Source organism: Rana temporaria, chromosome 1 (assembly GCF_905171775.1).
Source record: "Rana temporaria chromosome 1, aRanTem1.1, whole genome shotgun sequence".
In the NCBI taxonomy this organism is placed as follows: Eukaryota; Metazoa; Chordata; class Amphibia; order Anura; family Ranidae; genus Rana; species Rana temporaria.
Window position 1 is genome coordinate 594,393,016 of NC_053489.1, and position 72,089 is coordinate 594,465,104.

Below are 72,089 nucleotides of genomic sequence, written 5' to 3' on the forward strand. Positions count from 1 at the left end.
TACAGGTAAATAGCCCTTATATCTTCTCACTCACCAAGCAATTTATGCTGGTAGTGTTTCTCTGCTATTGGGACCTTATATAGCTACATACATCAACCTTCCTTCCTGTATATAGAGACCTTCCTCCATCATCACTGACTGCAGATATACATCATCTGTCCTGTAAACAGCTATGTATACAGTAACAGGACATGCTGGGAGGTTAATTGGATCCTGTCTAAATTGGCCCTAGTATATGAATGTATGTTAGGGACCTTAGGTTGTAAGCTCCTTGAGGGTAGGGACTAATGTGACTGTACAATGTATATGTAAAGCGCTGCGTAAATTGACATCGCTATAGAAGTACCTGAAATAAAATAAATACAATAATAATGATGTATATCTGCAGTCAGTGATGATGGAGGATGGTCTCTATATACAGGTGGGTGTATATAGCTGTATACATTACAGGACAAATGTACTCACAATTTGTGACTATTATGTAGTGTAACATAGTCAGCACATGGCATGGCAGAAATCCCCAAAATCATGTATTGCAAAGCAGCCAGCGAGACATGATGTGGCACACTCAATGACACTGTCTGACACCCTGTTGCTCCAGTCATTGTATAATACACCCATCATCGTCATCCCCATATTATACACCCATCATTATCATCATCATCATACTCCTCATCATTGTATAATACACCTGTCATCATCATCCTCATCCTTGTGATACACCCAGGTTTAACAAACAGTTGAATTCTAAAATAGTGGATGCTTCTAATCTAGAAGCATGGAGCACCAGCCCTGATTTTATGAGATGATCCTTCTCCTTTAGCCTGGGTTCACACTGACTGTGATGCGGGAACCAGTGCCATTTCAGCATCGTTTAACATTGTGTGGTGGTGTGGGTGGGAGAAGGAAATAGGGGGGAGGGAAGGAAAAAGAGGGGGTGAGCAGGAGAGGGAGGGAGGGAAGGGAGGGGGAGAGGAAGGGTCCGGGTTTTAGATACTAACCACTTCCTAACCAATCTAATGCATTTTAAAAAAAAGAGACAATACTCACAAGTAAGATTACAATTTTTATTTAATAGGACTACATAGCACTGTTGTGTTATTCATGTGCAACTTTAAGGCATCTAACAGGCATGTTATTTAAAGGCTAAACTAGTTCAAGTATGCCTATAATTTAAATGATCTCATACACTAAAAAAATAAACATTAACAGCGCTTAATTCAAGCTGAACGTGCTTAAATGAAAAATGTGTCACCACATCCTGCTAAATGCAAGTTTCTAATGGGAAAACGCATATATGAACCACCACATAAATGCACCTCAAAAGAACCTCCAAAGGGTTAAATTAATCACAAAATCCTTAATGTAATTAAATAAAATAAAATAAAAATTAAGATGCAAGTAGAATAGTTCTATAGTCCTCAGACTGTAATGGCTATCTGCCACTCTATAGCACAAAGTCTCACAGCAACTTTCTGTCAGTCCTATGTCCAAAACAAGGAAAACTTTAAAAGACACTTCTGTAATGGCTGTGCTGTTGCATACATTGACACGTAGGGAAACCTCACTCACCAGATGGATGTCATCAAAAGGCATGGAACGCTGACTCTCTAGCTGGAGTATATGATGGTTCAGCTGGATCTCTCCAGCTGTATGAGATCATTTAAATTATAGGCATACTTGAACTAGTTTACCCTTTTTATAATAGCTGCTACACTGCTTCATATATTTTGATGACTGGCGTTTTTCTGTTGACACCAAAATCGCATAAGTCAAATCCCATTGTTGCGCTGGGCCAGTATTAACATCAGGCTATCATACTGATTGTTTTACCTTGCTCTATTTAAAGGCTAAGTTCACCTTAAACAAATAATAAATGCACATATTTTTGGAGGTAAAAAAAAACGAAGTTACTTACTGGTAACGTTCTTTCCCGTAGTCTTTCAGGACAGCCACCTGAGAGACCTTGGCTCCTCCCCTCTGTTGGAAACACCGCGCCAGCCCATAAATTTCCTCCTCCCCTGCTGGTCCTCAGTTATTTTAGAGCACCTCCAGTTGCTGGGGAGACACAAGAAAACATGATACACATCGTTAACCATATCACAATTCCTGTAAGGAAATCTTATACATACCTTTGGGTGGGTTACCCGGCTGTCCTGAAAGACTACGGGAAAGAACGTTACCAGTAAGTAACTTCGTTTTTCCCTTAATCGTCTTTCAGGACAGCCACCTGAGAGGATAACCGAGCACTTACCCTAGGGCGGGACCACAGCTTGTAAGACCTTACGTCCAAAGGTCTGATCCTTAGCTGACCAAAGATCCACCCTATAGTGTCTTACGAAGGTGGCAAAACTGGACCATGTCGCCGCTTTACAGATCTGCTCCGGCGTTGCTCCAGCTCTCTCTGCCTGTGAGGCTGCCATAGACCTTGTGGAGTGCGCTTTGATACCCTCTGGGATCGGTATGCCTCCTAAACTGTAAGCTTTTTCAATGGCTTCTTTTAACCATCTAGCTATAGTGCGCCTGGTAGCTCTATGTCCTTGTCTAGCTCCAGAATGCAAAATAAATAAAGAGTCCGTTTTCCTTAAAGTTTTAGTCACTTCTAAATAATGCAAGACGCATCTCCTGACGTCTAAGCTATGGAATTTCACTTCCTGTTCTCTGGAAGGGTTCGGACAAAATGAAGGTAATATAATTTCTTGTTCTCTATGGAACCTTGAGATTACTTTAGGCAGGAATCCCGGATCCAACTTAAAAATTATACGATCTGCGAAGATCTGAAAAAAGGGGGGTCTGATCGATAGGGCCTCTAACTCACAGACCCGTCTTGCAGTGGTGATTGCCACCAAAAAGACTGCTTTTAGTGTCAGCGTCTTTAGATTGCAATCTTCCAAAGGCTCAAAAGGTTTGGCTGTCAAAGCTTGTAGTACCAAGGACAGGTCCCATTTCGGGAAGACCGAGGTTTGAATAGGTCTCTGTCGGCTCAAGGATCTGAAGAATCTGACTATCCATGGGTCAGATGCTAGCCTTTCCTCTAGGAACACTGACAGTGCGGATACTTGACCTTTTAGCGTACTAAGGCTTAGTCCTTTTTCTACTCCCTTTTGTAAAAATTCTAGGACGGCCACTGAACTCTGTGTATTAAAGGAGTTTTCTGTGCACCATCTGCCAAAGCACTTCCATACCTTTTCATAAATTTTGCGTGTCTCTAACTTTCTACTTTTCAGTAGAGTCGCAATTAAGTGGTTTGAGAAACCCTTTGCTTTCAGCAGTTGCTCCTCAGAAACCATGCGGCCAAGTTCCACTTTTCCACTTGGGGGCAGTATACTGGGCCTTGGGAGAGTAGATCCTCCTGGACTGGCAAAAACCAGGGGGGTTCTATAGCTAGCTCTTTCAGTATAGAGAACCATGGTCTCCTGGGCCAGTGAGGTGCTATGAGAATCAGGTTGGTGTTCTCTGCACGCAGTTTCCGTAACACTTGTGGAATTAATACGGGTGGAGGAAAGGCATAACATGTCCTGAAAGTCCACCTTTGTGCTAAAGCATCCACTCCTATTGCTCCGTCCTCTCTGTTTAGTGAGAAGAAGGTCTTGACCTTTTTGTTCTTCTTGGATGCGAATAAATCCACTTGAGGTGTTCCCCATTTTTGTGTGATCTGCCTGAACACCTCCTGATTTAGTTCCCAGTCGCTTTCCTTCAGCTGAATTCTGCTGAGGAAATCCGCTACTGTGTTTAAATCCCCTTTTAGGTGGATTGCTGATAGCGAGAGAATATTCCTTTCTCCCCATGTCAGGATTTCTTTCGCTAATGCCCACAGGGTTCCGCTCCTTGTTCCACCCTGCTTGTTTACATAGGCAATAACTGAAGCGTTGTCGGATCTTATTTGAACATGATGTCCCTTCAGTTGTCCCTGGAAGAATTGAAGTGCAAGCCCCACTGCCTTCAACTCTTTCCAATTGGAGGATCTCCTCCTCTCTTCCCCTTTCCAAATCCCTTGGGTTACTTGGGAGCCTAGATGTGCTCCCCATCCTATCCCACTTGCGTCCGTGGTAAGGATTTGGGAAATGGGAAGTGTCCACAGCCGACCTATGGTCAAGTTTTCCACCGTCCTCCACCACCAAAGGGTTCTTTTTACCTGTGTCGGTATTCGAACCTGGGTGTCTAAGGACTCCTGCCTGTGGTCCCAAACCTCTAGAAGGAACATTTGCAGTGGTCGGAAATGTAAGGCTGCCCATTGAACAGCTGGGATTGCCAAAGTTAGCAGCCCCAGTGTTGACATGATCTGTCTGATGGTACATGGTGAATTCACCTGAATTGCCTTTGTTTCTTTTTGGATCTTTTCTATCTTCTCTTTGGGTAGAAAAATCCTTTGCTGTACATAGTCTATCACGTACCCCAAGTATGTTATCTGTTGTGTGGGCTTTAGATTTGACTTTTCCACATTTATTAACCACCCTAGATCTTTCAAAAAGATCTGTGTGGTCTCGAGGTTCTTTTGCAACCTCTCTGGGGTTTCTGCGAACAGCAGCAGATCGTCCAGATATGCAATGATGGAAATGCCTTGGACTCGCAAGGGTGCCAGGGCTTCCGCCAGAATCTTGGTGAAGATTCTGGGTGAGGAAGAGAGGCCGAAGGGTAAGGCCTGGAATTGTAAATGTAAGGTTCTGTTTCCCGTCTCTATCGCCAATCTCAGGAACTGTTGGTGGTCCCTGTGTATTGGAACGTGTAAGTAGGCGTCCTTTAGATCTAAGGAGACCAGGAAACAGTTTGGAGGTAGTAGGGCTTTCACTGAGTAAATTGAGTCCATTCTGAACCTCTTGTAGGTTATGGATAGGTTGAGGGGTTTTAGGTTTAAGATTGGTCTGACCTTCCCCGTGGGTTTTAGTACTCCAAAAATGTGGGAGTAGAACCCAAGTCCCCTTTCTTTTTTGGGGACCTCCACTACTACCTCTTGTTTCTTGAGATCCTCCAGGGCTCTCATTAACCCTTCGGCCTTTCTTCTGTCCTTCGGAAGTTTTGTTAAATAAAACTTTTTTGGGGGTGTTCTGGAGAATTCTAGATGATAACCTTCCTTTATGATCCTCAATATGAATCGATTGGAAGTCACCTTTTCCCACTGAGGGAGGAAGTCCCCCAGTCTTCCTCCCACTGTGAGCAATCTGTCATTTCTTATCATAGGCTTGTTCAGGAGCACGAAAAATAGCTCCTGCTTTGCCTTTCCCTCTCTGGGCCCAGGGTCTTTTCTGATTGTCTACCTTGGGTGTGAAGCGGGGGCCTTTAGGTACCCAATTAAATTTGTTCTGTCTCTTTTTGGTCTGCTGTGGCTGACTCCAGGGTGCTTTGCGTTTCAGCGGAAACGCTTTTTTCTTGTCCGCTGTACGGTCCAGCACTTTTTCTAATCCCGGCCCAAAGAGCAGGTCCCCTGTGAATGGGATGCCGCATAATTTGGTTTTAGACGCGCAGTCCCCCTGCCACGTCTTTAACCATAAGGCCCTCCTGGTTGAGTTAGCTAATGCAGACGATCTAGCTGCCATCCGTACCAGTTCAGCTGAGGCGTCTGCAATATAAGCTATGCCTCTCAACAATGTGGGAAATGAGGCTAGGATTTGGTCTTTTGCCGTCTCCTCCTCAATGTGCTCCTGAATCTGGTTCAGCCAAAATTCCATGTTCCTGGCTACCACGGTGACTGCCATTGCTGGTTTTAAACTACCCAGCGTGGAGTCCCAGGACTTTTTTAGTAATGAATCCATTTTCTTATCCATTGGTTCGGATAGAATGCCCATGTCCTCAAAAGCTAGGTCTGTGTGCCTTGAAACTTGAGAAAAGGCAGCATCCAGCTTTGGCGTTTTATTCCAAATTGAGGATGGGTCATCCGAAAATGGAAATCGTCTTTTCAAAGCTTTGGAAAAGAATGGTTTCCTTTCTGGTTCCTGCCATTCTTTTTTAATTGCTTCGATCAAGACATCATGGACTGGGAAATTTTTACTTTCCTGGTCACCTAAACCCTCATACATTTGGTCATGCAATGATAATGTTTTTTTCTCTGTTTGAATACCCAGAGTGGCATAAATAGCTTCCAATAAGTGGTCTACATCCTCCAAGGAGAGCTTGTAGCGGGAGGGCTTCCTGGAATCACCTTCCCGAGCCTCCTCCTCTGATTCCTGTGAACTGGACACTGCGCTGTCAGGTTCCTCTTCTAGCTCCTCACTAGGAACTCTTGAAGGGCCTGCACTAGTGGAAGGTCTTACTCCCGGGACTAATGTTGTTGCCTGTACAGGAGGAGCTGACTGAAGCTGCGGGATCTGGAAGTTTTCAAAAAATGTTTTGAATGACCCAAAGGTATTAGAAAGTTCTTTAACTGATGATGCCAAATCACTTTGTTTCGCAGTGTGCTCCTGTACTAACTTATCAATACAGTCGCTACAAATAGCCTTTTTCCATGACTCCCTAAGTGTGACTTTACAGGATGGACATCTTTTCTTTGTACTGTGGGTATTCTTGTCTTTGTCAGTTTTCTGAAAGACACAAGCGAAAATATATACCCCATGATTAGTACCGTAGCCGTCCCCCTGCTCACGGCAGGTGCGCAGTGTCTTCATATGGGCTTACCACACTAGGGGCCCTATGAATCACCCTCTGACACTGAGGGGTTAACCCACCTCCCCCTCCCTATTACCCTGGGGGGTGTAGAGGGATGGTAGGCTATTTTTTAGGAGAGGGGAAATCCACCCTAGGTTCCCCTTACCTTGCTGTGGCTGGAGCTGGTCTCTGCTGGAGCAACATCTTTCCCCTCTGCTTCCGACATGTCTGTGTCACCAGCGCCGCGTGTGCTGTCTCTACAGCGTCTATGCAGCTCCCTCCAGCCATTGCCTGGCTCCGTTTTTGAGTTTCGCGCCCGGAACCGGAAGCCGCGAACCCGGAAGTACCCGCCCCCGTGCCTGAATGACGTCACCCGCCATCGGCTCCGAGCGGTCCTAGTACACAGCGTGGCTTGCGCGTCTGGAATCCCCATTCCTCCGGCAGCCACACACGCTGGTCTAGGACGCTGGCTGTACCTCCTCACACCGCACTCGGTGCATACAAAAACCGGAGCCCCCCCGACTTACACCTGCGCTCAGGGATGTGAGGGTGGCTGTCTTTCAGGTTAGTACCTGTCTCTTTTGTCCAGAGAGCCCCTGCTCCCTTTTAGGACCGTCTTGCCTGAGCCTCCCTTGGCTCTCCTGGCTTGTTCCTATGGTGTCTCCCCTCTGGAGGAAACACAAATAACTGAGGACCAGCAGGGGAGGAGGAAATTTATGGGCTGGCGCGGTGTTTCCAACAGAGGGGAGGAGCCAAGGTCTCTCAGGTGGCTGTCCTGAAAGACGATTAGGGGAAATGTGCATTTACTATTTTTTTCTCAGGAGCCTGCAGAGCATTGCACCTACGTTCAGTGGATCGCAAGTGAAATGTCGGGCTTCTGCATTCTCTTCCTACAGCTCTGTGCCCATACCTCTGTACAGGCTGTATGTTTCAGAGCTGCAGGACAAGTGAATAGGCTATTAGGACACTCCCCATTGAAAACTACAAGCATGTGTTGTACTGTATATTCATTCACACATCTCTAATTTATAAAAATGTGATAGAGGCTGCAGGGGAGAGGATCCAACACTTGCTATAACAGGGGTGCTCAGGGAGTGTGGGGCTGCTGCATAGTAAGTAATTACATGAGTTACACCCTAAATGCGGATGCTATATGTAACATGTTACTAGAAGAGAACCTATCCTTTAATAAGCAACTCCCCTTCTGTTGAGGTAACCCCCCTCCCTCCTCCGGGTTGATCAATGTACATTGCAAGGATTTTAGCAAACTTTGTTTCAGATTCTTACTTTTTGTTGCACATGCAGGCTTTCAAGGATAAAAATTGCAAGGTCTAAATCCCTTTAGATGTGATTAACCCAAAAATCTGACTTGTATCTTGCAGACTTCTGCGGAATCAGTGAGCCAACTACACAAGCAGCAAACAACATTTCTGTGTCCTCCGGGTTGCCATATTCATTGAATTTTTTCAGAAAACTGCAGATTAAAAAAAAAAGTCATTTTTAATAGCATTTAGCTACACTATAGTTTGTGTAGCAAAGGTACTGTATATGCATTATTAATTTTCCTCAATTTTTTTTTTTTTTATAACCATTTTATATAGTATTGCTCTTTAAGCCACATGAAAAGACTGTTTTCCCTAAACAATATTTTTTAATTATTTTTTATATTGATGCATGTCCTATGTGGCAGTGCTCAGCTACCCATGCACTTTTTTCAGCAATAGAATTGTCTATTATCCTTAAAAAAGTTTCCTCCGATAAACTTTTACAGTGTTTGCAGACAAGCTTAGCATCTGTGAACTTACTGATGAGTTCACCAAACTTCCAATGCACAGAACCTGTCTATTTCCTCATCCCTAGATATGAAGTGGCTATGAAGACTATGCACTTCGCAAGTGCAGTTGCTCCAGGGCTTGATAAACTAAAGGGAAATTCCGCTGACTTCCATCATCCAATCATGTGCATGCAAAAAATGTTTTTGATTTTTTTTTCTTGCACGTCATTGGGTATTCTTTGCAAAGAGAAGCTGCATCTCATTTACTAAGATTTGGAGCAGCCACACTGACAAAGAGCACAGCCTGTTTTCCCTTAATAAATTCACTATAAAATGTCTGGTTTGCTCTAGGAAAAACCCATAAAGATTAAAATAGGATGACTATGAACTGGTAGTATCTCTTTTAAATAATTAATGTACAAATTGATGTTAGTATCCACTGTTCTTTAGGTGTATTAATAATGGAAAATGTGTTTATTTTCTTCAAATGTAAATGAGTTATAGTTAAAGGGGTTGTAAAGGTTTATTTAATTTTTTTAAAAAAAAGAACATATCATACTTACCTCCACTGTGCAGTTTGTTTTGCACAGAGTAGTCCCGATCCTCCTGTTCTGGGGTCCCTCGGCGGCTGTCTCAGCTCCTCCCCGCAATTGCTAACCCCCTCTGGGAAGCTCTCTCCCAAGGGGGTTGGCTTGCAGGCGTGCTCCCGTGTCATACAGTCGGCGTCTGTAGATGCCGAGCGTATGACTCGGCCCCCCCCGGCGGCTGCGTCATTGGATTTGATTGACAGCAGCGGGAGCCAATGACTTAATTTTGAATAGGAAGTATCCCATTATTATGATTAATATGGTGATGTGGTTGTACCGTTTCATCTTATTATTTATCTTATTCTACCTTATCCTATTTTATCTAAATTAAAATTTTTATTTTATTTAAATTTAAATTTTGTTTTTTGTTTTTTTCCTTACTCTACACAATTACAGGTCAGTCCATATTGCAGTATCGCGGTCCAGCTTGATGTTAGGACTGAACCTAGGGTCTGCTCACGGCTGTGAGCGTATTGGTACCTTTTACATGTTTATCGTGCCAAACCGTTTGTATGTTGGTGTGTGTGGTCTTATTTGATTTTTGGACGGGTGCCTACACCTGCCAAGATAGATGCATCTCGTCCATGCAGGTGTGATACACAATATTGCATTGTGTATGGAGGGTCTGCTTACTTCGGGTCATGCACCCTGTCTCCAATATCTAAGTTAGATTTACCCTTTCTCTTCTAGAGCTCTTATGATCATTTGCAAAGAAAGGATTTGAAATGAAAACCTATCAGAGGGGTATTACTGGACACAGGGTGGAGACCCTAAACACACCTATCTAGGTGTGCGTATTTTCCGTAGCATTTTAGTGTTAATTTTAGTATTATATGTGACATGTTTATGCTGTTTTTCAGACACTGTGCATTATGTGCTTTTAACTACCCAATATCTATATGACGATTTTCATATCCTGCTACACATAGCCATCTAGTGATATCAGTAACAAAGGGGGTTTTGGGTTTGATGTATGGGCTTTACAGGCTTGCATGGGTTACATCTAGATACTCGCATATATATATATATATATATATATATATATATATATTGAATATAGCAACCTAGACCGATCCATCCACATGGTTGAGAGCTCTCACTGACACACGAGCAATGCTTCATGTGCACAGGTTTTGGCTGCATTTAATGGTCCCTTGGCTTTCGATCGTACTTTATCCAATTCACTTCCCTAATCGGGCGATATAAATATGCAAATCGTAGTCCAAGCCCAAAGCATGTTTTGTTATAGAGTTAAGGCCCGTACACACGGTCAGACTTTCGGCCAACAAACTTCAAAATTAACAAGTTTTCAAATTTGTCCGATCGTGTGTACGCTCCATCAGACCAACTTTTTCGGGTTTCATCGGACAAAAAGTTCGGTCTGCAAACGGACAAACTTTACGACAACAAAAGTCCGATGGTGCCTAGTCCGACCGTGTGTACAGCAAGCCATCGTACTTTTGTACAAAGTGCAAATACGCATGCTCAGAACCAATGTATATAATATATATATACATGTTTTTTCATATATCTATATCTATATTTACATACATACTCATACATCAATATTAACATTTGTATTCTTAACGCTCTATGCATTGTGGCCATCATGCGCATTCTGATGAACTTCCTTGTTTGGGCCATTTTAGTCCAAATGACTAGTCCAAATATAACACATGTCATAGTTGATTTATATTTTATATCTATTCTGGGTTCAACACTCTCGTTATTTTATCTATATTTATCAACTTCACATTATACTTATTTTTACATAACTTTCACTCACTTTATTTACGTAGAGAATTGTAATTCATATAATACATGTTTTCGGACATAATTTATTATTATATTTTTTACATCATCTCATATACATATCTTCTAAATTTATGTAAGCATGGGTTATACATTCACCCACACAGATTTTCGATAGAGATCCTCTTTGGATTCTCAATCTTTTTCACTCACTATTTACACTCATACACATATAAATATACTCAGTCATTGGGACATATGTCCCCTGAATATATTTTTTTACTTTTTCATTAATTATTTTTTTATGCTTGTTCTGTATTCACATATGTTTAAACATCTTCATTATTTTTATCACCATACACTATACAATCAAAGGGATTTTGTATCTGCAATCCTTTATACATGTATTGTTCATAGATGTATTATATACATAGGGACTTTAGCATTATTTTTATTTTTGATTCACTCAATCTGTTTTTATCATTCTTAGGACTATTTCTGGAATGAGAATAACTATATGTGTTTTGTGGTCTTTTTAAACTTCAAATTAAATTTTACATAGGTGTGTTTGCTCTCTCAACAACGCAATCTGGATTTGTCTAGGTTTGCATCAGATACTAATTGGTAACTTGCTAATTGGATTGTTGATTGGGTTCCCAGCTGCTATCCTTTTTGTCATGTGACCTATAGTTGTATATATACTGGACATCCACTTTCTATGTTGTAAGCTATGAATAAGCACTAAAGTTTGGTGTGAAACGCATCAGCTTTTTACCCAGTCTGCTGTGGCATGCTTTATGTGTGTTTTTTTTTTTTTTTTAAATAAAAGCAATTTATTTTTGGAGTGCGGCTGTCCAGAACGTTTTTCCTTCATTTTGCAACAGCCCCTTGATGCTGCTACTCTTGTGTTTGCTGGTATCCCATCTGGGTGAACAGAGATTGCACTTGCCACACTCACTAGTTGGCCTGCAATTAACCTCCCTGGCGGTATGATTCTTTCAGAAAAAAGGTGCTGAAAGCGGTACCATTATTTGCAAGGAAATTTGGCGTTTTATACTGTAGGCCTGTAATTTTTAGGAATAACTCACTTAAATCTGACCAAACAAGAGTATTGTAGGGATCCCGGGTATGACATTTTTTTTAAAACAAAATTATAATATAATAAATAATTATAAATAATTTTAACAAATAATAATATAATTATAATAAAAATTATTCAATAATTTAATCAACTCAAAATCACTGAAATTTGCTCAGTGCAGAATTGTCGCTGTCATTACTTTTATTTTTTTATGACGAATTTCCCCACAAATCGCTATCGCACAATTCTGCAAGTGATTATAATTTATTATCGCTGTTTTCTAGCTGCTCTAAAACCATTTTTGACATAAAGGGACACTTTTGGTTGCTATGGACAATCTACAGTTTGCAGGCAGAAAGAACAGTTTTTATTATATAAAATAACATGCAGGACACTGGGCAGACCACTAGGGACAAGGGGGGTGTGTATTTTTTACATACAGTACTGTAATCTATAAGATTACAGTATATTGTATGTATTGTGTTTGTTTACGTTTTTGAATTTGGCACCGTTCTCCGCTCCCGTGCGTCGTAACATCGCAGGGAACGGAGATCGGCGGCACAGGAGGATGCTGTGTGAATCGAGCGAGGTCTCGCTCGCTCACACAGCACGGTGGCATCGCTGGATCCATGGACAAGGTAAGTAAACACAGTCTGTGGATCCAGCGAGGCAAGCCCGAGTCTGCCCTGGGATTACCGATCGCAGCACAGAAATCTAACCCCGAGTCAGACTCGGGAACACCGCCAGGAGGGTTAATGACTCAGTAGTGTTTGCTTGAGCCCTCCCTGCTCCATGACCAAAACCAGCACCTCCAGTTTATGGGTTCCATTGATTGGTTTATCATTATATACATATAAAAATATATAGAAAACAGCAAAGAAAGTACATAAAAGAAACATAAAAATTGAAAGGGCCGGTGCACAATTAATATTTGATCACTGTCCATTTAATTTTTGTTTTACGTTCATTCAGAAGGTATTTCAAAAGAGACTAACTAATATGATAATTTTTGTGAACTGATCTTTTTTTTTTTAGGTGTATTTTGTGCGTGTACTCGAGAGAGGTGCCGGACTGCAGGAGTTGGGAGTAGGCAGGCCTCCCCCAGAGGCAATCTGCCACCTTTCTCCATGCCCCGGGTGGCAATGGCGGGTGTGTGAGGGGGTCCTCCCACACAGCCCACCCTACCTGCTCCGCTTTGAAGCCCAACGGGGCAGAGGGACTATAAGGGAGTGAGAGGATTTGCCCGCTCAACCAGCCCCGTTAGTCCTTCGCCTCTCTTTTTTTAGAGACCGCGTGGTCAAAGTGCGTGCATGTTAACCCAATTTTGAGTGCGTGTAAGTGTGGTGGTTTTTCTGGGAGGGGGTGGGCATACTAAGCGCAGGCTTACCTCGCATAGCACACCCACCGGGAGCCAGGCTGAGACCACCAAACTCAATTCACATGTAGCCGAGACCGGTATCCGAACCCCTAGCTGCAGAGGTGAATGGCTTATCATCGCAGTGCCAATCACATTGAGCCACCGCAGCTCCTTGTGAACTGATCTTTTAACGGAGAACACCACAGAACAATGAATGATTTAGGTTGGGTTCACACAATGCGAATTGGATGTGGTTTTCCCTGCATCCAATTTGCATGTCAGGAGACTGTGACCAGCTCTGAATGGAGCAGGTTCACATAGCTCTGGGATGGCTGCAGAGCGAATTGCACAGGAGTCCTGTGTGTCACAGACATAGGTGTGCGCAGCCTATTACATTTGGGTGTGCACCCCAAAGCTCAAACACACATGTGTGTGTATATATATATATATATACACACACACATTTATGGCAGTAGGGCAATGGACGTGTCAGTAGAACAGTGGATGGTGTCAGTGGGCAGGGACTGCTGTCAGTAGTTTATTTTTATTATTTTTTTTTTATTACTTTTTACAATTCTATTTTTTTTATATGTTTTTACAATATTTTTTTTTACAATAATGTTTTATTATTTTGTTTTACAATTTTTTATGAGCACTATTGGGGGGCTTTGGTGAAATATCAGGGGCCTAAACAGACCCCTGATATCTTACTTTTGAGACAGAGAAAAGGGCTGAGGACAGAAATTCCTGAGTCCCTTTCTCTGCAGCCAAGCAGCAGGGGGAATCTGTGCAGCACAGGGTAATTAGGGTGAGCCTGGGCACACCTGGGACACCCTGTGTGCACGCCTATGGTCACAGATCAGCTGCGGAGCTGATCTGTGTCTTACTGGTTGCATACATTTTTTATCATTTGCTACTTCATGTCTGATGGCACCTGTGGTTCTACAAGCTTGTGCTCTGCTCTTGCTGCACTGACTTAGCAGCTTTGGGTGTCACCGGCTTCACCTGATGGTTAATACACCTCTCTTCTTGCTACTTCCTGTCCAGCCTCCCACGTGTCTCCCTATCAGGGGCGGACTGACCATTGAGTCACTCGGGCACTGCCCGAGGGCCCCATGCCACTAGGGGGCCCCATCCGGGTTGCCAGGCTCAGTAAAACCAGGGACAGTATGTAAAAATCTGTGTTTTTTTTAGATCTGTCCCTGATATGTCCGAAAATGACATGCTTTTAATGTGAATATCCCAAGATTTTAGCTGCCCGCCTCTGCACTACCTCCTGGCGTGGTGGCCATCTGTAAGCCAGAGGGGCCCCATAATCTTCTATTGCCCGGGGGCCCCATGAGTTGTCAGTCCGCCCCTCCCTATTTAAATTCCACTCAGACCAGGTTCTGGTTGCTTGAGCAACACTTGTTCCTGAGCCCCTTTTTTTTTTTTTTTTCTTAAAGTGTATTTTGTGCGTGTACTCGAGAGAGGAGCCGGACTGCAGGAGTTGGGAGTAGGCAGGCCTCCCCCAGAGGCAATCTGCCACCTTTCTCCATGCCCCGGGTGGCAATGGCGGGTGTGTGAGGGGGTCCTCCCACACAGCCCGCCCTACCTGCTCCGCTTTGAAGCCCAACGGGGCAGAGGGACTCCCTATAAGGGAGTGAGAGGATTAGCCAGCTCAACCAGCCCCATTAGTCCTTCGCCTCTCTTTTAGAGACCGCGTGGTCAAAGTGCGTGTGTTAACCCAATTTAGAGTGCGTGTGTAGGTGTGGTGGTTTTTGTGGGAGGGGGTGGGCGTACTAAGCACAGGCTTACCTTGCATAGCACACCCACCGGGAGCCGGGCTGAGACCACCAAACTCAATTCACATGAAGCCGAGACCGGGATCCGAACCTCTAGCTGCAGAGGTGAATGGCTTGTCAGCGCAGTGCCAATCGCGTTGAGCCACCGCAGCTTCCTGAGCCCCTTTAATGTTATCATTCCTTACCTGACTTCTCATGGTCTGATCTCTTGTGCTAGTTCTCCTGATAACATTTGTCCACTACCCACCCTGACCTTGGCTTGTCCATCTCTCCTTTTGCTCCGTCCATCCATCCGTGCCTGCACTGTCTCTTCGGGTATTCTCGTGAGCAGTGTGAACTTGGGGGTCGGGACCTGGGGTGAGCATGCAGCTATGTCCAAACTCCTGTGAGGGGGTCCCTGGTGGAATACCGGCTGGCCCTTACATTCCACACCCTGGAGGATCTCATGTCACCTGTATGCCTGTGGACTCACACCAGTAGCACCGTTACAGTTTGCTCAAGCCATAAGCTAATCGGAGAGTCCGTCACCAGCCAAAGCTAAAATGCAACACCTAGGTCAGAGACTTAACTTCCAGCAAGAAAATCAAGAGCAAGTTATGCTGTTTCTACAGGATCTTACCTCCCACCTGGATCGTCTGCAAGCCACTGTAACCTCGAATTCTTCAGCCCCTGTTTCTGCCTCATCTGCTCCTGCGTTATCTGCAACACCTGCAAATCCCTACATCAATTTACCACCACCACCTCATTTTTATGGTGACCCTAAGGCTTGTTGTGGCTTCATTAATCAGTGTTCCATCCACTTTGAACTTTCCAGCCACCATTTTGGTATATATCATCTCCCTCTTTTCTGGTGAGGCCCTAGTTTGGGCCTCCCCACTCTGGGAATGACACGATCCTATCACCTCCAACCTCCAGGCATTTTTGGATGCATTCCGAAAAACTTTTGACGAGCCCGGCAGAGCCTCTTCTGCTGCTGGAGCCCTTCTTCATCTTCATCAGCAAGGAATGCCAGTCGGCCAATACACAGTTCAATTCCGTACGCTGGCCACTAAACTCACATGGAATAATGAGGCTTTTACCACTACTTTCTGGCAGGGCCTATCTGAGTGTGTAAAGGATGAACTCCCTGGACGCACCATTCCTACCACGCTTAATGATTTGATTGTATTGAGCATCCAAATAGACATTTGCTTCCAGGAACGGGCCCTGGAGGGATCCAGATCCAGTCATCCTCCTTCTCGTCGTCCAGCACAGGTTTTCCAAAAACGTATGGAACCCTCTCCGTCTCCAACCTCTTTAACCATGGAAGAACCTATGCAGCTTGGGTGAACTCGCCTCACTCCAGAGGAACGCACCGTCGCATGGGTTTGGGCTTGTTCCATGGCGGTAAAGGACATCTTTTGAACTACTGTCTAACTCACCTGGGAAACTCCAGGACCTAAGTCACTCTGAGGGAGGTGATCTAGACTGATCCTTTTATTCTGTCAGCTTCTCTCATTTCACCCTACCCGTGTCTATCCATTAGGCTCAAAATCCTTATCAACTCTCTGCATACATGGACTCTGGAGCAGCCTGGAATTTCATTGATCAATATTTGGCCTCCGAGTTGAGCATTTCCTTTTGTAGCGCATGCTTACTTCAAGGTACCGCTGCTAGCTTAAATTTAGAGGGGGATCAGAGAGTTAGTTGGCTCTGATCCAGTTAATCTGTTCAAATTGGGTTTCTGTCTCAGCTTGGCTGTGCTGTGGGCTCATTCTATTGCTTATGGGGTGCTATTCCCACCCCAGGACGATGGGTGGCAGCAGTGGAGTTGAGGTTTGGGTGCTTTTCCCCAGCAGCCAATCGAGAGGGTTTTTCCTTGCTGTGCATGCTGGGGAAGGGTATTTTATGAGACAGTCGCCATTGGTTTGGGTCTTTCTTCGAGTGCGGCACCCACCTTCTGGGTGACTGCATAATGCCCCCCTGCAAAATGGCCTTCCGTCCTGGGGTGCACGTTACACGCAGTATTCCTGGTTCTGAGACCACGTTGTTCTGGAATATTTGAGCTATGGCTGGGCCCCAGTGATTGACTGGGTCCCTATCATTAAGAAGATCCCAAGCATTGTTCCCTTGAGAAAGCTGTTCGGTGGGGAGTCCATCTGAGGAGAGCCAAGAGAGGCTGGCGATCCAATAGGGTCTTGACAGTCAACCGGGGATCAAGGTAACCAGTTACTGAAAGGATGGACGTTGGTCACCTATCAGTCAGGAACCTGTAAATTATCTGAAGGAGATCCAGGCAAAGTCTATTAAGGAGAATCACCTCCGCTATCTCAATTGCAAGGGGGGTCTGTGGCAGAGACTTTTCCTCTAAGTTCCGAGTCATACTCTGGCTGCCAGGTCAGTGAGAGAGGCCTGTCCAGGTACACTATGTCCACTCAGAAGTGTTACACGCGGGAACAGGACTGTTTCTCTATCACTACGCCTGAATCTGCTGTTCTCTTTCTACTTTCAACTTTACCTTTCACCACAAGTTTTACAGTTTTTACCTGGCTGGGTAATAAAGAGCACAGAAAAGACACCTGTCGTGGACATTCCGTTACTGCTACCCAAAACAAACCCGGAGCTCCTTCGGAGGTAGTGCTGCACTTTGTTATCCTGACTATACCCCCCTCCGTGACTGCAGTAGATAGCTCCCTTTTGCCTATTGACCCCATCTGGTTTCAAACCCCTCGTATTGCATTACACATTGGGGTTTTGCATTGAAGCTTCTTTTCTAATTCTGCCTAAATCCTCCAGTCCCATCATTCTTGGCCTCCCATGGTTGAAGAGATGCTCACCGCATCTAGATTGAAACGCTGGATAAGTATTGGCTTCGGGGCCTCAGTGTTATAAATGATGTGTGTCCAATGTACTACTGCCTCTTTCCGTCCCTCTGGCTGAAACCTCCACCACTCCCATGTTGCCTTTCAAATATTAGTCCTTCCATGATGTTTTTTGCAAAAAGTCCTCAAAAATTGGTGACCAATTTTCATTGGAAATTTCCCTCCAAGCCAGCCCTTAGATGTGTGGTTGAACATCGTAAGCGGGGGGTTCTGTCACAGATCAGCTGCAGAGCTGATCTGTGTTTTACTGGTTGCATATGTGTTTTTTACCTGTTGTTGCTGTAGGTCTGTAGGCACCCGTGGTTCCACAAGCTTGTGCTCTGCTCTTGCTGCACTGACTTAGCAGCTATGGGTGTTGCCGGCTCTGTCTGATGGTTAATATACCTCTCTTCTTCCTACTTCCTGTCCAGCCTCCCACGTGTCTCCCTGTTTAAATTTGTTTGGTTGCTTGAGCAACACTTGTTCCTGAGTCCTTTTGTGCAATCATTCCTTACCTGATTTCTCGTGGACTGATCTCATGTGCACCGTCTTGGCTAGTTCTTCTGATTATGTTTGTTCGCTGCCTGCTCTGACCTTGACTCATTATCTGGCCTTTCTTTTGCTCCATCCATCTATCCATCTGTGCCTGCAGTGTCTTTTCAGGTACTCTCCTCACAAGCAGAGTGAACCTGGGGGCCATAACCTGGGGTCGGCACGCAGCTTAGTCCAAACTCCCATGAGGGGGTCCCTAGCAGAATACTGGCTGGCCCTTAGATTCCACTAACTGGGGGATCCCGTGTCACCTACTCACCTGAGGGCTCACACCAGTAGCACCGTGACACTGTGCATCTTCTAGTCTGTTTCAGGTCCGAATTCAGCCAAAAATTCAGATAGAAATCGTATGTGAAACGTTGAACAGGGACACACTTAACCCTTGCTGTGAACAGCTCCACACAGCAGTGTAAACCCAGCCTTATAGCTAGATTCAGAGAGAGTTAGGCTGGCGTATCAGTAGATACGCCGACCTAACTCAGAATCTGCGTCGTCCTAAGTTTAAGTGTATGCTCAAACTGAGATACACTTAAACCTAGCTAAGATACGACAGCCTGCGCCGTTGTATCTTAGGGTGCAATATTTAGGCTGGCCGCTAGGTGGCGCTTCCATTGAGTTTGGCGTAGAATATGTAAACGATTAGATACGCCTATTCACGAACGTACGTGCGCCCGTCGCAGTAAAGATACGCCGTTTACGTAAGGCGATTTCAGACGTAAAGTTATTCCATCAAATAGCTGGACTAGTCAATGTTAAGTATGGCCGTCGTTCCCGCGTCGAAATTTGAAAATTTTACGTTGTTTGCGTAAGTCGTCTGTGAATGGGGCTGGACGTCATTTACGTTCACGTCGAAAACAATACGTTCTTGCGGCGTACTTTGGAGCAATGCACACTGGGATATGTGCACAGACGGCACATGCGCTGCTCATAAAAAACTTCAATCACGTCGGGTCACAAGTAATATACATAAAACACTCCCCCCACATCCTCATTTGAATTAGGCGCGCTTACGCAGCCTATTTACGCTACGCCACCATAACTTAGGAGGCAAGTGCTTTGTGAATACAGCACTTGCCTATCTAACTTACGGCGGCGTAGTGTAAATGCCATACGCTACGCCGCCTTAAAGATGCGCGCCCCTACCTGAATCCAGCTATTAAAGTGTAGCTGATCTGTGCAATCATTTTAGTGGAATGAATGCACTAGGCTAAAATGTAAAAATTAACAAATAATGTACAATGATGAAAATAATGCATGGAATGTAGTCATGCTAATGTCAATCATCTAATCATGTACAATCAAAAATTCCGTTTTTTTTTATTCTTTTTCCACATGATTGGTTATTCTTTGCAATGCTTGACTTCACTTAGCTTCACATCATTCACTAACATGAATTAAAATACACTTTGCATCCCAGGCCTTCCTAAACACTCCCGGATTTTAAGCATTTTTATTTTATTGGGGGCCAAAATGACCATTGCCAAATCCTGGAAGAAAACCTCAGTTTCCTTCCTGATGTTTAAGAGAAAGGTATCTTGGATCATGTCCCAGGAACAAATCGTAGCTAAGTGGGAGGATCAGGTGGAAACATTTTGGTCTATTTGGGAACCCTGGGCTACCTATTGCAATGTTTCGCTCATTCCTGGGATGCCGCCTGGTAGCGAGACCACTCCACTCTCTGTCTGATTGTGTCTCTCTGTCCTTTTTCTCCCTCTCTCTCTCTCCCACGTTTCTCTCTCTCTTCCCTCTCTGACACCTCTCTTGGTGTTCTGAACTGCGATCTGGTTCCTTACAATGTTATGCTCTAAGCTCCAATCGTTACTGATTGATCCGGAATGGGAAAGCTTTATCAAAAGGGCGTTTTGGCGGCTGCTGGTCTGTGGCGGCGTGGAGCCTGGGGCCCCGGTTCTCAGGATGCAGCGTGATCCCTATTAGGGGCGTCCCGGGAGCGGGGGGGTTAGGGGTGCTGCGCGGCATTGCGGTAGTTGCTAGTACGCCTTTGGAACAGTCACACGCTTAAATCACCCTCCACTGCTTGTTTAATTTAGGGGGGCTGAACTGCTAGATGGTTTTTGTATTGTTATTCTGGAGATTTGCTCTCCGGACTTAATGCAGCTGTTTGGAATAGCTTGATCGTTTTACTTGTTCATGTACCACTGTTCTTTTTTGACATTGTATTGGAAAATCTTCAATAAAAACTTTAAATATTAAAATACACTTTGCAAGGTAATCCTATTCTACTTCTTTATTAAGTCAACTGCATGGAGTTGATTTTAATAAATGTATATAACACACATTTTATCTCAAATCAGCTATTCTGCAGTTAGAAACAAAAGCATTTCACTGTAACTTCAGAATACTGCATTGTTATCCGGAAGTGCTACAAATAATCATAGGAAAATACCTTTGTTCCATTGTACAGTTAACAGTTATAGAGTACAGTATATGTAGGACATTATGAAATACATTTTTTTTCCTCTGGGCCGTGGCCTATCTACTCTTTTGACAGATAATGCCATATAAATGCCAGATAAATTGAATGGAGCACACAAAGGATGCCCAGTAGCATAGTTGGAACAAATGGATTCAATCAGAACTCCTACTTTTAATAGAGTGCCCACAGCTTGACCTTTATGTTTGTTTACTTTTATTTTATCTTCATTCTGTCCTATTACAAATGTACAAATGGTGCACAGAAAACTCATTAAATAAGGCTAAAATGTAACACATGGTTGCTGATTGTGGAAATTGAAAAGTATAGATAACCCCAAAAAAACATGTTAAGGTATTCCACATAGTTCATTTATAATATAACTACATACATTCTGACACAATCATATTGTAAAAATAAAAAAAAGAAAAGAAAACTGAACACGCTACACATTTTTTTTTTTAAAACCAACATCTGTTTACTGTGCAGTGTGCACATATCGTTTGAGCATTCTACAGACTGTGAGGTGTTGGGTTAATATTTTCCTTAACCAAGGGTAACAAATTAGAACATACGGACAAGTTACAAGACATTTAAAGTGAACATATGGACAAGTTACAAGACATTTATAGTGAACCAGTACTATGATCATACAGGAAAAGCAACAGATTCACTTTAAAGCTGGCCCCTAAAGTAGTTTATATTTATCTTCCCTTTGCTTTCTCCAAAATTAGGTTGAAAAAACTCTTTAAAGGCTACAAGTCACTCCTATTTAAAGTTGAAACAAGATTGGGGACATTATTTATGTCTTTAAGTGACAGCATTGGTGCCTGAGTAGCCAATTGCACACTTGAAAGTAATGGGTATTTCTTTACTCTACCAGCTGTAAATGCACTGACGAAGGACATAATGGAAGGTGAGCATAATTTGCTGCAGAGACTGGTATTAAAGTGAACCTATTGCATTGGTAATGCAGAGGATAATTTTACCCACTTGGTCTTCTGAATATGTTATCCTGGCATATATATCACACTGACATGTAACCCAACATCTGACCATTGTACAAAACCACACATATGGTTTGATTTGGGTGACAGTTTTCTGTTTTCCTTGGGTACAGTTCCGAAAACAAATTCCAGAAAAATGAGAAAAAAATTATTTCACTATTGTATATATTCATAAATATTATATAACCATTTTCAATCAAATTAGTGTACTTAATGTCTGTCTGCATATTAAAATGCTTTATTTGATTTGATTTTATTATTTGTTATTGTTAAGCGCCAAATACAGTTCAAGAACTGCGCCTAAGCGCTAAACAGACCAAATACATATACTGATAATGAAAAAAATAAGCATAGCAGATATCACATACAGAATAGATTAGTAATAAATAACAACTGAAATAACATAAGGATCATCTAAACAGAGGGGAAAAAAAATGAAATAAAAAAAAAAGAAAAGTTGAAAAAGCAGAATACCAGTCCACATTTAAATAGGCAGCAGCAAGTCAGGGCAGGCTGATGAGCTGGTTAGTAGTAAATAGCACATGTTCCTTATTCATATACATTGGAAAGTAAGTGAGTCTTCAGTACCTTGCGAAAATGAGTTAGTGAGTTAATTTTCCGCATACTCTCAGGAAGATTATTCCATAGGAATACACCAAAGACTTGGAGAGTTTTTCCAACAGCTGCCGCAAAATTATAAGGTTTCGGCATAAGACGGTTTTGATTCGCTGACCGTAAAGATCTTTTTGGGGTATAGTGGGAAACTATATTCGATAAATAGATCGGACCTTGACTCCAATATGCCTTAAAAACAAGGCAGAGGGCCTTGAATTCAGCCCTTTTGGCAATGGGTAGCCATTGAAGCTCTCAAAGGGAGCTTGTAACATGTTCTCTGTGATTCAGTCCTTTGATCAGGCGAGCGGCATGGTTTTGAACTAACTGCAACTTAGCAATCCATTTCTTTGGGAGATTTAATAAGAAAACATTTGAATAATCCAACCTAGAAAGAATGAGTGCTTGTACAAGTTTTTTCCGATTCACTTCGGTAAAAAGATATTTCAGCTTCCGAAATAATATATTGAACTAAAAACTTTGAAGGATTTACATGGGGGAAAAAAAGGGATTGGCATTGCGATGATGTTTTCAGGTAGGCAAAAATATCTGCCAGAAGGTTGAGACAGTGGTGATTTCAAACAAACATACATAGCCAAGCATTAAAGTGGTTGTAAACCCTTGTTTACAACTTAATGTTACAGGTAAAGACTTACCTGTAGCTAAAAAGAATATCTCCTAAACCTGCACGATTTAAGAGATATCCCTGTATTTACATGTGCCGACGTCATGCGGCACATGCGCACCTAAGCCAACTGAAGCAACGGCACTATGTCCTGGTGCTTCAGTTGTACTGTGCCGTTATCGCGGGCAAGCATGGGAGTGACGTCATCGCGGCTCTGGTCAATCACAGCGCTGGAGCCGCGAGACCCGGAAGTCACTCTGGGACAACATGTCGTGGCCAGAGAGGGAGATGTGGACGGCTGCGGGAGCTTCGATTGGAGGTAAGTAAAACATAATCAGCTAGTATGCTATGCATACTAGCTGATTATGCCTTTGTCTAGCAGGATTTTTTTGTTTTTGAATCAAGGGTTTACTTCCTCTTTAAAGGGGTTGTAAAGGTTTGTCTTTTATTTTCTAGATGGGTTCCTTTAAGCTAGTGCATTGTTGGTTCACTTGCCTTTTCCTTCGATTTCCCTTCTAAGGGGCAGATCCACATACCTTTCCGCCGGGCGCAGCGTATCTAAGATACGCTACGCCGCCGTAACTTATCTTTTTTTTTCGAATCCTGAAAGAATTTGCGCCGTAAGTTACAGCGGCGTAGTGTATCTCTCGCGGCGTAAGGGCGCGTAATTCAAATGGATGTAATGGGGGCGTGTTTTATGTAAATACGTTGTGACCCGACGTAAACAACATTTTTTTTTAACTGTGCATGCGCCGTCCCTAGGGTATCCCAGTGCGCATGCTCGCAATTAAACCGGAACCAGCCAATGCTTACGATGGTGACGTCATTCTACGCAAATTCCTATTCGCGAACAACTTACGCAAACAACGTAAAAAATGTAAAATTGTACGCGGGAACGTCGGCCATACTTAACATTGAGTACGCCTCAGAACAGCAGCTTTAACTATTTAACTATACGCCGGAAAAAGCCGAACGCAAACGACGGAAAAAAATGCGCCGGGCCGGCGTACGTTCGTGGATCGCCGTAACTAGCTAATTTGCATACTCAACGCGGATTTCGACGGGAACGCCACCTAGCGGCCGCCGAAAAATTGCAGCTTAGATCCGACAGCGTACTAAGACGTACGCCTGTCGGATCTAGCCGAGATGCCGTTGTATCTTGTTTTGTAGATACCAAAACAAAGATACGACGCACAAGATTTGAAATTACGCGGCGTATCAAGAGATACGCCAGCGTAATTTTTTTGAGGATCTGCCCCTAAATGTTTTTTTTCTTTGTTTGAATTTCTCACTTCCTGTTTCTCCTCGGTAAGCTTTCCACCATCATCCGAGCGGTGGAAAGTCATTTAGAACAGCTTACTGAACACCTTACTGAGGAGGAACAGGAAGTGAGAAATTCAGACAAAGAAAAAAAAAACATTTAGAAGGGAAATCGAAGGAAAAGGTAAGTGAACCAACAATGCACTAGCTTAAAGGAACCTATTTAGAAAATAAAAACTAATTTTACAACCCCTTTAAGACTGTATTCATGCAAATAATTGGACAAGTTAGTTGTACCAAAAAACTTTACAATAAAATCAAGTTTAAAAGGATGACAAAGGAAGTATGCATCTGCAAACTGCTAGGTTAGGAGCAAGTAGTACTGTAGTTAGTAACGTTCAAATGTACTTGAAATGTGACTGGCCACAATGAGGAACAGATATGACAGGTCTTATCTTTAAATAAAGAAACAATAGCTACAAACATTATTCAGTGGCAGGACAGTAGGTAAGTAGCCTGGGTAAGCCACAATATAAAAGGGAGAGATAAGGCAGGTTTTATCTTCAAATGTTTTTGAGTGCAGAAGTACTGGACTGGTTTAAACTCTGCAGCAAACATTAGACATTTTGCAGCCAGAGTCCATATACAGAAACATTGTGTGTCACTTTTTATTACCTGGATCTTGGAATAGGCCACACTTTGAGACACAAAGAAGGAATTACCCTGAAGCAAATATTTCAAAATTTGGCAGATGAGGTTCAGCTATGGAAACATCATCTTGCACCTCTACAATACTGAATAACCAGAATAGTTCACAAAGTTTGAGGCACACTGAATGATTTACCCTATAGTCACTGTAATTGGCCTTTGCAGGTGGCAGGAACTGGAAATGGTGACAGGAATTTCATTTTTGAGGGGGATGATAATTAAAAGTTTAGTTCATAACATAAGCTGGACTGGTTCACTGGCTTTGTAGTCATTTGTAATTCAAAACTGGTTCCTTTTAATAAATGTGTGCTGGCCCACACTGTCAGGGAACAGACAGATTCACCTCCCCATAACAAATTTAAACTGCTGTGCTGAAGTCCTTCTCAAATAGCACACTGGATGCAGGGTAAGTCAGAAGCTCCAGTGTATATTGTGAACGTTCTAGCTGCTGGTACTGTAAATCCAGGACATCCAATAGTCCACGGAGTCACACACTTCTGAATCTGCCTGCATCAGTCCCGGACCCAATGCATTCAGCAATCATGTGATTCATGAGCTGTCTGTGAGTGCTGCATGCAGCCAGGCTTGACAACCGTGGTAGGAAAAAAACCTGTAAAATCAGCACTAAGGGCAGGTGCCCCCACTGCCTCTTCTTCTCCTTTAAGTGATCAGTGGCACATTTGTCATCAGAGGGGATTGCGCCACCCTCAAGAAACCTAGAACCTCTTGAAAGTAACACATTTTGGGCTTCCTCTGGCCTTCTAGCTACTCTTGTATTAAGGATCTAATAGGGTGGCCACCCAATAGTGACCCCCTCCCTGAATTCTCCTATTCATCATAAATTGCCACGCAGCACAGACACACTTTTACTTACTATAATCAATTTCAGTCTTGATTGGTGTCACATTTCATTAAAGTGGAGGTTCACCCAAAAAACTTTTTTTTTAACATTATATTGAGGCTAGTTTTGTCTAGGGAAATTCGGGTGTTTTTTTTACAATCGAAGCAGTACTTTCGTACTACTTACCGTTTTAGAGATGCATCTTCTCCGTCGCTTCCAGTTATGGGCTGCGGGACTGGGCGTTTCTACTTGATTGACATGCTTCCGACAGGCTTCCGACGGTCACATACATCGCGTCACGATTTTCCGAAAGTAGCCTAACGTCGGTGCGCAGGCGCCGTATAGAGCCGCACCGACGTTCGGCTTCTTTCGGCTACTCGTGACGCGATGTATGCGACCGTCGGAAGCCTGTCTATCAAATAGGAACACCCAGTCCCGAAGACCATACCAGGAAGCGGCGGAGAAGATCGCTCTCTAAAACGGTAAGTACTGCATCGATTTAAAAAAAACTACCCGATTCCCCTTGACAAAATGAGCATCAATCTAATGTTAAAAAAAAACATTTCGGGTGAACTCCCGCTTTAAGACATATATCTCCCTTCAACAAACTTTACCACTGCACGCACCCATCTGCAATGACAGCTCACATTTCCATTATAATGAAAGAGAAGAAGGGTCCACATTACTGTGCAAATTATCACCCAATCTCTTTACTTATTGTAGACCTGAAACCGTTCACAAAACATATTGCCACACATACTGATCAAGTGAAATGTATACCTACAAGGGAAGCCAGGGATGGAAAAATAAAAACTATAAATATAATCCATGTAACCCTGTTTGAGAATTTTTTTTCTTTTCTCTTGTCCACAGATGCAGAAAAGGCAAAACGGTTGACTTAGCATAGAAGCTATAGTTTTTTTTTTCATGTATCAGTGTCATGTATCAGTGGGTCACAATACTCCACTCCATCTGCTCCATCATCCTCCTGGATGAGTCGTCGTCATGCTCTTGGAGTACATTTTGTAGGCCGCCGACTCCTGAGAAGGTTCACCACTTTTCCATGTTATCTCCATTTGTGGATAATGTCTCTCCCGTGGTCCACTGGAGTTCCAAAGCCTAATGCCGCATACACACCATCACTTTATGTGATGAAAAAAAACGACATTTTCTGTGAAGTAAAAAACAACGTTTTTGAAACTTCAATTTTCAAAGACGAAGTTGCCTACACACCATCGTTTTTCTCACAATGTTCTAGCAAAGCGAGGTTACGTTCCACCACGTTTTTCCATTGAAGCTCGCTTCATAAGTAGCTTCTGGGCATGCGCGGATGAAAAAACGTTGTTTTAAACAACGTTTTTGCTACACACGGTCAATTTCTGTGAAGTAAAAGTTGACGTTTTGAAAAACGACACATAAAATTGAAGCACGCTTCAATTTTTTTTGGTCGTTTTTTAGAAGACATAAAACAACGTTTTCCCCCACACACGGTCAATTAAAGTGACGTTTTTAAAAACGTCATTTTTTTTCATCACATAAAACGACCGTGTGTACGCGGCATTAGAAATGGCTTTGAAACCCTTTTTCTAATCTGCTTTTGATTTTTTTGTAGATTGTGGCATGATGTGTGGCTTTTTGTGATCTGTTAGCGTGCTTTACTTTGTCAAATTCTATTTATGAGATTTCTTGATTCAACAGGTCTGGCGGTAATCAGGCCTGAAAACAAAAAAGAAAATATTTGGACAGCCGCACTCCTGGAAAAGATTCCTGAATTGTCCTTTAATGGTAAAATGGCATACAGTACAATCCACAGCAAATGTGAAAACGGATACACAGCTGAAGTTTCGCACTGATGCTCAGTGCTTACTCATAGCTGAGTAAGGCCTGGGTGTGACAAGTGAAATTTAACTCAGCTTTCCAAAAAAATGTGGTTAATCACAGTTCATTCATGATTCAGCATGGGATGGGGCAATTACTTTTCCACACAGGGCCAGGCAGGGTTGAACAGCTTTTTTCCCCTTAACCACTTAAGGACCCCTTCACGCCGATATACGTCGGCAGAATGGCACGGCTGGGCACAATCACGTAATCTCTTTAAGCCCAGCTGTGAGGTCGAGAGCGCGCCGGCGAAGCACCATGACCGTGCCCGCGTGACCCGCAGACCCGATTGCCGCCGGTGTCCCGCAAACGTTCACCGGAGCTGAAGAACGGGAAGAGGTGTGTGTAAACACACCTTCCCTGTTCTTCTCTGTATCAGTGTCAGTGATCGTCTGTTCCCTGATATAGGGAAAGAAGATCACTGACGTCACACGTCCAGCCCTGCCACCCTACAGTTAGAAACGCATAGCCCCTGTCGTTAATAGGACGCGTAAATCTGGTAAAAATGAAGATTCTACCTAGGTTTCTGTATCTGTTCAGGAACTCCCCACAGTGGGTGCCAAAGAATTTTTTTGTGCAGCTACATGGAATGTTATCCACATTTATTTGGGCAAATAAACCAGCCAGAATTAAATTAATAACGCTGATGAGCCCGGAAGCACAGGGAGGGCTGGCCTTTCCAGATTTTTATAAATATTATATGAAGGAGATTCAAAAACAAATTTATTACCAAATACCCCATTATGGAGAAACCCGGAGTTACCACATCTGGATTCAATCCAGGATCCAGGGGCGTGGACTAGATATGGGATAAAGAAGTTGTCACAAGTATTACAAGGGGAGAAGTTTCTCTCATATGTAGAAATAAGACAACTTTGGAATATTCCAGAAAGCTATGCATTTAGGTATGGGCAGCTTATCCACGCCTTACTAGCCCAATTTCCAGAGGGGACCCCGCAATTAATGGAATCAGGTTTGGAGCAAATGGCAAAAAAAGGAAAAAAGACAACTTCAAATTTCTATATGTATTTAATGAAGAGTACATCTTCAGATACAGATAAACTAAGGGAAAATTGGCAGAGGGATGTTCTGAATTTAACGGAGAGGTGGGAGGAGGTATGGAGGTTTTCATTACAGATACTTGTATCAATTCGAGATAAATTAATACAATTCAAAATTCTACATAGAAGCCATTATACACCATACAAGCTACATAAGATTTTCCCGACCAATCCTCAGAATTGTTGGAGATGTGCAGACATCCCAGGAGATTTCGTGCATATATTTTGGCTATGCCCAAAAATAGTGGTATTTTGGAGAGAGATCTTGAGAATGATTGCCACAGTGACATCAATAAGATTGGAACAAGAAGCAGAGATCTGCCTGTTAGGATTGGTAGGAGAAAACAGTATGTCGGTGGGAAGGAGAACACAGATAGGTTTACTACTGTTCTATGCCAGAAAGACAATAGTACTAAACTGGAAAAAACACAGAAGCTCCCTCTGTAATACACTGGAAAAACTTGGTAAACAGTAATTTGACATTGTATAGAGAGTCATATTGGAATAGAGGACATGGAGATAAATATGAGAGAGTATGGGCAAGCTGGATAGAGAATTCCATGACAGCATCAGGATGAATGGGGAAAAAGGGGAGGTTAACCACACCATTGAATGAAGGGAGAGAGGCAAAGGTAAAGGTATTGAGTAAGATAAAGGGATGAATTTAAAGTGTACGGAGGCTCTAGAGGAGAGCAGATGAATGCAAATGGAAAATGTATATGTAAATGTATATGTATGGTTTTATATTTTGTATGGAATATTTTCAGAAAAAAATAATAAAGAGATTTGGAAAAAAAGAAACGCATATGAGGTCACACTTAACCCCTACAGTGCCCCCTAGTGGTTAACTCCTAAACTGCAATTGTAATTTTCACAGTAAACAGTGCATTTTTTATAGCACTTTTTGCTGTGAAAACGACAATGGTCCCAAAAATGTGTCAAAATTGTCCGATGTGTCCGCCATATTGTCGCAGTCACGAAAAAAATTGCTGATCGCCGCCATTAGTAGTAAAAAAAATATTAATTAAAATGCAATAAAACTATCCTCTATTTTGTAAACGCTATAAATGTTGCTCAAACCAATCGATAAACGCTTTTTGCGATTTTTTTTACCAAAAATAGGTAGAAGAATACGTATCAGCCTAAACTGAGGGAAAACATGTTTTTCAAATATTTTTGGGGGATATTTATTATAGCAAAAAGTAAAAAATATTGTTTTTTTTTCCAAATTTTCGTTCTATTTTTGTTTATAGCGCAAAAAATAAAAAAAACGCAGAGGTGATCAAATACCACCAAAAGAAAGCTCTATTTGTGGAAAAAAAAGGACGCCAATTTTGTTTGGGAGCCACGTCGCACGACCACGCAATTGTCAGTTAAAGCGACGCAGTGCCGAATCGCAAAAAGGGGCAAGGTCCTTAACCTGCATATTGGTCCGCGTCTTAAGTGGTTAAGAAATGAAATAATCATTTCAAAACTGCATCTTGGGTTTACTTATGTTAATTTGGTGTAATGTAAAAATTAGTTTGATGATCTGAATCATTTAAGTGTGAGGAATATGCAAAGAAATAAAATAAGGAAGGGGCAAATACTTTTTCACAGCACTGTATATGTACAGTATATATTACTTTTGAGTTTTCCACACAAGCATGTTTTCTCTAAATATACAGCTCTTTGCTCCTTTTCATGGATATGAAATTAAATATAAAAGGCATATTGCAATCTGCATGCAAGAGTAAGATATGTTTTCAGTGATCAGCTCAAAGAAGACAAAGCTATATTCGCCTTACTTAATATTTTGTGTAAATGCATGCAGAATAGATGTCCTTTGCCAGAGATACCTGGGAGATTAGCTAGTGGCCTTAAATCATTTTAAAGACTGGGTAAATTAAGCAAGGCATGGACCAGATTTACTAATGCAGAACAAATCAATAATGAATGCTGCTGCTTTTGATTTTTAAAATCTGTGCTGGTTTGGTGTGTTAATCAAAAGACTGGCTATACTTATACATAACATATTATTAACGTGACCCTGTAACATTGCCATGCACAGAAAAGTAACAGTGACATTTCTTAGCTTGCATCCACATATTTTTAGAGCTTGCCTCCCATGCAAATATCAACTTCCTAAAAATCATTATTTGCATAAGGCTAGGCATGCACTGGTGCAAAGTTATATGTTGGCCTCTTCTTTTACCAGCTCACTTTTGTCTTTAAATTAAAATAATTTATATTGCTCAGCTTTCCATGCAGGTTAACCACTTAAGCCCCAGGACCATTTTTCTGGCCAAAGACCAGGCCACTTTTTGCGATTCGGCACTGCGTCACTTTAACTGATAATTTTGCGGTCGTTCGACGTGGCTCCCAAACAAAATGTACGTCTTTTTTTTCCCCACAAATAGAACTTTATTTTGGTGGTATTTGATCACCTCTGCAGTTTTTTTTTTTTTTGCGGTATAAACAAAAAGAGAGCGAAAAAGAGAGCGACAATTTAGAAAAGAAATCAATATTTTTAACTTTTTGCTATAAAAAATATCCCCCAACAATATATATTTTTTTTTCTCATTTTAGGCTGATACATATTCTTTTACATATTTTTGGTAAAAAATTGCAATAAGCATATATAGATTGGTTTGCGCAAAAGTTATAGCGTCTACAAAATAGGGGATAGAATTATGGCATTTTTATTATTATTATTTTTTTACTAGTAAAGGTGACCATCTGCAAAAAAAAATTATGACTGTGACTTTATGGCAGACACACTGGCAGTGAAGGGGTTAAATGTGCCCTAGGGAGTACCTCTAACTGTAGGGGGATGGGCTGTGTGTGACACGACAGTGATCACAGCTTCCAATTACAGGAAGCGGTGATCATTGTCCTGTCACTAGGTAGACTGAGGAAATGCTCATTTGAATCAGCATTTCCCCATTCTTCCTCACCGTGACACAATCGCGGGTATCCCCGCAGACATCGAATTCACAGGACCCACGGTCAGAGTCACAGAGCTCGCGGCAGGTGCGTGTGTGCATCCACAATGCCGATTCTTAAAGGGGACATATATATATATGTCCTTTCGCACAGCCGTGCCATTCTGTTGATGTATTTAGTCGTGCAGCGGTCGGCAAGCCGTTAAGTATATTTTGTATAGGTGGGCAAAGATGCTTGAATCACAGCATATTTATAAGTGAACTGCAGGCAGATCAGCAATAATAAATAATAATAATTCATTCAGGTGGGTGAAGGAGAAGCAGCACACGACACCAATCAGGTGTACCACAGTGCTCTTGTGCCAACAAGTAACATGCCGATAGGAGGAGAGAAGACTGACAAAAAGATGAGTTAATCAGTGTGCTGCTTCTCCTATACTGTTCAGTCACAGGTTGGAGAGCAAGGAAATTACCTAGTTGTATATCTTATGCCCTGTACACACGATCGGTTCGCCTGATGAAAATGAACCGATGGACCGTTTTCATCGGAGCAACCCGATCGTGTGTGGGCCCCATCAGTTTTTTTCCCATTGGTGAAAAAAATAGAACCTGTTTTAAATTTTTCGTATGGTTAAAAAAACAATAGAAAAAAACGATCGTCTGTGGGGAAATCCATTGGTTAAAAATCTACACATGCTCAGAATCAAGTCGACGCATGCTCGGAAGCATTGAACTTCATTCGTTGTGTTTTACGTCACTGCGTTGGACACGATCAGATTTTTAACCGATGGTGTGTAGGCAAGACTGATGAAAGTCAGCTTCATTGGATATCTGATGAAAAAATCCATCGGTTTGTTTCATCAGACGAACCAATTGTGTGTACAGGGCATTATAGTAAAACTGAAGGCAAACCATTTTGTTTTTGTTTTTATTTTGGATGCAAAATCCTTTACATCCCATTCCATATGCACAATAATAGTTGAAAAGAGACCCCTCCAAATGAGGAAAATCCCCAGTAGTCACTAGGGTCACCAGAACTACCCATTCAAAGATGTTCCCTCTTTTCTTTTTTTGGTGACCACTAAAATTAGGGATTTCACTGATTATGGTCACAAGTAAATCTACCTAATGGGGACAGAGACAGCAGTAAAAACCTGACAGCTTGTTTTTATCCCTCTCCAGTCTATTTAAAACAAAAAACAAAAAGTTTTGCCTTCAGTTATACATTAACTACAGTAGAGAAAAAATATATATTTCCTCCATCCAGTCCTCATAATTCCACAGCCTTGCCTGACAAAATTGGTGGCCTGACAGTTCTCTACTACAGCTAATCAATACAGCTAGATCATGCCCAAGCCTATGATTGGACAGTGAGAATGCAGCAGGAGGCTTGAGGTCAACTCTCTACATGTAACCTTCTCTCTTATGACAGTGCTCAAATCTAGTAATCAATTCTCTAGGCCCAAACACTATTACATCACAAAGGAAGTGACATCACTTCACCCTGTCAACATGTTAACAGTATGGATTTTAGTTTACAGTACGGAGGTAGTTTTGACTGGTATTCAGCAAGCAAATGCTAGAAAGGTGTGTGTCAGCTGTTTGGGGGGGGGGGGTTGTCTCTTTAACCTCCCTGGCGGTATGATTCTTTCAGATTTTTGGTGATAAAAGCGGTACCATTATTTTGCATGGAAATTAGGCGTTTTATATTCTAGGCCTGCAATTCTTATGAATAACTTACTTAAATCTGTCCAAACAAGAGTCTAGTAGACATCCCAGGTATGATAAAGTCTGAAACACAAAATCATAAATTATAATATAATAAATAACTATAAATAATTATAACAAATATTAATGTAATTATAATAAAAATTATTCAATGATGTAATCAAATCAAAAACACTGAAATTTGCTCAGTTGCAGAATTGTCGCTGTCAGTGTTTGATGACAAATTTCCCCACAAATCGCTATCACTCAATTCTGCAAGTGATTCTAATTTATTATCGCTGTTTTCTAGCTGCTCTAAAACCACTTTGACATAAACGGACACTTTTTGGTTGCTATGGACAATCTCAAGTTTCCAGGCAGAAAGAACAGTTATTATAATATAAAACTGCATGCAGACCACTAGGGACAAAGAGGATGTGTAATTATTTGATACAGTACTAATTGTTGGCCTCTTCAATAAACTAAATAATATTACATTTAAAGATTAAAGATGTGAGATTACAGTATACTGTATCTATACTGTGTTTTTCATTTTTTGAATTTGGTGCAGAACTCCGCCCCCGTGCGTCGCGCCGCTCTGCAACAGAGCTCGGCACTCGACAGTCACCAGTGTGTGAATCGAGTGAGATGACAGCTTGCACACACAGCGGGGAGACATCGCAGGATCCAGGGACAAGGTACCGTATTTATTGGCGTATATCGCGCACTTTTTTGCCCTGAAATTCAGGGCAAAATCGTGGGTGCACGATATACGCCGATACCCGCTTCCCACGCCGAGTTTGAACTACTGCGCCGGCATATACCGAGCGCAGTACACTCGTGTATAGTCGGGCAGGCTCGGCTCCTCTCGCAGTCATGTCCTGGACGTACAGGACGCACAGGACGTGACCGCGAGAGGAGCCGAGCCTGCCCGACTATACATGAGTGTACTGCGCTCGGTATATGCCAGGGCAGTAGTTCAAACTCAGCGCGGGAAGCGGGGATCGAGCGGGGAGGACACCGCAGAAGGACGCCAGACCCGATGAGGAGGACACCACCGAAGCCGCAGACGGACGCCGGACCCGACGAGGCCGCCGATGGACGCCACGCAAGACACCAAAACTGTAAGTACTAAAATGTTTTTTTTACAGGAATGCTGGTCCACTTTAGGGGTGCGCGCTATACGCCGGAGCGTGCAATACCCCGATAAATACGGTAAGTAACTTCCCCTGTGTCCTGCAATGCGATCCCGAGTCTGGCTTGGGGTTACCGCTTTTGGTATGTAAAATTCACCCCGAGCCAGACTCGGGAATACCGCCAGGGAGGTTAGGTTAATGATGTATTACATACAGTATATAGTCTATTTATTGTTTTTTGGCTTTGGACAGCAAACAAGGCTTACTGTGGGCAATAGTTACTGTTTTACAAAAATCATTTTACATGTTATAAAAAACATAGACCACAAGACACAAACAAAAAGGAACACATAGGCTATTTTTCTTATGTTACTAGAGTGCTGGTAAATAAAATGTACAACTGTTTTGTATAATTTGGCCCATTTATAATAACCCTACAATTATGGTTCTGGTACAGAGTTTGGCAAATGTATTTACAGTTGAATTAAAGGTTTTTAAAGCAATATATAACCTGCAAAATAAAAATGCAATGCCATTTAACTTAATGTTCTTTATTTCTGTCCTGAGAGCTCCAGATGGAAGATGTTTCTATGTCAAAAGATCAGCTATCATTTCCACCCGAGCAACCCTCTATTGGTACAATAGTGCTGATGTTGGGCCAGATCCTCAAAAGAGATACTCCGACTTAAGTGCTGTTCAGTCTGTGTGTAACTTTGGAAACGATCCTCAAAAGGCTTTTTCCAAAGTTACACAGAAGATCCGGCATGTGTAATTGATTTACACTGCCTAATTTTAGGATGCAGTACCGCATCCGCCGCTGGGGGCATTTCGAGTCGAAATGCCGTTGCTAGTATGCAAATTAGCACTTAAGGCGATCCACAAAGCTTTCTAGCTTCTTTTTTGCGCCGTAAGTGTTATTTTGCAAGTGTAAAATTAGGGCTCGTTTTACAAAGTGTAAAGTTAGTCACACCTTGTAAAGGCCCATTGCAGCGACGGCATTTGGTATGCTTTCCCGAGGGAGAACTCCACGGCAATTTGTAAAAAACAAAACCGGCATGGGTTCCCCCCCAGGAGCATACCAGGCCCTTAGGTCTGGTATGGGTTGTAAGGGGACCCCCCCTACGCCGAAAAATTGACGTAGGGGGTCCCCCTACAATCCATACCAGACCCGTATCCAAAGCACGCTACCCGGCCGGCCAGGAAGGGAGTGGGGACGAGCGAGCGCCCCCCCCCCCCCCTCCTGAGCCGTGCCAGGCCGCGTGCCCTCAACATGGGGGGGTTGGGTGCTCTGGGGCAGGGGGGCGCACTGCGGGCCCCCCCACCCCAGAGCACCCTGTCCCCATGTTGATGAGGACAGGACCTCTTCCCGACAACCCTTGCCGTTGGTTGTCGGGGTCTGCGGGCGGAGGCTTATCGGAATCTGGGAGTCCCCTTTAATAAGGGGGCCCCCAGATACCGGCCCCCCACCCTAAGTGAATGGATATGGGGTACATCGTACCCCTATCCATTCACCTGGAGGCAAAAAGTAAAAGTTAATAAACACACAACACAAGGCTTTTTAAAATATTTTATTATTCTGCTCCGGACGCCCCCCCTGTCTTCGTTATTAGCTCAATTACCAGGGGGGGCTTCTTCTTCCGCTCTCCGGGGGTCTTCTTCCACTCTCCGGGGGTCTTCCGCTCTCCGGGGGGGCTTCTCCGGACTCCGGGGGGGCTTCTCCGGACTCCGGGGGGCTTCTTCCATCTTCTCCCCTCTTCCGCTCTTGACTCGGCGAACCCCGGTTCTTCTGCAGCTCTCCGGTGCCTTCTTCTTCAGCGCTGGCTGCCTGCTATGTTTGTGTGTTAGCTCGATTTCAAACAGGCAGCCGGCGCGGTCTTCTGTGGCGTCAGGGTCTTCTGGTCTTCTGTTCTTCCGATGTTGTCTCGTCGCCTGTTGTCGCTGTAATGATGGAAGCGCGCCTTGCATCCCATTTATATAGGCATCACCGTCCCATCATGCTCCGGTAGGTACCCACGTGGTGGGTGCACGTGGGTAGGCACCCACCACGTGGGTACCTGCCGGAGCATGGGGAGATCTCAAACGTGCAGTTCAAGCAAGAAGAAGACAGCCCAAGAATTTACGGGAACAGGAGGCTTTTTGCCAAGAGGAATGGGCAGCTTTACCACCTGAGAAGATAAAGAGCCTCATCCACAAATACCACAAAAGACTTCAAGCTGTCATTGATGTTAAAGGGGTCAATACATGGTATTAAGAACTGTGGTATGTAAATTATAACAAATATTAATGTAATTATAATAAAAATTATTCAATGATGTAATCAAATCAAAAACACTGAAATTTGCTCAGTTGCAGAATTGTCGCTGTCAGTGTTTGATGACAAATTTCCCCACAAATCGCTATCACTCAATTCTGCAAGTGATTCTAATTTATTATCGCTGTTTTCTAGCTGCTCTAAAACCACTTTGACATAAACGGACACTTTTTGGTTGCTATGGACAATCTCAAGTTTCCAGGCAGAAAGAACAGTTATTATAATATAAAACTGCATGCAGACCACTAGGGACAAAGAGGATGTGTAATTATTTGATACAGTACTAATTGTTGGCCTCTTCAATAAACTAAATAATATTACATTTAAAGATTAAAGATGTGAGATTACAGTATACTGTATCTATACTGTGTTTTTCATTTTTTGAATTTGGTGCAGAACTCCGCCCCCGTGCGTCGCGCCGCTCTGCAACAGAGCTCGGCACTCGACAGTCACCAGTGTGTGAATCGAGTGAGATGACAGCTTGCACACACAGCGGGGAGACATCGCAGGATCCAGGGACAAGGTACCGTATTTATTGGCGTATATCGCGCACTTTTTTGCCCTGAAATTCAGGGCAAAATCGTGGGTGCACGATATACGCCGATACCCGCTTCCCACGCCGAGTTTGAACTACTGCGCCGGCATATACCGAGCGCAGTACACTCGTGTATAGTCGGGCAGGCTCGGCTCCTCTCGCAGTCATGTCCTGGACGTACAGGACGCACAGGACGTGACCGCGAGAGGAGCCGAGCCTGCCCGACTATACATGAGTGTACTGCGCTCGGTATATGCCAGGGCAGTAGTTCAAACTCAGCGCGGGGATCGAGCGGGGAGGACACCGCAGAAGGACGCCAGACCCGATGAGGAGGACACCACCGAAGCCGCAGACGGACGCCGGACCCGACGAGGCCGCCGATGGACGCCACGCAAGACACCAAAACTGTAAGTACTAAAATGTTTTTTTTACAGGAATGCTGGTCCACTTTAGGGGTGCGCGCTATACGCCGGAGCGTGCAATACCCCGATAAATACGGTAAGTAACTTCCCCTGTGTCCTGCAATGCGATCCCGAGTCTGGCTTGGGGTTACCGCTTTTGGTATGTAAAATTCACCCCGAGCCAGACTCGGGAATACCGCCAGGGAGGTTAGGTTAATGATGTATTACATACAGTATATAGTCTATTTATTGTTTTTTGGCTTTGGACAGCAAACAAGGCTTACTGTGGGCAATAGTTACTGTTTTACAAAAATCATTTTACATGTTATAAAAAACATAGACCACAAGACACAAACAAAAAGGAACACATAGGCTATTTTTCTTATGTTACTAGAGTGCTGGTAAATAAAATGTACAACTGTTTTGTATAATTTGGCCCATTTATAATAACCCTACAATTATGGTTCTGGTACAGAGTTTGGCAAATGTATTTACAGTTGAATTAAAGGTTTTTAAAGCAATATATAACCTGCAAAATAAAAATGCAATGCCATTTAACTTAATGTTCTTTATTTCTGTCCTGAGAGCTCCAGATGGAAGATGTTTCTATGTCAAAAGATCAGCTATCATTTCCACCCGAGCAACCCTCTATTGGTACAATAGTGCTGATGTTGGGCCAGATCCTCAAAAGAGATACTCCGACTTAAGTGCTGTTCAGTCTGTGTGTAACTTTGGAAACGATCCTCAAAAGGCTTTTTCCAAAGTTACACAGAAGATCCGGCATGTGTAATTGATTTACACTGCCTAATTTTAGGATGCAGTACCGCATCCGCCGCTGGGGGCATTTCGAGTCGAAATGCCGTTGCTAGTATGCAAATTAGCACTTAAGGCGATCCACAAAGCTTTCTAGCTTCTTTTTTGCGCCGTAAGTGTTATTTTGCAAGTGTAAAATTAGGGCTCGTTTTACAAAGTGTAAAGTTAGTCACACCTTGTAAAGGCCCATTGCAGCGACGGCATTTGGTATGCTTTCCCGAGGGAGAACTCCACGGCAATTTGTAAAAAACAAAACCGGCATGGGTTCCCCCCCAGGAGCATACCAGGCCCTTAGGTCTGGTATGGGTTGTAAGGGGACCCCCCCTACGCCGAAAAATTGACGTAGGGGGTCCCCCTACAATCCATACCAGACCCGTATCCAAAGCACGCTACCCGGCCGGCCAGGAAGGGAGTGGGGACGAGCGAGCGCCCCCCCCCCCCTCCTGAGCCGTGCCAGGCCGCGTGCCCTCAACATGGGGGGGTTGGGTGCTCTGGGGCAGGGGGGCGCACTGCGGGCCCCCCCACCCCAGAGCACCCTGTCCCCATGTTGATGAGGACAGGACCTCTTCCCGACAACCCTTGCCGTTGGTTGTCGGGGTCTGCGGGCGGAGGCTTATCGGAATCTGGGAGTCCCCTTTAATAAGGGGGCCCCCAGATACCGGCCCCCCACCCTAAGTGAATGGATATGGGGTACATCGTACCCCTATCCATTCACCTGGAGGCAAAAAGTAAAAGTTAATAAACACACAACACAAGGCTTTTTAAAATATTTTATTATTCTGCTCCGGACGCCCCCCCTGTCTTCGTTATTAGCTCAATTACCAGGGGGGCTTCTTCTTCCGCTCTCCGGGGGTCTTCTTCCACTCTCCGGGGGTCTTCCGCTCTCCGGGGGGGCTTCTCCGGACTCCGGGGGGGCTTCTCCGGACTCCGGGGGGCTTCTTCCATCTTCTCCCCTCTTCCGCTCTTGACTCGGCGAACCCCGGTTCTTCTGCAGCTCTCCGGTGCCTTCTTCTTCAGCGCTGGCTGCCTGCTATGTTTGTGTGTTAGCTCGATTTCAAACAGGCAGCCGGCGCGGTCTTCTGTGGCGTCAGGGTCTTCTGGTCTTCTGTTCTTCCGATGTTGTCTCGTCGCCTGTTGTCGCTGTAATGATGGAAGCGCGCCTTGCATCCCATTTATATAGGCATCACCGTCCCATCATGCTCCGGTAGGTACCCACGTGGTGGGTGCACGTGGGTAGGCACCCACCACGTGGGTACCTGCCGGAGCATGATGGGACGGTGATGCCTATATAAATGTGATGCAAGGCGCGCTTCCATCATTACAGCGACAACCGGCGACGAGACAACATCGGAAGAACAGAAGACCAGAAGACCCTGACGCCACAGAAGACCGCGCCGGCTGCCTGTTTGAAATCGAGCTAACACACAAACATAGCAGGCAGCCAGCGCTGAAGAAGAAGGCACCGGAGAGCTGCAGAAGAACCGGGGTTCGCCGAGTCAAGAGCGGAAGAGGGGAGAAGATGGAAGAAGCCCCCCGGAGTCCGGAGAAGCCCCCCCGGAGTCCGGAGAAGCCCCCCCGGAGAGCGGAAGACCCCCGGAGAGTGGAAGAAGACCCCCGGAGAGCGGAAGAAGAAGCCCCCCCTGGTAATTGAGCTAATAACGAAGACAGGGGGGGCGTCCGGAGCAGAATAATAAACTATTTTAAAAAGCCTTGTGTTGTGTGTTTATTAACTTTTACTTTTTGCCTCCAGGTGAATGGATAGGGGTACGATGTACCCCATATCCATTCACTTAGGGTGGGGGGCCGGTATCTGGGGGCCCCCTTATTAAAGGGGACTCCCAGATTCCGATAAGCCTCCGCCCGCAGACCCCGACAACCAATGGCAAGGGTTGTCGGGAAGAGGTCCTGTCCTCATCAACATGGGGACAGGGTGCTCTGGGGTGGGGGGGCCCGCAGTGCGCCCCCCTGCCCCAGAGCACCCAACCCCCCCATGTTGAGGGCACGCGGCCTGGCACGGCTCAGGAGGGGGGGGGCGCTCGCTCGTCCCCACTCCCTTCCTGGCCGGCCGGGTAGCGTGCTTTGGATACGGGTCTGGTATGGATTGTAGGGGGACCCCCTACGTCAATTTTTCGGCGTGGGGGGGTCTCCTTACAACCCATGCCAGACCTAAGGACCTGGTATGCTCCTGGGGGGGGAACCCATGCCGATTTTTTCTTTGAAAATTGGCATGGAGTTCTCCCTCAGGAATGCATGCCGCTGTCATTTTTTTTTTCCCCGACGCAACTTTAAGCCGTCGCGATCCTCAAAACTCGGCGTAACGTAACTTCGCGCATGCGCAGTACGGCCGACGCGCATGCGCAGTACGGCCGGCGCGGGAGCGCGCCTCATTTAAATGGGACTCGCCCCATTTGAATAGGAACGCCTTGCGCCGGCGGAATTTTAGTTACACAGCCTGAATTTTCTAGATAAGTGCTTTGTGGATCAGGCACTTAGGTAGAAACTTTAAGCCAGTGTAACTTAAATTGGATTTTTTAAGTTACGTCAGGTTTTTGTGGATCTGGCCCGTTATTCCTAATAGATGTTTTTTTCCCAGCATAACCTCAGAGGTGAGGTAGTCTCCTTTAAGTATTACTCTGCTGTTCTGTGAAGTGGGCTATGTAAGCTCTTCTAGTATCACAGTTTTGGAAAGGCCTAGAAAGAGTCTGGAGCTGAATTCAACTGTGTTTTTTTTATACAACTACACTATTGTATGTTTTTTACTTTCATTTTTTTCTTTTTAAAGATATTAGTTTGTTTTTTTAACTGAATTTCACAGATTTTATTTTGCAAGCGTAAAAGCAAATCTAAATGTCACTATCCTCTGTGTTCTCCTTTTCGTAACTGAGAATCTGGCACTTGGATGAAGAAGACTCCTGCTGGACTTGTCCTTCCCCAGTTATTTTGGTAAAAGAATGTGCAAAGTTTGCTTGTCCTCTCAGAAAAAACAGCAAAGAGGTTTAGTTTACTCTACGTTCACACCTATGCATTTTTTAGTGCGTTTTGCAGTTTGCAGAAATGCACTACAGTCCATTTATGGTACTAGTTTACATCTATTAGCTGGATTCAGAAAGCTTTACGCCAGCGTATCAGTAGATACGCCGTCGTAACTCTGAATCTATGCCGTCCTAAATTTAAGCGTATTCTGGAAACCAGATACGCTTAAATTAGGCTAAGATACGAGCGGCGTAAGTCTCCTACGCCGTCGTATCTTAGGGTGCAATATTTACGCTGGCCGCTAGGTGGCGCTTCCGTTGAGTTCGGCGTAGAATATGCAAATGACTAGGTACGCTGATTCAGAAACGTACGTGCACCCGGCGCATTTTTTTTACATTGTTTACGTATGGCTTTTTCCGGCGTAAAGTTAGCTGGCCTAGGCAATGTTAAGTATGGCCGTTGTTCCCGCGTCGAAATTTGAAAATTTTACGTCGTTTGCGTAAGTTGTCTGTGAATGGGGCTGGACGTAATTTACGTTCACGTCGAAACCAATACGTCCTTGCAGCGTACGTTGGAGCAATGCACACTGGGATATGTACACGGATGGCGCATGCGCTGTTCGTAAAAAACGTCAATCACGTCGGGTCACCACCCATTTACATAAAACACGCCCCCCTCATCCTCATTTGACGTCTTTTGTCCATAGCGCGGATCCCAAGTGGTTAAAGTAAGGGAGTAAAAGTTTGTTTCAAATACAAGATAAGTACATCACACTAAGAATATTAAGAAAGCTAATTATAAAAAAGTATATGGTAAGTGCGTGGGAGAAGATAGATTCTGATAAGTTACCTTGCTACTGACGTCCCAGGCCCGGGAGTTCTCATCACCGCTCTCTCTCCTCCACTATTGATGAGATTTCCTGATTTTATAGCCCAGATGTCACTTCTGATTGGCTAAAGTTGGCTTTTCCAAATATGGGCAACTTCCTTCTATCTATAGGGATGAATAGATCTGAAGTTAAACTAATTACATCTTAGCTCGTTAACTTCATGTCTATTCATGGAAGAGTACAGTCTTTCCAGGTGACTCCATATTGTTTACCGTCCCACTGTGATTTCTTCCTGGCTTGCTTTGTATCTCCAAAAGATGTAGTAGACTGGCCGTCTCTTGCCACCTTTTCACAAAGCAATCATGCATATCAAACACGGAGAGTGCTAATTAGATATATTCAAGCTCTAACTGTCAGCCTATTTAAATTATCAGAAATTCTTTCTCACTCACGACACATCTACCCTTATCCTAGAATATATTTATATGTGTACAATTATGGCGATTAGACATAACGATTCTCCCAAGGCAACACTTTATAAAACAGGAAAGGAATCTAAAAAGATATCCAAGGAATTGAGAATGCCAATCAGCAGTGTTCAAACTCTGATCAAGAAGTGGAAACAAGGGCTTATGTTGAAACCAAACCATGGTCAGGTAGACCAACTAAAATTTCAGCCACAACTGCCAGGAAAATTGTTTTGGATGCAAAAAACAAACAAAACACAAATACCTTCAGGTGAAATACAGGACTCTCTGAAAACATGTGGTGTGGCTGTTTCAGGATGCACAATAAGGTGGCACTTAAAGAAAGATGAGCTGCATGGTCGAGACGCCAGAAGAATTACTACGCAGATAAAACAAAGTATCCCACTTACAATACGCCAAACAGCACAGAGACAAGCCTCAAACCTTCTGGCACAAAGTCATTTGGAGTGATGAGACCAAAATTGATCCCTTTGGCCGCACCATAAATGCTAAATTTGGAGAGAAGTCAACAAGGCCTATGATAAACGGTACACCATTCCTACTGTGAAACACAGAGGTGTATCGCTGATATTTTGGGGATATGTGAGCTACAAAGGCACAGGAAATTTGGTCAAAATTGATGGCAAGATAAATGCAGTATGTCATCAAAAAATACTGAAGGAACATTTGCATTCTTCAGCCAGGAAGTTGCGCATGGGATGTACTTGGACATTCCAACATGACAATGATCCAAAACACAAGGCCAAGTTGACCTGTCATTGGCTACAGCAGAATAAAGTGAAGGTTCTGGAGTGGCCATCTCAGTCTCCTGACCTCAACATCATTGAGCCACTCTGGGGAGATCTCAAACGTGCAGTTCAAGCAAGAAGAAGACAGCCCAAGAATTTACGGGAACAGGAGGCTTTTTGCCAAGAGGAATGGGCAGCTTTACCACCTGAGAAGATAAAGAGCCTCATCCACAAATACCACAAAAGACTTCAAGCTGTCATTGATGTTAAAGGGGTCAATACATGGTATTAAGAACTGTGGTATGTAAACTTTTGATAAGGGTCATTTGGGTAGTTTCTCTTGTGATTATGATTTAAAAAGAGTAAACACAGTTGATTGATAATAAATGGCTCCAGCTAAACACTAACCATGAGTGAAAGAAAAGTTTTTGTGTTATCATTCATATTCTCTGAAAAAATGGCCAAGAAATCCTAAATTCTGCCACGGTGTGTAAATATATATATATATATATATATATATATATATATATATATATATATATATATATATACAGATAGAGAGGGGTGAGATAGATAGATAGATAGATAGATAGTGTACTGATTTCCTACCTCATTTCTTGAGGCCCTAAAGTGTCAGTAAAAATACCCCCAAATGTCACCTTTTTTGAAAGCAGACAGTACAAGGTATTTGGTAAAAGGCATTTTTTTTGTTTATGTATTTTTTTAATGGGGATAATATTCTCATATTCTTAGGGGAAAATTAGGAAATTAAATATAATCCCACCCCCACCAAGATGTAATTTTTTACAAGTTACCATAATTATCGGCGTATAACACGCACAGGCATATAGCACACACCCTAACTTTAAGAGGAAAGTTTCAGGAAAAAAAATTTCCACAGCCCCCTGCATAAAACATGCAGGCACAGTTTACCCTCTATTTTCAGGGTAAAAAAGGGAGTGTTATGCACCAATAAATACAGTACTTCTCACACACAATGGGCCAAATCCACAAAGATCCGGCGTAACTTATTTTTTTCCATTTAAGTTACACTGCCTTAAAATTTCTACCTACGTGCCCGATCCACAAAGCACTTATCTAGAAATTTTGGGCTGTGTAACTTAAATTCCGCCGGCGCAAGGCGTTCCTATTCAAATGGGGGCGATTCCCATTTAAATTAGGCGCGCTCCCGCGCCGGCCGTACTGCGCATGCTCGTGACGTCATTTTCCCGACGTGCATAGCGCGAAATTACGTTACGCCGAGCTTTGTGGATTGCGACGTGTCAATAAAGTTGCGTCGAAAAAAAAAAGATACGGCGGGGAAAAAAAAAATTCAAAATTTTAAAAAAATCGCGTCGCTGGACAGAAAGGTCTGCTTTTACATGGTGTACTAACTTTACACCTTGTAAAAGCAGCCCTAATTTTGCGTATGCAAACTAAAACTTACGGAGAAAAAACGAAGCTGAAAAGCTTTGTGGATCACCGTAAGTGCTAATTTGCATACCCGAGGCGGCATTTCGACACAAAATGCCCCCAGCGGCGGATGCGGTACTGCATCCTAAGATCCGGCAGTGTAAGTCCCTTACACATGCCGGATCTTCTGCCTAACTATGGAAAACTGATTCTGTGGATCAGTTCCATAGTTAGGAACAGGGATACGACGGCGTAACAGCAATTACACCGTCGTATCCCTTTTGTGGATTTGGCCCAATATTTGTATACTTACAAATACACTTCAGATCACATTATACTCCTCCTAAGTATGGGGATACTACATGGGTGAGACTTTTTCATAATCTAGATGCATAGAGGAGTCCAAAATCCAGGGAGCACATTTAGGCTTTCATGGAGCATAAATTACACAACACATTTTCTGACTACCTATCATATTTCTGGAATCCTTGAAGAGCAAGGACAGCAGAAACACTCACAAAAGTGCATGTTTTGGAAAGCAAACACCCCAAGGTATTTTCTGAAAGGCTTAATGAGGCTTTTAAAAATATTGTTTTTTTTGCCAAAAGTTTCTAGAAAAAGCAGAAAAGAATATGAAATTGGTATTTATTTTTTTACACAAAGTTGTCAAATAATAAGATATTTCTAACACACAGCATAGACATACTTAGAATTACACCTCAAAACCCATTCTGCTACTTCTCGCTAGTATGGCAATACCACATAAGTGAGACTTTTTCACAGCCTAGCCACACATTTGTGGAGGCACTGGAGAACCAGGATAGTAGAAACACCAAAATGACCATATTTTGGAGAGTAGACACACCAAGGTGGCAAGATGAGTCTTTTGAATTATGAACTATTTGAACTTTTGAGACTATGCTTTTGCCACAAGTTTTTGGTAAATGCAGAATTAATATTTTTTTAGACAAATCTGCAAATTTTATTAGATATTTTTCATCCACAGCATAAGCATACTTAAAGAGGAAGTAAACCCTGATGGGTTTTACTTCATCTTTATTTCCCTGCAAAGGTAAAGCATAAAGTAGCCCATTATGTGTCGCTCCGACATTAGGAGCTCATGTCGCATGACGTGTGAAAATGAATGTTTCCCTATCGGATCCGTCTTAACTGGTCCGACACATGTTGGAGCGACTTTGAAAATGCTCCCTGTACTACTTTGGTCCGACTTTGATCCTACTTCACTCCATTGAATATGATTGAAGTTGGATCAAAGTCGGAACGCCGTCTTGCATGCTCCGACTTTGGCATGCGACTTGTACTCTGCTGATCTTGAGGTGGAACACCACACCAAATTTTAACAAAAAAAATGGCATTGGTTTCCCCTCCAAGAGCATACCAGGCCCATGGGTTTGGTGCAGTTCCCAACAACCCTGGCCGTTGGTTTTCAGGCGGGGGGCTTATCGGAATCTGGGAGCCCCCTTTAACAAGAGAGCCCCCAGATACTGGCCCCCCACCCTAGGTGAATGGGTATGGGGTACATAGTACCCCTACCCATTCACCTGGAGTAAAAGTGTCAAAAAAATAAACACTACAAATGTTTTTAAAACCATTTATTAGACAGCTCCGGGGGTCTTCTTCCGACTTCTCCGCTCTCCGGGGGTCTTCTTCTGACTTCAGGGGTCTTCTTTTATCTTCTCCGCTCTCTTCTTCTGCTCTCTGCGCTCCCCGGTTCTTCTCCCACTGTCTGGTGCCGTCTGCCGGGCTGAGCCGCCGCTATCTTCTTTGTAGCTCTTTCACTAGCAGCGGCCAGCCCGGTCTTCATTGTCACCTTCTTCCTTGTCGCCTTCTTCTTTGTCGCCTTCTTCTTCTTCTCTCTTCTTTTCTTCCGATGTTGACTCAACGCTCCCTCCTGCTGTAATGCCGGGTGCGCGGTGAACGGCGATTTATATAGGCATCTTATGAAGAAGAGGGAAGAAGAATGCGACAAGAAAAAAAGCGATAAGGAAGACCGGGCTGGCCGCCGCTAGTGAAAGAGCTACAAAGAAGATAGTGGTAGCGCAGCCCGGCAGAAGGTACCAGAGAGCGGGAGAAGAACCGGGGAGCGTGGAGAGCAGAATAAGAGAGCCGAGAAGACGAAAGAAGACCCCCAAAGTCATAAGAAGACCCCCGGAGAGCGGAGAAGTCAGAAGAAGACCCCCAGAGCTGACTAATAAATGATTTTAAAAGCCTGTGTAGTGTGTTTATTTTTTTTACACTTTTCCTCCAGGTGAATGGGTAGGGGTATGATGTTCCCCCTAATCATTCACCTAGGGTGGGGGCCCCCTTGTTAAAGGGGCTCCCAGATTCCGATAAGCCCCCCACCCGCAGACCCCGACAACCAACGGCCAGGGTTGTCGGGAAGAGGCCCTGTCCTCATCAGCATGGGGACAGGGTGCTTTGGGGTGGGGGGGCCGCAGGGTGCCCCCCTGCCCCAAAGCACCTACCTCCCCATGTTGAGGGCATGTGGCCTGGCACGTTTAAGGAGGGGGGGACGCTCGCTCGTCCCCACACCCTTTCCTGACCGGCCAGGCTGCTGTTCGGATACGGGTCTGGTATGGATTTTGGGGGGACTCCACGCCTTTTTTTTTAGCATAGGGGGTTCCCCTTTAAATCTGCACCAGACCCATGGGTCTGGTATGCTCTTGGAGGGGAACCCATGCCGTTTTTTTTGTTAAAATTTGGCGTGGAGTTCCCCCTCAAGATTCATATCAAACACAGTGCCTGGTATTGGCAAGGATCCAAGTCGGATCCCTGTTTATTGAAAGTCGGACATATAACGGCTTCAAGTCGCAGGGCAAAGTCGGATCCAAAGTACTAGCCTATACGCCTTTGTGCGAGTGGTCAGAGAATGCAGCTTAGTGTAACTTCACTAATACCGGTCCCTGTTCCTATAAGCCAATCATGCCAAGTCTTCTGGCTCCTCACAGAAATGCCTTGTTTACTGGCAAGGAAGTACAGGAGCCTGAAGAAAGAAAGAACAAAAGCTTTCCTGTGGGGTCAACAGTGCAGTTGTCTGCAGGGGCAAGCTGGGACTGGGGTCTTGCAGGAACATAGTCAATCAGATGTGCAGATCTGCCAGTTCAGGAGACAGTCAGACTCATGGTCATCAGCATCTAATGATTTTGGGTTTAATACCACTTTAAAGGAAATGAAAGAAAATGCACACTGCCACTGCTTATAGTGCCAACCACTAAGCTTCTCTTGACGTGTTGTTGGCCCACATTTACTATGTAAATGTGTATAATCTTTCTCTGTACGACCACCATCTTGTGCCACTCCATAATAGCAAATGCTAATTCTCATTTTCTACAGGTAGTAGAACCCGAAGTGGTAGTAGATTTGAATAAAATTAAAATAGTTTAGTTTATTTGCACAAGATGATTGTGTTTTTATTTTTGTAATGGGTGACCATTACTTTTTGCATGAAAGGTGTGAGTTTTTTGTTAAAAGGGTTTACTTTATTCAGACTTCAGGTATGTCATATTTGTATGAGACAGTCAAATTTCAATAAAATAAAAGTACATATATTCATTGCATGCAAAGTTGTGTTTATGTGAATATTTCTGAGCAGGGGGTCTGTAGCTTTCATCAGGTTTCCTAAAGGGGTCTGTGATTCATAAAAGTTTAAGAACCACTGTACTATATGATAATATAAAACTAGTAAATTAGCTGCATTCAGTATTTCAGGCCCAATCCCTCCAGTCTTATGAGCTTTTTTTTTTTTTCACTGAGGACACCCATTGCAATAATGTACCAATAGTAAAATGGGAGCTCTGACGAAAAAAAAAAAAAAAAAAAAAAAACATTTACAGGCATGCATGTGTTTGCTGCTAGGTCAAAGCTGCTAAACTTAACTTAGAAAAGCTTTTGTAATATATAGATACTATTTGTTTCCTGAAGGGCTTTTATTGAGCAGTTTTATTATGTATCCAGATTCTCAAATTTCTGGTACATTTTATACCATCTTCTGAAGTCCGATCAGATAAATTGTCATAACATCTTCTTATGAGATCGGATTTTGGAATTCGGCTTGATGCTTGCTGCAGAGGTAGCTTTTTTTGCATGCCAGCACCATCTAGAGTTCAGACTAGCATATGGCTGCCTAGGCATCGTTCACTGAGAGATGTTTCCAAGACATTATTTCTGATACAGAATAAAAGTAGATCAATTTTATGGTTCTCGCCTAAATTTTGGTAAAAAATGTTTTCTTGGAAAATAAAATTACCATTGTAATTGCAATTACAGACCATGCAGTCTTTCACGGAGACATATGCAGCTTATTTCAGCTGTAGCTAGCATAAAGGCTGATGTAATTATTTCATAATATAGGACACTATTCATATACAAGAAGTTTACGTACAGATTTTTTTGAGCATTTACAATTATGGATCAGATTAAACACATTCATCTCATAGGACTGGAAGTTTTACAAAATGATTGCATATAAAGACGTTTATTCTTTTCTTAAAATCCATTTTTATGCTATAAACCATGGGTCTTCAAACTACGGCCCTCCAGTTGTTCAGGAACTACAATTCCCATCATGCCTAGTCATGTCTGTGAATGTCAGTGTGTTACAATGCCTCATGGGATGTGTAGTTCTACAACAGCTGGAGGGCCGTAGTTTGAGGATCCCTGCTGTAAACACTTGTTGTGGCCCTTATTGATTTTTTGGACTTGCTTTACCTCAATAAAGTATTTGTGGAACTAAGATATTAAAAAAAATTCAGATATTTACAAGTAAAATTAAAGGTAATCTGTCAAAATAAGTCTCACTATAAAAGTGACACTAAACTTTATTTTAAAACATATATATTCTATTCAAGCTTGTATTTTTAAATTTAAAAAAAGGCCCTTCTATTGCTATCAGTCTCCTACATATCTTCAAATTCCTTTTTTTTTCTGATGTGATCGGACTTCCTGTTAACGGGTGGCTATGTTTATTCTACATGGTCCCACCAGTGGCGGTGCGTCCATAGAGGGTGCAGGAGCGCCGCCCCCTCTCTCCTGCACCACTCTATCACCAATAGATAGATTCATGCATTGCATGAATCCATTTATTGTCACTGCTGTCACCCCCTATTCAGGTGTCCGGCCACTTGTCGGGCGTCAGGCATCTGAATTACAGCGACAGGGGTGTTTTTGGAAGCGCCTAATTAGAGCCGTGGGCAAATTGGTAAACAGCGGGCGCAATGCTGTGCGTTTGCTATTTACACAGTGTTGTGTTAGAGAAGCGAATAAATCGCTTCCCTAACAGTGACCCGCCTCTCAGCCAATCAAATGCTTGGGCCTGGTTACCCTGTCACCTGATTGGCTGAAGCGACAGGCATCCAATCATAGCAGAGATAACAGGAAGAGGATGGGAGAAGATATGGAGGACTCGGAGCGTGGAGGACAGAGCCGAGACAGGTAAGTGCCGAGCAGGGGGCACACTAGCAGAATTTGATGGGGCACAGTAGCGGTATTGATGGGGCACACTGGCAGCAATTGATGGGGCACACTGGCGGCAATTGATGGGGCACACTGGCAGCAAATTATTGGACACAGTGGCGGCAATTGATGGGCACAGTGGTGGCATTGATGGGCACAGTGGTGGCAATTGATGGGCACGATGGCAGCAATTGATGGGTACAGTAGCTGCGTTTGATGGCACAGTGGCGGCAATTTATGGGTACAATGGCTGTGTTTGATGGGCACAGTGGCTGCGCTTGATGTTTTTTTTTTTTTTCAGTTTGTTTGTGCCCCCCCCCCCGTTTTTTTTTGTTCCGTTTCGTATCGTTCCGTAGGTTCGTTTCCGTTCGTTTTTCGTAAGACGCCCGTTTTCCTGTTCATTCCCGTTCGTTTTTCGTACGACGCAAGTTTTTCGTATTCCGATCGTTTCATATTTTGGTTACCGTCTTATTTTCATACATGCGGGATGGTTCGTTATTCTGTTTAATTCATGTTCGTTACTTGTTAGACTATATTATTCGTGAATTTTCGTCATTTTGTACTTCCGTAAATATATCGCGGGATTCGCAGCACTTTCAACACGCGGCTCATCCATATTAACTATTGTTAAGCCCCATACACTTGGTCAGACTTTTTTAACAACAAACATAAAAACGATCGTTTTACCTCTCTGGTGGTGCGGGTACACTTGGGCTCCTTCTCTGGTGGTGCTGGTACAATGGGGCTCCCTCTCTGGTGGTGCAGTTGCAGCGGGGCTCTCTCTCTGGTGGTGTGGGTACAGCGTGACTCCCTCTCTGGTGGTGCGGGTACAGCGTGACTCCCTCTCTGGTTGGTGTGGGTACAGCGTGGCTCTCTGGTTGGTGCGGGTACATCGTGGCTCTCTGGTTGGTGCGGGTACAGTGTGGCTCTCTGGGTGGTGTGGGTACAGCGTGGCTCTTTGGTTGGTGCGAGTACAGCATGGCTCTCTGGTTGGTCGGGTACAGCGTGACTCTCTGGTTGGTGCAAGTACATCGTGGCTCTCCGGTTGGTGCAGGTACAGCGTGACTCTCTGGGTGGTGCGGGTACAGCGTGGCTCTCTGCTGGTGCGGGTACAGCGTGGCTCTCTGGTTGTGTGGGTACAGCGTGGCTCTTTGGTTGGTGCGGGTACAGCGTGGCTCTCTGGTTGGTGTGGGTACAACGTGACTTTCTGGTTGGTGCAAGTATAGCGTGGCTCTCTGGTTGGTGCGGGTACATCGTGACTCTCTGGGTGGTGCGGGTACAGCGTGGCTCTCTGGTGGTGCGGGTACAGCGTGGCTTTCTGGTTGTGTGGGTACAGCGTGGCTCTCTCTGGCTCTCTCTGGCTTCCCCCAGCATGAGCACAGTATTCTCTTTTTTCCTTTTGTAACCCCCCTCCAGCAGAGTGCTTGCATACTGGGGGCTTTAGCATGGTGTCTGTGGACACGCTGGGGCCGCCACTCTTAAGGAACTAAATTTCCCATGATGCCCCCAGTCCCCAGAGTCTTCTGATTGGCCCTCTGCTGTGGCCAATCATGGTGAGGAAAGCAGGAAGCAAGGCAGCTGACAGAGAGGGGAAGGGGGGCGATCGGGGGAGATATACAGTACAGACAGCCCGCGGCTCTCCTCTCCCTATCACAGTGCCACTGCCAAGTTCTCTGGTAAATGGAACAGCGGCGCTGTGACAGGGAGAGGAGAGCCACGGGCTGTCTGTACTGTATATCTCCCCCGATCGCCCCCCTTCCCCTCTCTGTCAGCTGGAGCTAGAAGAGAGAGAGCAGCTCTAATTGAATTTGTCGCACCGCCGCCTTGCTTCATGCCCGCTGTTTTCCTCCCCGAGAATCGTGGCACTGATTTCTAGGGGAGGGGGGCAAACGCCCTCCCTTGCCCTATGGAGTGGACGCCCATGACCATGGGCATCATTTACTGTACCTCAGACACTGCTTGTTAGTGACAAGTTGGGAAAGTGAATCTACCCAGTTGGAACACAGATATGAGTGAAAACCTGTCAGGGGTTCTAACCCTTAATTTCTCTATCAAATATGAACAATTGGATCTAAATACAAAATAAAGAAGGAATGTCAATAGTCTTTGTGTGTGTGTCTAGTGTTTCCCAATTAATATCATTGCACTGTATTTTTAAATGTGGCCAGTGTAATGGTCTGAATTTAACTTGATTTTGTCCTACTATCTCTGTTTAGCAACACTCAGGCTGGGAGAGGAAGAGAGCAGCACGATGGGGGCCAATCAGTCTCTTCTACATGAACATGTGCTGCAAGGATCATTATGACAGGATGAGACAGCAGAGAGATAAACTTATAAGCTTGTTGCTGCTCTTTTTCTTTCCAGTCACAGGCTGAGGGAAGAAAGGTTACCTAGATGTATTGCTTAACTGAAGCAAAAAAAAAGTAAGGTCACAAAGCTAGCTGTGCTATTTATTACAGCTGTGCAAATCTCAGAAAATGATGGGCAGAAATACAAATCCTTTGGCAGGTAAGACAGCTCCCATATACGTATGTGTTTCAATGACATATTTTCCTGTTTTCAGCTTTAAAAAAAATGAATTTGGAACTTGGATTTTTGAAACTAGATTCTGAAAGGAAAGAAAATGTAATAAAATGATAATATGTACACAGAATTACAAAAGACCTACATTGTGCTGCTGTCTTTTTCCTACTTTTAGAAATGATAAAAGAACTAAAAAACCCATGTGCACCTGCCATAGGATTATTTTTATAGACAAGATTATTTTATTTAATCTAAGAATAGCAACACATTTTTACTGATACAGAAACTGGGATTTTATGATTTTATATTATTCTATGAATATTCAATGTTTATAAAACAATGTAAATAAGAAAAAAAGGTTGTACCGGTTTTTAAGTAAAAAAAATAAAGTTGTGAACATATATATCACCTTACTTTTAAGTATTGTAGCCACCCTACCCTAACCAAATTTAGTTTACTGGGTGTTAAACAGCCTATGCTGTTATATATTTATATACAGAATTAATTTGGTCTTCCCCTTGGCCCAGTGTGAATGCTGTTTCTGGCTTCTGGCAGTAGGTATCACTATTACCTCTGAAAATAAAGTGAGTGTAAGAAAAGCCCAGTACGTTCCAGGACAAGAAGACTGGTGCATGTTCATGCATATGTCTATGCTCATAATTATGACCAAAATCTTACTGCAGGAAGAGTACTGGCACACATGCACACTTAGTAGCGCATGTGCATGCACACATGCACAATCACCACTGGCATTGGCATCAAACAACCTATTTAAGTTAGACTGTGACAAGAACAGATAACTGAGTGGTCTTCAGCTAGTTCCTGCTGCCTGAGCTTCTATGTTTGCCTGCCCATGCATGATGCAGGTTGCCCCTGACCTGCCTTTGGATTCCTGTCTACCTGTTGTGACCTCAGCTTGTACTCTGACTCTGTTCCCACCTGTTCCTGTATCTCCCTATCAGGCTGTGTATTGATCAAAATTTGTATCCTGGCTCTGTCTCTGTCTGTTGTTCCTGTACCTCACTGCCTGGCTGCTAATGACCTTTTGGTTTGTGTCCTGGATAAGCTCCTGTCTGCTTATCAAATGCCACCGTCTTCCAGTCTCTGGAAGTTAGTGCTGGGGCAGTGTGGTGTGAGAGGTCGTGTGTGAGCAGCGAGCAGAGGACTGGACCCCCCCACCCCTGAGAGCGACAGTGAGGTGGACTGGACCCCCCATGACTGGACCGGACCCCCACGACCGAGAGCGGCAGCAGGTAACCCGGGACCTACAGCGGCGGCAGAGCAGGACATCATGGTGCGGTTCGTCCCACATAAAGCAAGCCACAGGGGCACCATAGAACATAAATGAAAAACTCAATAGAGCATGTGATAAATTGTTTAATGTGGAATATGTTACCTTTAAGATCACTTATTTCAACCCGTCCATGGGGGATGAGTTGGCATGTGAGACATCCCTTTTTCCACATTGATATATTCCAACTCTGTTCTCGAAATAGGATCTGATCTCATAATAGGGTTTCTTGTTTGTTGTTGTTAGTTTACTGAGGGGCAAGAATATTTTTCAATGTACGTGCCCTGCTAAATGTAACCTGGGGGGCAGGGGTAATACGGGGGCCAATCTCTGATCTAGCTTTAGGATTCCATAATGTTTATTTAAGATTTTTAAAATAGACCTAAATTTGTCATTAAACGTGGTGGTAAATCTTATTGCATTAGAATTGGAATCTAACTGATTGTTCTTATCTTTCCCAATTTTACTTTCCATATGCGGTGGATTTAAGTTGTTATCAAATGCTTATTTAACCAATGCAAGGAGGTATCCTTTATCTTAATTTTTTTAAACATCATGGCTCCTGTGTAACATACTCCTCCATTTTGGATACAATGTCTTTGTAACTTATTGAATTGTCCACTAGGAATGTTCTGAATCCAAGCTGGATGGTGGCAGCTAGAATGTGATTGTATGATTTTTACTGACGATGGTATCTCCTTCATGTGATAGGACTAAAGCCTCGTACATACGATCGGACATCAAACAAACTTTCCCTTGGATTTTTGTCCGAAGGGAGTTGTCCGGTCACACCCATAGCATACACACGCTCTGACTTTTTCGGCAACAAACACAAACGTAGAGTGACGTTTCAACGTACTGACAAGAGTTTAAAAGAGGAAGTTCAATTCTCCGGCATCAGCCTTTGGGCTACTTCTGCTAATCGAGAGTTAGTAGAGGTTTCATCTGTGTGCATTCGCGATTTTCATTTTCGTTCAATTTTGTTCGTTTCTGAACGTCCGTTCGTCAAGCAGACATGTTGCACAATGGGGTTGTGCTAACCTGACCCACCAAAAAATATAGAAATATGTTTGATTCATATAACCAAAATACACTAATCCAAAGTAAAGACATTTGTTTTTACTCTGTCAGTATCACCAGCAAAGCAGCTTTTAGTATTATCACATTATAAAGAAGAAGAAAATGTGCGCTGCTTTTCTTGATTTCAGAACTTGCCGCGTCATGAATGTGCACTTTCAAATGCGAACGCTAGTTTTACCAGACAGACCGCTTCCGGCTGGTCTTTGCTTCTGAGCATGCGCGTTTACTTTGTACAAAAGTCAGATTGCTTGCTGTACACACGGTCGGACTAGGCACCATTGGACTCTTGTTGATGTAAAGTTTGTCCATTTGCAAACCAAACTTTTTGTCCGATGAAACCCGAAAAAGTTTGTCCGATGGAGTGTACACACGATCGGACTAATGTGAAAACTTGCTGTTTTTGAAGTGTGTTGGCAAAAAGTCAGACCGTGTGTACGGGCCTTAAGTCCAAAAAGACAATTTCACCAGGATCAATCCCATTCGCATTACAGTGTGCTTCAAAGGAGGAGAACACATCAAGGCCTCCATTCCAGATGATAAGAATGTTGTCAATGTAGCAACCATAGAACCTGATGTTTTCAGCAAAAGGGTTGTTGGCCCAGATGTTCCCCTCCTCCCAGTAGCCCATTGTGAGGTTGGCATAGCATGGGGTGAAATTTACCCCCATGGCTGTGCCTCTGATTTGCAAGAAAAATTGGTCCAAAAATGAAAAATAATTATGTTTTAAACAAAACTCTGTTCTGTCAACTAGAAAGATGGCCTGTTCAGAATTGATATCACCTGCTTTGACCAAGAAATGTTGTAATGCAGCCAACCTTACCTGATGAGGAATTGATGTGTAGGGAGGAGACGTCCAATGATATAGAGCCCTCAACCCATAAATACTTTTTGAGAACTTCCAGTACATGACTGGAGTATCTTATGTATGATGGAAGTTAAACTACAATGGGTTGGAGAAAATAATCAATGTATGTTGACAGGCTGCTGGTGAAACTATTGGTGCTGGCAACTATGGGTCTGCCTGGGGGATTGGTTAGAGACTTTTGCACCTTGGGAAGGAGATACAAATACAGTGTACTGCATACTGAAGGGAGTAAGAACTTCTCGCTATCATACAGCACACCTCCCTGCCAAGCACCTAGGCATTTGAGATCTGTCATAAAAATGGAAAAGGATCAGAAGTCAGTTTCATATAGGTGTTGGTATCAGCTAACAAACGACACACCTCCCCTGGACACAGTCAGCTGCTTGGTTCTTTTCACATCGCCAGTGTCAGTGACACCATCTTCCCTTGCCAGTGGGTCCAGCTCTACACACCACACACTGCAGCTGGTGTAACCTTGTGGCTTTTCATGGTTGGTGTCCCTTGGTTGGTTGGCCGGTTCTAGTGATCCATCAGTACCTGAGGCAGCCTTACAGCCTTGTGGTAATGTTGTCATTCTGTTTTAATCTTTGGAATAAATCTTGAGCAACCTTTTTGTGTATAAATGTGGTTCATTGCAGCCATTACCCATCGATTCCAGCTCAGTTGATGAGCGTTGTAAACCCTTTTTGTCTTCAGAATTTCAGCGGGTCTGGCTCTACACACTGCAGCTGGCGTGTCCTTGTGGCTTTTCATGGTTGGTGTCTGGCCGGTTCTAGTGATCCATCAGTGCCTGAGCCAGTCTTACAGCCTTGTGGTAATGTTGTCATTCAAATTTGTACTGTTTTAATCTTTGGAATACATCGCCAGCAACCTTTTTGAGTATACATGTGGTTCATTGCAGCCATTACCCAACGATTCCAGCTCAGTTCCTGAGCACTGTCAACCATTTTTTCCTTCAGCATTTCAGAAATAGATGATCAGCAGTAATCCTAGAGGTTTATTTATTCAAGAGATGTGTGCTTTGACTGTAGTCCATAAATAAGTGAACCTACTGTTATGTAGCCAGTGCTATCATCTACAGTGGGGAAAATAATTATTTTATCCCCTGCTGATTTTTAAGTTTTCCTACTTATATAGAAATGAAGGGTCTATAATTTTTATCAGAGCTGTATTTTAAATGATAGAGACAGAATATTAACCAAAAATCCAGAAAATACATATGATACAAATGTTATAAATTGAGTTGCAGTTCAGTGAGTAAAATAAGTATTTGATCCGTAGCAAAACATGACTTAGCACTTGGTGGAGAAACCTGTGTTGGCAAGTACAGCGGTAAGACGTTTCTTGTAGTTAGTGACCAAGTTTGCACACATCTCAGGAGGGATTTTGTTCCACTCTTTTTACAGATCTTCTCTAAATCCTTAAGATTTCTTGGCAACTCAAAGTTTCAGCTACCTCCAGCTACCTCCATACATTTTCTATAGGATTAAGGTCTGGAGTAGACCAACGGCGGATCCAGGGGGGGGGGCAATACCCCCCCCCCCCCGAGACAATCATGTCACATTGGCTTTTTTTTATGATTTTTTTTTAAACTGCTTTGGGGTGCCTGCAGCTGCCGCTACCGAGTCTCTCACTCTCTCTTTCTCATCACCAGGGCCGAACTGGCCCAGCCCAGTAGGCTGTCTGTCCTGAGGTTGCTTTGAGCTGTAGCTGACTGCAGCGCTCCTCCTCTCTCCTGCGTGTATGACACCGGGCATCTCTCGCTGTGTGTGAGAGCTGGGTCTGTGTTTGGCTGTGCTGCCTGTGCTAGACCTGCTTGTGTGATAGTAGATGGAGATGGAACACTGATTGAATCAGTGTTTTGTCTATCACACAAGCCCGTCTAGGGGGGACCTTGCTAGAGCACACTGCCCTGCCGAACACAGACCTACAGCTCCTGTTTGTTCCATGACACACATCGGGAGAGGAGATACCTGCTGTGTGTGATCGAGGCAATGCCATGGTGATGCACAGTGGGGCTTCATTCATATACAAAGTGGGGCTGCATTCATATACAAGGTGGGGCTACAAAGTGGGGCTGCATTAATATACAAAGTGGTGCTGCATTCATATACAAAGTGGGGGTGCATTCATATACAAAGTGGGACTGCATTAATATACAAAAGTGGGGCTGCATTAATAGACAAAAGTGGGGCTGCATTAATATACAAAAGTGGGGCTGTATTAATATACAAGTGGGGCTGCATTCATATACAAAGTGGGGCTGCATTAATATACAAAGTGGGGCTGCATTAATATACAAAAGTGGGACTGCATTCATAGACACAAGTGGGGCTGCATTAATAGACAAAAGTGGGGCTGCATTAATAGACAAAAGTGGGGCTGCATTAATATACAAAAGTGGGGCTGTATTAATATACAAGTGGGGCTGCATTCATATACAAAGTGGGGCTGCATTAATATTCAAAGTGGGGCTACATTAATATACAAACGTGGGACTGCATTCATAGACACAAGTGGGGCTGCATTCATAGACAAAAGTGGGACTGCATTCATATACAAAAGTGGGGCTGCATTTATATACAAAAGTGGGGCTGCATTAATATACAAAGTGGGGCTGCATTAATATACAAAGTGGTGCTGCATTCATATACAAAGTGGGGGTGCATTCATAGACAAAAGTGGGACTGTATTCATATACAAAAGTGGGACTGCCTTCATAGACAAAAGTGGGACTGCATTCATAGAAAAAAATGGGGCTGCATTAATAGACAAAAGTGGGGCTGCATTAATATACAAAAGTGGGGCTGCATTAATATAAAAAAGTGGGTCTGCATTAATATACAAAGTGGGGCTGCATTCATATGCAAAAGTGGGACTGCATTCATAGACAAAAGTGGGACTGCATTCATAGACAAAAGTGGGGCTGCATTTAAATATACAGCGGGGCTGCATTCATATACAAAAGTGGGACTGCATTAATATACAGAAGTGGGACTGAATTTATATACAAAAGTGGGACTGGATTCATATACAAAAGTGGGACTGCATTTATATACAAAAGTGGGGCTGCATTCATATACAAAAGTGGGACTGCATTCATATACAAAAGTGGGGCTGTATTTATATATACAGTGGGGCTGCATTTATATACAAAAGTGGGACTGCATTTATATACAAAAGTGGGACTGAATTTATATACAAAAGTGGGACTGCATTCATATACAAAAGTGGGGCTGCATTTATATACAAAAGTGGGACTGCATTTATATACAAAAGTGGGACTGAATTTATATACACAAGTGGGACTGAATTTATATACAAAAGTGGGACTGCATTTATATACAAAAGTGGGCTGCATTCATATACAAAAGTGGGACTGGATTTATATAAAAAATTGGGACTGCATTTATATACAAAAGTAGGGCTGCATTTATATACAAAAGTGGGGCTGCATTAATATACAAAGTGGGGCTGCATTCATATGCAAAAGTGGGACTGCATTCATAGACAAAAGTGGGACTACATTCATATACAAAAGTGGGGCTGCATTTATATATAAAAGTGGGGCTGCATTTATATACAAAGTGGGGCTGCATTAATATACAAAGTGGTGCTGCATTCATATACAAAGTGGGACTGCATTTATATACAAAAGTGGGACTGCATTTATATACAAAAGTGGGACTGCATTCATATACAAAAGTGGGGCTGCATTCATATACAAAAGTGGGGGTGCATTTAAATATACAGCGGGGCTGCATTCATATACAAAAGTGGGACTGCATTAATATACAGAAGTGGGACTGAATTTATATACAAAAGTGGGACTGGATTTATATACAAAAGTGGGACTGCATTTATATACAAAAGTGGGGCTGAATTCATATACAAAAGTGGGACTGCATTCATATACAAAAGTGGGACTGCATTCATATACAAAAGTGGGGCTGTATTTATATATACAGTGGGGCTGCATTTATATACAAAAGTGGGACTGCATTTATATACAGAAGTGGGACTGAATTTATATACAAAAGTGGGACTGCATTTATATACAAAAGTGGGGCTGCATTCATATACAAAAGTGGGGCTGCATTTATATACAAAAGTGGGACTGCATTTATATACAAAAGTGGGACTGAATTTATATACACAAGTGGGACTGAATTTATATACAAAAGTGGGACTGCATTTATATACAAGAGTGGGGCTGCATTCATATACAAAAGTGGGGCTGCATTTATATACAAAAGTGGGACTGCATTTATATACAAAAGTGGGACTGCATGTATATAAAAAAGTGGGGCTGCATTCATATACAAAAGTGGGACTGAATTTATATACAAAAGTGGGACTGAATTTATATACAAAAGTGGGACTGCATTTATATTCAAAAGTGGGCTGCATTCATATACAAAAGTGGGACTGGATTTATATAAAAAAGTGGGACTGCATTTATATACAAAAGTGGGGCTGCATTTATATACAAAAATGGGACTGCATTAATATACAAAAGTGGGGCTGCGTTCATATATACAGTGGGGCTGCATTCATATGTACAGTGAGGCTGCAATGATGGGCACTGATGAGGCTGCATTGATCTCTTGTACCATGTCTTCAGTCTCTGACCATCTCTTGTACCATGTCTCCAGTCTCTGACCATCCCTTGTACCATGACCATCCCTTGTACCACGTCTGCAGTCTCTGACCATCCCTTGTACCATGTCTGCAGTCTCTGACCATCTCTTGTACCATGTCTGCAGTCTCTGACCATCCCTTGTACCATGTCTGCAGTCTCTGACCATCTCTTGTACCATGTCTGCAGTCTCTGACCATCTCTTGTACCATGTCTGCAGTCTCTGACCATCTCTTGTACCATGTCTGCAGTCTCTGACCATCTCTTGTACCATGTCTGCAGTCTCTGACTATCTCTTGTACCATGTCTGCAGTCTCTGACCATCCCTTGTACCACGTCTGCAGTCTCTGACCATCTCCTGTATCATGTCTGCATTCTCTGACCATCTCTTGTACCACGTCTGCAGTCTCTGACCATCTCTTGTACCACGTCTGCAGTCTCTTACCATCTCTTGTACCATGTCTGCAGTCCCTGACAATCGTCTACATACTATGGGATAGATTTATGGCATTTATATTTAAATATTTTTTACTAGTAATGGTGGCGATCATTGCATTTTAGCGGTACTGCAACATTGCAGCGGGCACACGGACACCTAATTGAGTTCTGTAAGCAACACCTTATTTTCTGGCAGTGCCCCTCCCGAGACTAGACTCTGGATCCGCCCTTGGAGTAGACATGTGCAATTAGTTTAGTTCCAAATTAGTTTTTTAACACATTTTGGCAAATTCATTAATTCCTAAATATCCGGATAAACGGAAACACATTCATCATTTTTTTTCCTGAAAATTGTACATTTAAATATTGGAATACTCAGAAATTCGAAAATGTGAAAATTCGTAAATTTATAAATTCTGAAATTCGAAAATCCGAAAACCCAAAAATTGGAAAATCTGAAATAATAACTATCTAATAATAACTTAACTATTAGTAACTCTTAAATTATAAGTAACTTCCTTTCAAATTTGGCTGTTAGTGAACGTAACAAATATGAATTTATCCAAAGTTACAAATTGTCCAAAATAACAAATGCCATATCTAAACAAATGGAACGTAATAAATTAATAATAATAAATAACAAAAATAAACTTACAAAATCTGCAAGGGATCAAATAATTATTATCCCTACTGTAAAGGATAAGGGATTTTTTTATTTATTATTATTTTTTGTTTAATTAAAGCACCTATTGTGAGTCTACAGGTGCCACACTTAAGCCTGGTACATGCTATACATTTTTTTTGTTCAACCCCTGCTATGCTATTGTGTTCTGACACAATTTTTTGGAAAATGAAGAAATAAATATTAATTATCCAATAAAATGTATTTTTTCAACATCATCATATGACTGTATTGGTGGTGATCAAGGCTACTGACTGGTGAAAAAAAATACTTCTCGATCCTTATATTGCTCTCCTGTCTGTGTTGTTTCTATGCTAGGGATGTTGCACCCCCTGCTCACAACTGACTTCAGTATACACTGGAATAATCATATTTGTTATGTTTTTGCAGAAATAACTATTACCTCCTGCTTTCCTTCCTCTGTTTATCTATGTTGAAAAACTTTACAATACAAGCTTATTAATAAAAAAAACATTTGTAAAATCATTCATCCTAACCTTTATTTAAGGAATACATTTAAGGTGAAATGGGGAAATTACTTGTATTTTGTGAGTAACCAGGAAACAGACAAACACTCTACTTCTACTTGAAAATTCTATAATAATAGGTCTCATCTGTAGGACAAGGCCAACAAAAACGAATGTGGCTTGAGTGATACTACCTCCATTTTGGCAACGTAATTGCTACAAAAACAAAGCTCTCCTTCCCAGCACTTGAACATTGTGTTTTTTAGTACCTTTTCACTAGGCTAAGTAAACATTTTCTTGGTAAAATCAACCTTAAAGTAGAAGTTCAGCCAAAACTAACTCTAAACCTACTCGCAGATGCATTCTAAACCTAATGTATCTAGCCTTGTAAAGAAGAAATCGCTATACTTACCTGTTATACAGCCACCCTGGTCTGGTCCCACACTGAGCTGTCAGCCACAACTTCAGTGTGTGGGAGTGTGCAGGAGAAGCAGCCGGCCATGGAAGCCCCATAGTAACTCTATAGGTGACGTCACTTCCCAGGCATTTCCCAGTCGTTGTTGGTTCCCTCCTGCACAAAGCATGCGCCGCTGGAGACCGGACCGGATTGGCTTCAGAAAAGCTATGTATAGTGATTTTTTCTTTACAGGGTTAGGTAAATTAGTTTTAGGTTGTGGCTAACAGTAGATTTAGAAAGTTTTTGGGGGAACTTCCCCTTTAACTTTGTTAAATGAATATTCTTAATTGACTAATTGAATTAAGATTATTGCCTGTCAAGACCATCACATTTTTTATTTTATTTTTGTTTCTTCCACAAACCACAACTTTTTGTATAACCACAACTGCAAAATTGTCAATTTAAAATGATCTCCTGAGCCATTTTTCAGCAGTAGATACAAGTATAAAGGTAAGAAAAATCACTAATACATGAAAACGCACTAAAAAGCACAATGCAAATGTAGAGTACACGTGATGTATAAAATATAAGAAAATAATTGTAATGTAAAAGTAGTAGGTTCACAATATATATGATGTTTTTGCATTTTGTTACACAAATAAATATAATATTCCATCTCCAATTTTATGTTCATGCTTTTCACCAGACAAATTAAAGTATTGATTTGAAGTGACTGCTCCTGTAGTGCTAAATAAACTGAAACACTTATGATTTCTACTACCTACCTGGACACTAACCAAGTAGATCTGAAGGGAGATGGATTACAGCAGGAACTCTAAAACCTTTGACAGAATTTATACAGAAATGGCAGAAAAGTCATTTGATTGATTTAAGTAGTTTATCAGCCCAAGAGACAGCTTATGTTTGTGGTTCGCCAATGTTTATTTTTCATCGTCTTCGTGACCTATTGGGCCATTTCACTCTCAGAAGCACAGCTATGGGGTGCCACCATCTTTCTTGACAGCATCATTACTTTGAAAATTGTTTTATAATGGTTGCAGACCTAAACATCGATCTATCCTCGATAAGATACTGTTGGACATTCAGTAGTTCAAATAAGACATGATTTCATATCTGATTTAAAAAATGTATATATTTTATTTAGTTGAGGTGCTTATATAGCACTAGCAATTTCCACAGTGCTTAACATATGTATATATGCTGTATATTGTACATTTACTTCAGTCCCTGCCCTTTAGGAGATTAGGACAGTGGTGGTGCATCCATAGAGGGTGCAGGAGCGCCGCCCCCTCTCTCTCCCACCACCACTGAAAAACAATACATAGATTCATGCATTGCATGAATCTATGTATTGTCGCCACTGCCCACTATTCAGATGGCCGGCTCTCTGGTGAGCGCCAGCCTTCTGAATAATGGCAGCTGGTTGGCTGTGTAAGTGTCTATCAGGGCACAGTGGCTGCGTTTGATGGGCACAGTGGCTGCGTTTGATGGGCACAGTGGCTGCGTTTGATGGACAAGGTGGCGGCAATTGATGGGCACAGTGAGGCTGCAATTGATGTTTGTTTGCGCCCCCCCCCCAAAATAAATAAATAATTGAGCACCAGCGGCCAGGGTGATCTAAGGTCCCTAACTCACATTCATAGGTCGGTCGTGTTGTGGTTGGGAATCAAACTGATGACTATATTGCTTCCAGGCAGAGGTATTAACTGCTAAGCTTGAGAACAATAAAGTGGTAAGCCTGAGAACATTAATGTGGTAAGAAACCCAAAACCAAAAATAAAGAAATATTACAGCTTACCAATTATTAGATGTGGTGGCTGCATTTGTTTTATTTTCTTATTTTTTTTTGCTTTTTAGGTGCATTGAAAATTCCCGCAACATGTCTACAGAATTAAAATATCAATATCAGAGCTTCTGCACTCCCAACAGCACATATCATCTCTGGGGTACATGCATATCCTCTTAGTATCAATAAATGTATTTGGTCCTGACACTATATGGATAAGTTAAAGTGTTAAACCCAAGAAACAAACTGTACAATATTGCACCTTACCAAATCGTAGATCACCTGCAGTGATCAAAAATACCCTGTAGTTTTAGGTAGTGGGAGAACATGACTTATTCTACTTCTCACATGATGCTGGTGCTTGGTATTTGGCCATCCAAACACATAGCATTGTCACCAGTGGCGGCTGGTGGGGGGCGCAAACAAACAAAAAAACAAACAATTGCAGCCTCACTGTGCCCATCAAACGCAGCTACTGTGCCCATCAATTGCAACCACTGTGCCCATCAAAGGCAGCCACTGTGCCTATCAAATGCAGCCACTGTGCCATCAATTGTCACCACTGTGCCATCAATTTTCGCCACTGTGCCATGCCATCAAATATAGCCACTGTGCCATGCCATCAAATGCAGCCACGGTGCCATAATTTATCGCCACTGTGCCCATCTTTTGTCACCACTGTGCCATGCCATCAAACGCAGCCACTGTGCCATCAATTGTCGCCACTGTGCCCATTGTCACCACTGTGCCATCAATTGTTGCCACTGTGCCATCAATTGTCACCACTGTGCCCATCAATTGTCACCACTGTGCCTATCAATTGTCACCACTGTGCCATGCCAAACGCAGCCACTGTGCCATCAAATGCAGCCACTGTGCCATCAATTGTTACCACCGTGCCATCAATTGTTACCACTGTGCCATCAATTGTCACCACTGTGCCCAACAATTGTAACCACTATGCCATGCCATCAAACGCAGCCACTGTGCCATCAATTGTTACCACTGTGCCATCAATTGTCACCACTGTACCATCAATTGTCGCCACTGTGCCCAGCAATTGTCGCCACTGTGCCCATCAATTGTCGCCACTGTGCCATCAATTGTCACCACTGTGCCCAGCAATTGTCGCCACTGTGCCTATCAATTGTCACCACTGTGCCCATCAATTTTCGCCACTGTGCCCATCAATTGTCGTCACTGTGCCCATCAATTGTCGCCACTGTGCCCTGTAAAATGCTGCCACTGTGCCCTATAAAATGCCCTCTCCCCCCCCCCGCCTGGCACTTACCTTTCTAGGGTCAGCCATCCTGCTTCTCCCGCTCTCGATGACACTTCAGCCAATCAGGTTACCGGTAACCAGAACCGGTGAACCTGATTGGCTGAGACGCCTGTCAGTCTTATCCAAGGAACGCACCCCCCATTCGTCCCTTGGATAAGGGCTCTGATAGGCACTTCCACAGCCAACCAGCTGCCATTATTCAGATGGCCGGCGCTCGCCATCTGAATTGTCGGCGGCAGCGTAAATACATAGATTCATGCATGAATCTATGTATTGTATCAGTGGTGGTGCGGGAGCCAGAGGGGGCGGTGCTCCGCCACTGATTGTCACACAGGGCCTGGACGAGAATCCTTATCTCGTTTTAGGTTCCTTGAGAAGTCATGACTTACATAAAACTGTTAATTTTAATGTTTCGGCCTTAAAAAAAGCGTTGTTTTTAAAAACATCATTTAAAATGATCGTGTGTGGGCTGCACATCAAAAAAATTCGAACATGCTGCATTTTTTAACGTCGTTTTAAAAAAATTTTTGGGGTAGTAAAAAATTATCGTGTGTGGGATAAAACGACGTTTTAAACCCGTTTAGAAGCAAGTTATGAGATGGGAGCGCTCGTTCTGGTAAAACTACCGTTCATAATGGAGTAAGCACATTCATCACGCTGTAACAGACGTAAAAGCGCAAATCATCTTTCACTAACAAGGAATCAGCTAAAGCAGCCCAAAGGCGAATAGAACTTCCCCTTTAGAGTGCCGTTGTACATGTTGTACGTCACCGCACTTTGTTCATCATTTTTTTTAAACGATGGTGTGTGGGCAACGTCGTTTTTAATGATGAAGTTGGAAAAACATTGTTTTTTGGGCATGCTGAAAAACAACGTTTTCTTTCATGCCGAAAAATGATCGTGTGAACGCGGCATGAGTATGCTTATTATAGCTAAACAATTTTTTGACCTTGAGCTGTCTGGGAATTCAAAGAGTGTTGGAGGTCCAGAGGGCTACATAAGTGGGTTTGCCTGGGATTAATGGAAGGCATGTCAAATGCTAATCAGTTTTTTAGAGAAACAATTTGTATTGTTTGTTTAAAGCCTCTACTCTCTCTAGACCAACTAATACTAACCTCTTCAGCAATCTCCTGCTGCTCCTTCCACTATTACAGCCACCATTAAAATATCCAGAATTGACTTACGTCAGAACCTAGAAGAATCAATTACGTCACCCTCTCCATCATGCAATAGTGCTTGGACCCAGCCATTGCAGCTAGGCTCAAGTGCTGCATCATGAAGAAGGTCACATGATTCCCCACACCTAAAAAGTAAAAAAAGTAAAGAGTATTGTTTAATGCTGACCCCAGAAGATGATGCAGCAGGAGAGCTCTGGAGGAATAAGTATTAGGTTGGAATTGGGCTTTACACAGACACAATGTCAAAACAATCTAATAGCAAGGGAAAAAAATTTTTATGTATATTTTATTTTCCTTTTTGTGTTTTCGAAAAATTAATTATTGAATGAATTATTTTCTATTTTATAGAACCTGCTATAAGCTCCTGAAGAAGCGTTTTCTCCCTAATAACGCGCAACATGTCGAGCTGAGCTGAGTCATACATAATACATCACCGTCTATTGATTTATGGTTTTAAATATATAATAGGAAGTGACCGTGTGTCCCTCCCTCCTTATACTATATTACATTCTATAGACTATAGGTGCTGTGTTCTGTTTCATTGTGTTCTTAGGCCTTTCTAGCAACGGCAATTATTATTATGCACATGTTTTTTTAATTCAATTTGTTTTTCCTTTAATAAATTTATACAAGTTTTTTAACTATATTATTCCTACAAAGTCCATCATCTGCAATTCTCAATTGTCAATCTTACACAGACACTGTTATTCCGCGTACAGTCAAATGGACTTTTTTCATCGGAAATTCCGATCGTGTGTGGGGCCCATCAGACTTTTTTCTGTTGGTGTTTAGAAATAGAACATGTTTTATTTTTTTCCGATTGGAAAAAAATAGATAGGAAATTCCGATTGTCTGTGTGCAACTCTGATGGAAAAAAAACCCACGCATGCTCAGAATCAAGTCGACGCATGCTCGGAAGCATTGTACTTAATTTTTCTCGGCTCATCATAGTGTTTTACGTCACCGCGTTTTGGACAGTCGGAATTTGATCTGTCAGTGTGTATAGAAGACAGCTTGAATGGAATTCCGACAAAAAATTCCGTTGGATTTTAGGCCATTGGAAATTCCGATCGTGTGTACGGGGCATCACTTTTCCCTCAATAGACAAAGTGAAATTGTTTCTTTATGTGAACCTGTTCCTTTAAGTATTTTCAAACCAGGAACTGGGCTACATATATATTTTTTGTTGAAGCATTATGGCCCGGATTCACGTAGAGCGGCGTATATTTGTGCAGACGTAGCACATCTCATATGCGCTATGCCGACGTAACATTGAGAGGCAATAACAGTATTCACAAAGCACTCGCTCCCAACGTTGCGCCGCCGTAACGTAAATTGTCCAGCGTAAGCCCGCCTAATTCAAAGTAGGAAGAAAGTGGGCGTGATCCATTTAAATGAAGCTTGACCCCATGCAAATGATGGGCCGAACGAACGGCGCATGCACACGCATGCTCAGAATCACGCCGAATTTACTCCCTAAGATACGATGGCGCAATGCCTACGACGTGAACGTAACCTACGCCCAGCCCCATTCACGTACGACTTACATAAACAACGTAAAATACGATGGCTGTTCCGATGTCCATACCTTTGCATGGGATGCGCCTCCTTATATGTGGAATAACTTTATGCTGGACGTACGCCTTATGTAAACGGTGTAGATTACTGCGACGGGCGCAAGTACGTTTGTGAATCGGCGTATCTCGGTCATTTGCATATTCGACACGTAAATCAATGGAAGCGCCCCTTGCGGCCAGCATAAATATGCGCCCAGGCTCCGACGGCGTAGGAAACTTACGTCGGTCAGATGAAGCCACATTTCAGGCGTATCTAGCATTAAGAATCAGGCGCATAGATACGACAGCGCATCTGTGCACTTACGCGGCGTATATAAAGATACGTCAGCGTGAGTGCTTTAAGAATCCGGGCCTATGTGTCTAAATATTCTAATTCAAAACCTGTTGGTTTGTTTTTACAACTTTCATATTTGCTACACTGTGATGTTTTGATTATTGAATTTGTATCATTATAACACAGAAATTAAGAGGTAAGGCTGGTGGTAAAGCAATTTCAGAGAATGCAGAATACCTTCCTTCAATGTAATGGACCACTCTTGCCTCCTTCTTATATCAGCTGATTTTACTCATGAAACTACTACCATTTACCAATAAACAATGACATTCTTTTGAAAACAACAGTGACACATCTTGTGGTGCTTATATTGACAAATAAAATTGAAAAATTGTGTGCGTTTCCATATAGCATATATCAGTTTTATTTTATTTGAAGAGGTGGTTATTATTTATTTGTTTTGCCAACCTCTAGGTTTCTGTAGGGTGTAAATGTGTAATGGTAAAATACTTAATTACAAGGTTGAGTGTCTTCTGTTATCCTCGGGTAAAACAGCATAAGGCTAACAATTTTATAGAAAGCCGAATTATCCATTTTCCATGCTAAAGTCAGAATTGATGGTTCGCAATGATGCAAAGAATTTTAATAAATACATCAGTTATACCAGTGTTACTTTATACAACACTGTTAAATATCAGATTATGAAATGCATTCTGAAATAAATGTAAAAAAAATTGCAATCTTTAAAGCAGAATTTCAGCCAACAATGACAAGATAACAATTAAAAGCCAATTCAAAGTTAAAATAATGGGGGCATGGCCTGACAAGGCATGTGAGCGGACCTGCTGCATGGAGCTCCCGCTAATGATCCTGCTATCCTTTCCTCGCACAAGATTCTGCCCATTTTCGCCCGGTAGTGATACCTATTGCCTCCCTGAGTCGTCCGGTACTGCTGCATTCCCGAACTGAGCTGAGGATGACCCGGGGAACCGCGGAGGAGCCGCGACTGTGGAGCCCCAAGCTGGCAAAGATGGCACCGGGTGGTCTCTGTCTCCCAAAGCATAGCGTGGCCTGGAGAAGACATCCGAGCAGAGGGGTAAGTTAAACAATCCCCTGAAGTCTTATGCCGCGTACACACCATCACTTTCTGCGATGAAAAAATGCGACGGTTTATGTGCTTGAAAAAAACGACATTTTTCAAACTTCAATTTGAACAACGACGTAGCATACACACCATCACTTTTTCACAACGCTCTAGCAAAGCGCAGTTCCGTCAATCACGCACAACGTCACTATAAACGGTCGTTTCAATGCGGAAGACGGCCTCTTTTGCTGATATCGTGTTGCTGCGTGTTAGTAAAAGTTTGGTGAGAGACGATTCGTGATTTTCAGTGTTTGTGCTTTAAATTTCGTTTTCTGTCGTACAGTTTGTCTATTTGTCGTCGGATCTGTGATACAGTGCTTGTACTAAGGACGTATTTGTTTTGGCATTACGTTTTGTGTGCACGGTGCTGTTTAGCAGGTCGTTCTTCAGAGGCCATTCTGTACTTCAGGGCGTAATTTTTAGTCTGATCTGATTTGACGACCGTTTTCTAGCCATGTTGCGGGTACGAACTTGTCGCCGAGATCGTGCTGTGCTTGTTGTTAGGATGTGTGCTGCATCCCGGCGACGGTCCATGAACAGGGTGAGGAGGAGGTTGTGGACCAAGAACTGGTTGCTATGCAGGGACCAGTTCTCTCATATGCCTCTGCTGCGGGAGATCCGAGAAAATAACCCTGATGATTTCAGGAATTTTCTTAGGATGTCTGACCCCGTATTTCAGCAGCTTTTGGCTTCGGTGTCGCCATATATCACCAGGCAGGACACCGTTATGCGGGAAGCCATCACTGCTGAGCAGAGGCTAGTTGCTACGTTGCGCTACCTTGCAACAGGGAGAAGTCTGCAGGACTTGAAGTTCTCGACGGGCATCTCCCCCCAGGCTCTGGGCCTCATAATCCCGGATACCTGTTCGGCCATCATTCAGGTTCTTCAGGAGGACTATGTTAAGGTAAGTGGTGTTCTTTCAATGGTCAAACTATGGCCCAAAAAAAAAAAATTAACCTGTTTCTAATATGCTCAGAATGTTCACTTTGTCTCCATGTATGCTGTTCTACACAATTTGTAAAGCCCTACATGTTTATTGTATTTAGCCAACCTGTCCATCATTCTATGTTGTGGCCAAACCCACCTAGCATAGTCCCTATATCCCCGTTTATTTGTGGCCTCCATTGTAGTGCTGCATTTTGTGTGTCCCTATATCCCCGTTTATTTGTGGCCTCCATTGTAGTGCTGCATTTTGTGTGTCCCTATATCCCCGTTTATTTGTGGCCTCCATTGTCCAAACCCCCCCCCCCCCAAGATTGTTTGACTACATACTAATATTTATTTTTATTCTGTTTTTTTTTTTTTTTGGGGGGTGGTTTCTCAGGTGACAAACTCATCTTGGGCCCCCCCTCCCACTAATTATAGTTTTTGAACATCAGAGGGGGTGATTAATATGCTTAGTGTTCACATGTTATTTTTTAATCTTAACCTTTTTTGTTTAATTTTTGGGGGGATCCCTTGAAATTGTAGATATATTCTGTTCACAATGTTTGTTTGAATGGATTTTTTCTTATCTTTCTATCCAGTTCCCCACTACGCCACAGGAATGGCAGACTGTGGCAGCGGACTTCTCCCAGCGTTGGAACTTTCCGAACTGCGGAGGAGCCATTGATGGCAAGCACATCCGCATTGTGCCCCCACCCCATAGTGGATCCCGTTTCTACAACTACAAGGGGTTCCACAGCATTGTTTTGATGGCGGTGGTCTCTGCCAACTATGAGTTTATGTATGTGGATGTTGGGAAAAATGGCCGGATGTCGGACGGCGGTGTCTTTGCGGAGACGGAGTTTGCCCAACGGCTTCAGTCAGAGGACCTAGGATTGCCACCTGCGGAGGAGAACGAAGAGGGTCTGCCCTTCGTGTTTGTTGCAGATGAGGCTTTTGCTTTGGGTCCCCACCTCATGAGGCCATTTCCCCTACGCACCCTCACCCATGAGAGGAGGGTTTATAATTATCGGCTGGCCAGAGCAAGACGTGTGGTAGAGA